Source organism: Echeneis naucrates, chromosome 9, assembly GCF_900963305.1.
Source record: "Echeneis naucrates chromosome 9, fEcheNa1.1, whole genome shotgun sequence".
NCBI classification, from domain to species: domain Eukaryota; kingdom Metazoa; phylum Chordata; class Actinopteri; order Carangiformes; family Echeneidae; genus Echeneis; species Echeneis naucrates.
The window spans coordinates 11,352,430-11,424,518 of NC_042519.1; the positions used below are offsets into that span (position 1 = coordinate 11,352,430).

General features: G+C 41.5%; 3 protein-coding genes across 3 annotated transcripts in view; 1 reads left to right on the top strand and 2 right to left on the bottom strand.

Moving 5' to 3' along the window:
• Window positions 1-3,491: 3,491 nt before the first annotated feature.
• vcana (versican a) lies at window positions 3,492-42,772 on the bottom strand. Its single transcript, XM_029509877.1, has 12 exons — window positions 42,739-42,772; window positions 41,982-42,353; window positions 40,710-40,884; window positions 40,442-40,569; window positions 38,271-38,564; window positions 8,717-8,830; window positions 8,499-8,612; window positions 6,972-7,130; window positions 6,611-6,693; window positions 4,423-4,567; window positions 4,110-4,292; window positions 3,492-4,029 (listed from the first exon to the last, which is right to left on the bottom strand). The coding sequence occupies exons 1-12, from the start codon at window positions 42,770-42,772 to the stop codon at window positions 3,872-3,874; spliced, it is 1,959 nt and encodes a 652-aa protein (XP_029365737.1). The 3' UTR covers window positions 3,492-3,871.
• A 9,065-nt stretch (window positions 42,773-51,837) lies between these two features.
• On the bottom strand, window positions 51,838-71,108 carry LOC115049110 (DNA repair protein XRCC4-like). Its single transcript, XM_029511089.1, has 8 exons — window positions 71,000-71,108; window positions 67,670-67,829; window positions 66,768-66,970; window positions 60,269-60,435; window positions 59,433-59,597; window positions 58,286-58,386; window positions 55,419-55,551; window positions 51,838-52,925 (listed from the first exon to the last, which is right to left on the bottom strand). The coding sequence occupies exons 2-7, from the start codon at window positions 67,806-67,808 to the stop codon at window positions 55,427-55,429; spliced, it is 900 nt and encodes a 299-aa protein (XP_029366949.1). The 5' UTR covers window positions 67,809-67,829; window positions 71,000-71,108; the 3' UTR covers window positions 51,838-52,925; window positions 55,419-55,426.
• A 79-nt stretch (window positions 71,109-71,187) lies between these two features.
• The window catches only part of tmem167a (transmembrane protein 167A), a 3,257-nt gene continuing 2,355 nt past the window's right edge, over window positions 71,188-72,089 (top strand). The window contains exons 1-2 of the mRNA XM_029510666.1: window positions 71,188-71,246; window positions 72,062-72,089. The exon at window positions 72,062-72,089 is cut by the window's right edge and continues 82 nt beyond it. Coding sequence (XP_029366526.1) covers window positions 71,244-71,246; window positions 72,062-72,089 — 31 coding nt within the window. The 5' untranslated portion in view covers window positions 71,188-71,243. The remainder of the gene's footprint in view (window positions 71,247-72,061) is intronic.

Genomic DNA, 72,089 nt, shown 5'->3' on the forward strand with positions numbered 1-72,089 from the left:
ATTAAAAATGTCTGTCACACTTGGAAGTGGGGTTATTTTTAAATATATATCATATCGCCATGTACCTTTTTCAACAAAGCAGTTTGAAATAAAGAACATAACTTTTAAGAATATTTTTTGAGACTGCCCCCCCCCCCCCCCCCCCCGAATGCTTTATTTATTTATTTTTTAGCTGAACTGGAAACAGTTCAGTGTGTATTATGTGGTTATTCTGAGGTTTAGGCAGAGATTTAAGCAACATTGTTTAAGATGCCAAGTTAGGGGCCATATATTTGGCATTAATTCATGTCTTCCAGAGGATTTAAGATTAGACTCTCCTCACTCATCTATTTGTTTGTTGGTATTTTTCCATTCAGTGCCAGGCTGGCAGACCACCACCCAGTTAGACAAAGGGAATAGTAAGACGGTCTGGAAGAGGCTCATGGGAATGCGTGGGAATGAGGTCAGATTAAGGTTTATACGCCAGAGAAACACCAGAGAAATGTAAATGTGCGATTTGGTGAAACACTTTTTCTTTGCTTTTTGCAAATTTTTAAGCATTGAAAATGTCAACAATGATGTAGGACTACACTATCACTCCCGGTGAGCATATTAAATATTCACATTTTTGCACACTAGACCAAAAGAGAGCTTTCCCTTTGCTTTGGGGCTTGTTAAGTCTGGATGCAGACAGTTAAATCAATAAGCAGTTCAATATTGTAGACCTCCTTGGGAGTAATGATGAACATTTCATTTGGTTTCAACCTGTCAAATGTTGTGCTGACGTTCAGAAAATTTGAGGACTCTACGAACCAAAGGCTTGTCTCTCCCAAATATCCAGATTAAGATACTTGTGGTGGGAATATACCAAAGTAAGGAGGGAATGATAGAGGGAGTCTGTCGGGCGCCTGTCCAGCAAGAACCAGGATGCATGTCCTTTCCGAAGCAAACCAACATTTGTTAAATACCAGTGAGAACTGGTCTGAGAGGTTTAACATTGTCTGCTGATCCCCCATGAGGCATCTGCATTTCATGAGGTGAGATTGTAGGTTTTGCTCTCACTGGGGAATCGTGGACCTGCCTTTGATCACGAGTTAAGTCTTCCCTAATGACCTAGCAGGCAGTCACAGTGAAAACCACGGCAACGTAAACTTGCATAAAGAAGACTGAGTCGGAGAACTTGAAGTTATTATCTTGGTTCTGATGTCCGCGTGAACTTCAAGGCGCTGCTGTATAAGTAGGGGTTCCGGGAGCAGGGGTAAAGGGTAATGTGCTTCTGGTTTGACACAGAGGGAACTAATCTTCTTATTCTATGTACCACCATGGACATAAGTATGCTGGATGTTCAAGAAGAGCCATGTTCAGCCAGGCTTTCGACTAAAAAAGATTAAATAAAGGATTGTTGTACAATTTCATGCAGCAGCAGTTATTTCATCATGAGTGTCATCCCATGTTCTTACTTCATATATTTACTACCATTCACACCGCTGCTTCCTCTCTGCTGCCCCATAAACGTATCATCTGTCTTCTACCAGCAGGTCTGCAGAGCATGTCCGATAGGTTTTTCAGTTTGATGTATATGCAAGACACTGCAATACTTTGAAATGAGACGTGTGATTCGGAGAATTCACTTCAAACAGATTTCCATTATGTGGTGTGGGTGCCATGAGGACAGAAATTAAAAAAACATGTTCGCTCTTCAGTGGTACCCAACAGACAGGAGCTCAAGTTTATGGATAAGTCTGACAGCACTACCTGCTGGTGAAAACACAACATCAGTCACCCTGTAAACACTTCACCCGGGCACGAAGAGGGCAACGATTTCCATCCAAATAAGGAACACTTTCCAGGCATGAAACAGGCAAATTCAGCTAACACTTCTATTCTGCATGCAGAGGAGAAAGACAAACTACTGACAATAGAGGCCCTCCCTTCCCCAAGCAACTTTTTTTAAGAACGTCCAAATAAATGCTCTTAGTATATAATATCATTATATTTATTTTTTGGTGATTTAAAGCAGGAAAAACAGTTTTTCTAAAAAAAAAAAAAAAAAATCACAAATATCCCAGACATTCACATTGTAAAATAATAATAATAATAAAAAAAAACACTGTTATAAATATAAAATGATATTATGTGCACATTAGGGCTGATAAAACACACAGACATTCACAGGCAGGCAAAAAAAAAAAAAAAAAACACACACTGGAGACACACAAAACCATCCACATGTACAAGTATTTTGTTAATGTTACAGAACATTATTGCAGCCGAAGGGGCCCTCCGTATTCTTTGGTCCACTGTTGGCATTAAAGATGTAAAAAAAAGACGTATATATCCATCATATTGTTAGGAAATTTTTCATCCTCAGTGCATCCCATTTAGTCAGTGATAGTTGCCGGTTTCCTGTTGACCAAACAATAAAAATATGAAGAGTACTGCTCTCTTTTACCTGTCAGTACAACAGTAAGGAGATCAAGAGCAGCTTGAAATGTATTTGGTGTATTTCTGCCTAAAAAAAGCCATTACGTTCAAGTTTTACATTTTTTTTTTTTTTTTTTTACATTCTTTCAATGGCTGTTTTCAATTGACCACAATAACAGAAAAGTTAAATGTGAAGAATTACAAGTTACGGCGCTGCAACAACAGGTGAGAACCAGGCTCTTTGTATGTGATTACTGAACAGCATTAAAATTATTGTAAACATGCTGTAGCAACTAATTGTAAGTTATGCACTGAATACACATGAGCATAAAATACAAGTTACTCGAGTTACACTTGCCTTCTTTCATTTTAAAGCAGTTGTTGGCCATTGATTTCCATCTGTGGATAAAGGCTTTGTCAACAGGTACTTAGAGACCAATCTCTCAAAATAAATCTCAAAACAATTAAAAAGAAGTATTGCTAAGTTGTTTTTTGTTGTTGGGTTTTTTTTTTTATTTTCTCTACAAAACTATGAATAAACCGTTATCTCGACAAGGCATGGTTGGCATCCAAACAAGGCTGAAGCTGGTGAACGGTGGAAATTTGGTAGTTTGCAAGCTGCCACCACTGAGAAGGTCTCTCACAGTTAACTGAGCAATTTGGTGCAATTTGCCCAGACTTGTGTAATGGATGTATCATTAAGGTGGAATCTGAATAACTACCACTCGCAAAGTGATGAAACCGTGTCAGAGTATGATTTGTACCTCTGCTGGTTAGATTTGAGGACTGATAACAGATCATTTATAAAGGTTTACAGTTCTATGTGTTTGTTCAATACTCTGTCCGTGTATGGCTCCTTTGCATTATCAATCAGTGTTACTGATTATTCCATTTTGTCCTCTTGACAAAGTAACACAGTTGAAGGTTGAGGACTTAAATATTTATACTGTATGCATGCTCATTAAAATGAAGTCCAGCTTAAAACAGCACAACAACATAATCAATTCCTTTATATAACATAAGCGCTATAATTTCACGCCAGCTTTTTTTTTTTTTTTTTTTTTTTACGAATAAGGAACACTTTGGTGATTTTAAATAGCACAATAGGTGTACAAAATCACGGCTGTATTATTTGATATGCTGAGGACAAAGAAAAGACATCTGCAGGTTAAAAAAAAAAAAAGAATGATAAGAATATTTTTTGCTTTTCCAGTAGCCAGCTGAAAGTGTTTTATCCACATCGGCACCTTGCCCCCTTGATAAGAAAAGTCACGTATCAACATCTCTTTAAAGGGCTCTGAATAACATTCCACTGTCAACCAAAATGCAAGAAAGCTGCAAATTGTCCTCTTGGTTTCTTTGATGAGTTGTCCCTTGTGCTTTTCCTTTAAGAATCCTTTTCCTTTTTCCACACAAGCGTCAGCCTTGTGTTCTTGCCTGGGGTAAGCTGTGCCACGTCACATGGCGATCACTGTCTCTTCTGCTTCCGTTCAGCGCTGTCTCTCCTTCCTCTGTGGTGCTGGTGGTGAAAGGGGACGGCCTCGTCTGGCCATCGCTGGAAGTTGTTGATGCTGTAAAGACTCCTGTGCTGATGTTTTCTGAAGTAGGTCCTCTGATAGTTTGATGCTGTCAGTGGAAAAATCATTAATTACCATGGGAATGATGCAGTGTCCACAGAGGTGAGATACGATTGGTTCTGTACTTACCATGAATGCAGGCGATTTTAGGCGCATCCCATCGTCCATCCCCGCGGCAACGGATGGTTGGGACGTGCCTCTGGATGAACCCTGTCCAGCACTGGTACCTCACCAGTGAGTTGATCTCATACCTGTCTCGTTTCTTACCAAAGGTTCTGGCATTCTCCACCAGAGGAGGCTGGCTGCAGGCCACTGAGGAACAGAGGTGACGTTAAATGTTGAAATGAGCAATTTCACACAAACAGACAACTTCATCACATTTTCCTATTTCTCTTCTCTACACACTCTGAAGTAATAAAAGTTTGATGCTTGCATCTTTTACCTGTGCCCTTCTTGCAGGTGAAGGTGAGATGGTAATTGCAAGGAACATCATTCCACTGGCCGTTCTCATGCCAGATCATCACCACACAATCCTCACCAGAAGAGAAGAAGCTGTCGGGCTGGTTGGGTCTCCAGTTGTCAAATTGCTGGAATAGAGGCAGAGGACAATATAAGGAAAAAGACATGGCGATGCATTCTTTGTCCTTCTGATCTCATTGTCATAAAAGCATTTTAAAATGCTAGAATTCTAACCTGAAACTTGTCCCTTCCCTAGATCCTTACATTTTTTTTTTAATCATTAGGAGTAGAGGCTTCTTGTGACATGATTGTGCTGTCTGACAACCTGAGCGATTCATTTCAAAATTAGCACATGTATTGTTCCTTCCATATTCCACGTACATGAGTCCAAAACAAATATGTGCTAATTCGTTTTCCTTCAGTGTAATTTTAATTAATGGCCACAAGAGGGAACAAGTGTCTCTCTCTATGAGCCACCTTCAACTCAACAACAATTACATCATCCCAGCTCAGCTGGACCTTTGCAAGCTTTATATGATTTACACAAGAGACAAGAGAAATGGGCTGATAAACTATTTTAATGTCAAAGATGGCTATGTTATTCTATTGCAAATCTTACAGCCAGCCACAAAACCTTGAAATATATTAGGGTTAGGACTTTTTAAACATATTTCTGAATGAGAAGATATCGCTGACACTTATTACACACTACAGTGACTTCATATAGTTGGCATGACAGGTATTCTTGTTCTAGGTCCTCTGTGCTTAGGCGTAAAGGGCTTTGTGATGATAGACAAACATAAGTGTTATGTCATTTCATCACACACTCTGCATACCTAACATTACATGTATAATTATGAAGGCACAAAATTCCATACACCCAGCTGTGCATTTACACATTCGTAGAGTATACACACAGCTGTAGAGCAGGAATTGATGCTACCTGCAGTCTTTCAGCGTATTCAAGTTTCAAACGGTTTCTTCAAAGCTGTCGACCCCCGACTCCTCCAATAATGCTCTGAGGCTCTGCTACTCTGTCATTATGGTTAGCAAACACACACACGCCGACTTCCTGCTCTGCTCACTTCAAGTTAACAAATACGTGACCCATCAATTGCGCAGCAGGCCTACATCTTCCTCAAAATACTCAAACAAACTTTGATCACCCACAGACACACACACAAAAACGCACTCATCCAAAAACATGCCGACTTGGGAGTTTCGGTGTCCTATTGCTGGAGTAAATAAATATTCAGTATTTTTTTTTTCCAAATGTAAACATTTCACAGTTTTTTTTTTTAAGCAGCCTTATTTATTATACTTAAATTCACTGGAGGTGACCACCCACCCAGACCCCCTGAGCTCCTTTTCTGCAGCTGAGCACAGGTGCTGTCCATCTGTGTGTATACACAGAGCCATCAGACTCTGATGGCTCTTCCCCCAGGTTGTTTCCTGCTGGCCAGCCCCCCTGATGTGAGTAGGGGTTAAAGGGGGTCCATACCTGTCTACGCCTGCCATCCTCCCTTCTACAGTGCGTCGCTCACACCCTCATCAGCCCTCAATCGCTCAACTGTGAAAGGGTCCCCACAGGCAGCCTGTGCTTATCTTCTAACCCCCGAGGCTGCTTCTATACTTCTCCTATCCCTGCTCCTGGAGAATTATCTTTGAAGTAAGAACATCAGTCTGTGCAACACGGAGGAACATAGCAATTAGCCACTTTCCTGTCTTTAGAGGCGGGGGGTGTGAGTGTGTGTGTGTGTGTGTGTGTGTGTGTGTGCTGGGGGGGCCTTCAGCAGCAGCAAGCACTGCAGCAAAAATAGTTGTGTGCTGTTTTATAAACACCACATCATAGCATGAGTTTTGCTCCCGGGCAAACTCTTCTTTGCTTTATTGCAGCCACTTCTTTTCATATGCTGGACTTGCGCTGGTTAAAATTCAATGGTGGGTTTGCAGTGTGTCCCACATCAGATTTATTCTCACAGCATTCCCCCGTCAGGGTGCAGTGATATAAGGCAGAGGGGAGTACGTCATGAGAAAGTCACCACAGCCCCTGAAAAGAACGGCTCTGCCTAGATGACTTTATCTGTCATCGGCATCACTTCCAAATATTTACCCTGTCTCTGTGCCATGTTTGTTGAGACAAAAATATGTGAGAAAGCAGCCTCTCTTACCGTAGGGCTGCCATCGGTCCAGCGGAAGTCGCTGTCATACACCTTATCATTCAAGCCGATCCACTGGTAGTCCTGTCCTAGACCTGCCAAACAGGGCCGAGTGAGACACAGCAGATTACATCTCCCTGCTGCCTTCTGTCCTTTTTAGGACAGCTCAGTTACAGAAACCACGAGAAGAAAGAAGAAATGGAAATGGCTTTTTTATTGGACACTTTCCTGCATTCACTGCATCAAATGTTTGTATCTGATGCAGCTTTGACAAGGAACTTTTATTATTTCAGGCTTCTCATTTAGGTTTGATAAAGCAGGACTGATTATCTGCCGTTGCTTCTGAACACCTGTCTTGGGATCTTTAACTTACGGTTGACAAACTGTTGCTCCTCGTGGGACAAGATGCTTGTGAGATGAGCCCCATGCATACGACACTCTCTCTCTGCTGTATCCCAGTTTCTCCTGTGGGGGAAGTACTTGTAGCAATGGCTCTGAAATTTATGCCAGCCATAGGCACATATCTCTGTATCTGATGGAAGACATAATGAGGGACAGAATTAGGCAACCAGGAAAAAACAGATTTGCTCAACAGATATAAAATGCATAAACATTTTCAAACAAGGTTCAACTGGAGCTTTTAATTCATTGCAGCTACTTTGAATCCATTCACCTAGCCATCATGACATCCTTTAATCTACTGCATCTACAGTGCTCTTAACAACTGAGCAAACTAACCCTCAGGCCTGTTGTCTATTGTTTATTGTCTCTAATAAAGAAGAAAGAGAAGCAATTTGAGGGATTACTCCCTAAAGCCTCTAACGCCCACTCAAACTATAAAGGCAGATATAAAGCAAGTAGGGAATTTGCCAAAGTGCTAAATACTTAAAGGTGTGAATGTTACGCTGAATGAGATAATTCTCCTCACATGACTTCACAGGAACAGCTAATACATGCAAAAAACAAAGCTGGAAATTAAGATTCCAAACTACTGTGAGATTCCTGGCTAAATTAATGAAGCACGAAACATGTATTTATGAAGAGGTCATATAAAAGTCAAACCCTGAATTGTTTCAGTTCATCGTGGTTACCCCAATCATATCTGCTCTTCGGTGGCAACTGTGTATGTGTGTCAAAAAAACTGCCAAAATTCAGCTTATAGTCTGTTAGCGTCCTCCACCCCCTCCTAAAGTCTTTCTCTTGGTATGTTCCTCCTCAAGTTACAATTTCTCCACTTTCTTTTGGCAAAACCTCCTAAGACAGCAGCTGTGTCTGAGTACACAAACTGGGTGTGATTCAGTCAGAGTGAAGCTGACATAATTGAGGGTGTACACACTGGTCAGCAGACACCAGCCAATGCAGAGGATGCAATCTTGGGATGTAAATACAATGCATCTGGATTAATGACCCAGTTAATTCCACCGCGCTACTGAAATGTATAGAAAGCTAATAACCCAGTGATGCCCAGAGACTTTTATTTCCCGTTTCACAGATTTGTCTGACAAAATGTGACTTACGTTTGTCTTGGAAATAAAACATGACTGTCTGCAACGGTGGACAGTGAAAATGTGTCAACAGTATGAAACTGCAAAGAAAAAAATCGGGGGTGTTTATGTGTGGTGAGCAGATTGTGTCAGTTTATTCTGTTCATTTTTGCTTGGACAGTGCCTGCAAGGAACCTCAGACAGTGGGAGTGAATGGTGGTGAATGTGGATGACGCATCATCAATATTTTTCTGTTTAACCTTCAAAGTGACCACTTCATCTATGATGTCATATGAAAACCATCTAAGATGACTCTAGACTATATGTGGAGGCTGATATGACTCCCAACAATAGTAAAATGACAGGCTTATATAAATCTGGAACAGAAAGGTGGTGGGGGGGTCCAGCAAACTTACCCTCCTCGCAGTACAAGCCAGTGTAGCTTGGGAGGCACACACATGTGAAGGACGCCAGCCTGTCCACACATGTACCTCCATTGCGGCAAGGGTTTGACTGGCAATCATCAATATCTGCATCAGAAACAAAAACATCTTATTTTCCCTACTATTTTTGGGGTAAACTTAACACTTCCTACGTGAATGTTAAGGAAGAAAGCTGTTGATCAATTTCTTACCTGTCTCACAGCGATCGCCAGTGTAACCAGGGGCACAGCTACAAGTGTGGACGCTGCCAGTTTTGTAGCAAGATCCTCCATTCAGACAAATGTTTTCTGTACATGTGTAAACTCCTGTGAGAATTTAGGAAGGAAGTGAGGTTACAGTTGTATGAAGTAGCTTACATGCCTTTCCGTATTTCATTAAAAGTACAATGAAAAAACATACCTGGAATTTCAACTGTCTCACCAACAATGGTGTGTCCAAGATCCAGGCCTGGCTGGGCAGTTGAATCAATGTCCAGTTTCTCATCACCACCAGAAAAAGATGATGGAGTGGTAGTTACAGGATCAACTAACTGGCTTTGTGTCTGAAATGGTGACAGTGTCGTGATCTCTGCTTCAAAATGAGGAAAGACATCTTCTCTAACTTGGCCCATATTGTCCTCTCTCCCAGAGGTGCCATCAACACCGGGAGACTGCACCTTAGGTGCTGTGGTAGCAGCCCCCTTGAAGACAGTCTGGATTTCATCGGAGGACATAGACTGTTGCCCACTATTGTCGATCGCTGTTTTTTCTGTAGTCCTCACCTCTCCTGATGCACTGTCGTTGCTGACAGGGGTTATAGTCACAACCTCATCACCATCCGCCTCAGCAGTGCTTGCTGTACTCATGATTTCTTTTGAGCTGCTGATGCTCTCTGGACCACTTTCAGAACTAAAACCTGATGCTGTACCGACAGGAGCTCGTGTAGAAGGCATGATGGTGACAGCTACTGCTGCTACAGGTGTCTGATTGGCCTTTTCCTTTGGGTCACTGTCAGCATTTCTCTCTGAGTCAGCAGGACTACTCTCAGATGTTTGCGAAACAGCTGGTGGGGCAGTCATGGGCTCTTGTTTTGCTGTTGTGGTCTCATTGTATTTTGGAACTGAATAAACCAAAGAATTGTCAGGGGTTTCATAATCTGGGATTATATCATCAAACTTTTCAAGACTGTCTTCTGCAGAAGGTGCTATTTGGACAGTTGGTGGCTCAGTCTGTGCATCGCTAGACACCTGATCTAGAGTGGCTTCAACTGTAAAATCTTCAGATGAAACAGAAACAGGTTTTGCCACTGGCACAGAACTAGTTGTTGATTCTGTAATCTGATCCGCTGCCTGACTTGCAAAAATAGGGTGAGTTGTGGTGAGTGATACATCCTGAGAGGAGAGATCTGCGTGAGGGCGGTGTGTTACCGTCATCTCTGACTTGACTTGTTGAAATGATTCTTGGGGAGTTGTCAGGTTCTGTAGGGGGGAAATGTTTGTGGCAAACTGGACCAAAACATCAGACTGTAAGGATGCTGGTGTTGGCTTCGCAGTGCCCACTACTGTGGTGTCTGAATCGTTTTCAGAAGCGGTTGATTCAAACTCAAGAGAAGCTGTTGGCTCAACAGTGCCAGCAGAAGCGGGGGGTTGTGTTGCACTTGCGTCAGTGATATTAGTCTCAAGTGACATCTGAGCTGAAGTTTGATCATGTGTTGATGATTCAGGTTTATCTGTTTGTGTGTTTTCCCGCTGAAGGATTAAAGAACTGCTGATACTATCCATTGTAGTACTTGATATGGATGAAACAGTTGCAGGGACAGAGCCAGCTGGATCTTTGCCTGAACCTCTTTCTGGTGAAATGATATTACTCGTTTCTGTTGATACAGAGATGTCCTCCTCCTCTGATGGTCTCTTTTCATAACCTGAGCCATCTTTATCTGTTGAAGTGTCTGTCTCTAGCAACACTGAAGCTGATAACTCAGTGGCAGAAGGAGGAGTTGGAGTCTGTTCATTCTCTCCTGTCAGCATTTTGGGTGATGCTGTTGATGTTTCCTCAGAAGCCTCTTGATCAGTAACATCTGATAAATTCATGGATGGAGTTTCAGTGCTGAACAGTGAAGACACAGTTGGGGACAGAGTTATTTTTGTTTCCTCTGAAGCATGTTCACTCGAGCTTGATTCAGTTAAAACATCAGTAGAAGTGGATTTTTGGACAGCTGTAGTTATTTCTTCGGGTTTTGCAGACTTGTTTATTCCTGGTTGTTGAGTTGTAGTTTCAATTCTGGCAGGCTCTGTCGCTTTAGAGGCATGTATTTCATCTGTGGGGCGCGAGGTCATTACAGAGAAGTCACTCTCTTCAGTTAAAGGTGTTTCACTTGACGTTTCAGCTGTCGTAACTCCAGCCTGGGGAGTCACATCCATAGGGTGGCTTAACTCCTCACCGTGCAACATTGGACTGGTTGTGGCCAGTACAGTTTTTTCAGAGACGTCAGTGTGGGGATGATGAGTGAATGCAATTTCGGATCTTGCCTGTTGGAATGACACCTCGGACGGTGTTGCTTTTGGTTCCGGGACAAAAGTGGTGACAAATCGAACAATCACATCTGGCTGTGGAGTGCTTTGTAAAGGGGAGACGGAGGCCATGTCCATCGAAGGCTCTGTCCCCTGAGTGTGATCAACTGATCCAACATCAGGAGATGACGTGACTGTTGGCTTCTCTGTGCTATGAAGGCTGGAAGCAGGCATAGAGCTTGATACAGCTGTGCTGGGTTCAGCGGAAGTAACTGAAAATGTAACTGGTTGAGCCTTCACTGTTGAAGCTGTCACTAAACCAGACGTCTGGTCACTTGAGGCTTCAGTATCAGTAACATTTGATGCAGAAGTAATGGACGGCTTCACAGTGCTATAGATGGATGAAAAAGCACTTGTTGATGACTTTACAGTCTCTACTGTGGTAACTCCAGAGGAGGCTGGTGGCATTCGCTCTGCCTTTACTGTTGTACTTACAACCTCAGTGAACATGCTTGTGTTTTTGTCCCCTGAAAATTCCTCATCCTCGTCTGGGGTGTCAGGGGCAGCAGTTGGTTTTTCAGTGCTGAACAGTGAGGAGGCTGTAGATCTCAAAGGTTTTTCAGATGATGTCAAACCATCAGCAGAAGATTCTGAAGGTGTCTCTGAGGTATCTGTGGCAGGTTCAGTTGACACCAGTGTGTGTGGTGTGTCAGTGGCTGAGGTTACAGTGGATTGTGTGACGATTGTGGTCTGATCAGCTGTGCCAGGACTTGTGGTTGTTATCATGGATGTTTCTTTTTCATCTGTGTTGACCACATATTCCTCACTGGACACTGTAGAGACAGAGCTGGAGTCTGTTGCATCAGTCAAGGTAGAAGAAAGCAAAGGTGATGATGTGGCAATCACAGTAACAGCTGCAGTGACTTTATCAGCAGGGTCTTCACTTGAGAAATCATTGTCCACCAGCTCTGGAATTGGTTTGGTTTGAGTCTCAAGAGGAACAACTGTATGTGGGGTAGTTAAATCATATGTTTCAGAGCTTGACTCTGTGGACACATCAGTAGCTGGGGTGACATGTGGTAATGATGTGACTGTCTCTTCACTTGGTTTTCTCGTATTAGAGACATCTTGCGAAATTGATGGTTTTGAGGTGGACTGTGAATATTCAGTAGAAGTTGATGCTAATGACAGATTGGTGGCTGATGTAACATGTGACATGCCTGGCATAGCAGTAGAAAAGCTGTCAGTCCCTGACCCTTCTGTTTCATCTGTTACCTCCAGCTTTTGTGTCATTGTAACTGCTGCGATGCCCTCAGCTTCCTCCGTCTGGATGGTTGGGTGCATTGAATAAGAGGGAAGTATGGTGATCTCATCTGCATCAATGATTTTATCCTCTTTGGTGGTAAACCTAGCAGTCTGGCTAACATCCTTCACACTCTCTTTAATTCCAGAGAAGAGTCCATCTTCATCTGTTACATCCTCTGTAAAAATGGTGGTTGTGCTAGATGATGGTTTGGACACATGCAAGACCATGGTAGGTGTTTGTTCACTCAGGTCAGTCTTGGGTTGGCTGCTGCTGGGAGTTATGATCACGACCTGTTGGTCTGTAACGCCATGGTAGATGATGGAGGGAATTGGGGTTGACACTGACGTGAATTTATCATGCTCTTGTTCACTACTGGAGCTTAAATCAATTGTGGTGTTGCCAACTGAGCCTCCAGTTGTAGTTGGGGACGTGGTTGTATAAGAGGACTCCAGTGAGCTTTCAGATACAGCAGCTTCATCTCTTCCAGTACTTGAAACAGAAGGCTCTGTTTCTTTAGAAATGATGGGGGTATCTTGAGTTGCTTCACCCTCTTGTGAGGAAACCTGTTCTTCTAAGTTTGGCGTGACTGACACAAATGTTTCAGTTTCACCTGTTACTTCTCCAAATGTTACTCTCTCGATTTCTGGTGGCTTTGACGTGGATGTCTCTTTTGCTCCATCACCAAAACTGTCTCCCTCTGTCAATGTAAAATCTGGACTTGATTTATCAGTTTTGGAAACAGACATAATAGCTGACTGAGCAAGTGTATATTGTGTTGTCACATCTGGCTTTTCAGTGCTGAAAAGAGAAGAGGCTGGCGTGCCAGTAGGTTTTTGCGTGATGACATCACTGGACTTTCCTGTTGCTTTCTCCTTTGAGCTCTCCTCCGTGACAGAAACAGTCCCAGAAGACAGTGCGATTTGTTTTGTCGCTGCTATGGTAATGGACGTTACAGGAGGACTTGTCACTGGTACACTTGCAGTGGACTCATCACCTGAACTCTCAGCTTCAAGACCTGAGTCATCTGTGAAGACCCCACTTCCCTGTTCAGTGATGTCAACATCAGTGTTTGAAGATTGGGTTGAGGACATAAAGTCTGTGGTGGGTTGTGTGCTAGAGTATATTGAGGATGCAGTACTTGTGTCAGATGTCTCATCTATTTCAGTCTCATCTGTGTTCACAGTAAATTCATTCAGGGGTTTTCTGGTAGGCTCAGTGGGTACCCCTGTGCCAGAACCATCTTGGCCTGATTCCAAGTCATCATCTTCGAGTGAGGCACCAGAGTTCTCCATGTCAGCGTAAGTACTTGTTTCCTCTGAGGTAAACATAGTGACACTGGACATTGACGTGGGTTGAGTGGTTTCAACTGTATAAAGACTTGTTGTGATATCTGTACGTTCTCTTTCACGTTTTTCCTCAACATGTGTGGATGTGATTGATGGGCTAAATGATGTTATTGTTGCTGAGACTGTTTGTTTGTCAGATAATCTATCCCCTGCTGTTGGTGTTTCCAGGGGGGTTTCATCTGTAAATATCTTTTTCACTGAGCTCTCTTCATCATTAATGTTACCACTAACTGACTCAGGCACTGATGATGTTGCTTCAGTTGAGGGAGATGAGCTGGAGGAGACAGAAATTTCAATGGAATTTGTAGGTTCCTCTGAAATTAAGTGCGCTGAGGATTTAGTTGATGATTCAATACCAGGCTGTGATGTGCTTCCAATTGTCCGACTTTCATCTGTTGCTGGAGAGGATGGCAATATTTCATCTATTGTGCTTTTTGTAGTTTCTGTAAATACGTCTTCTGTTGTCAATTTGCCTAAGTCGGAAGAAGCAGGAGTTGTGACAAAATTACCAGAATCTTCATCAGCGAACAATGACCTTGAATCTTTGGTAAAAACAGTGTTTGTTGGTTTAATAGTTGTTCCTTCAAACGTAGGTAAGAATTCAACTGATGTGAAGTCTGTGCTGATGCTAGGATCCACCTCGTCTTTGGGCTGTACAGATGGTATAGCACTCTGTGTCTCTGTGCTGTAAGTAGGGGAGGTTGTAACAGAATACTCTGAGTGATCACTTGTTCCACCTGATGCTGTCGTTAATGCTGGTTTTTCTGTACTGAAAATTGAAGAGATAGTGGGTGGTGACCTGCTATCTTTGCTGGTAAAATCAGGACTTGGACGTATAAACTCAGCATCATCAATTATAAGAAGGGAAGGCTTGGTGGAAGTCGTAGATGTAGCAGCTCTTTCCTGTGAGCTGCCAATCACGACGGCAGAGGAGCTGCTTTGTTGCACTATTTGGTCTGTAGTTGGCAACACCAAGACAGAAGATGTTACCTCTGTAAATATTTCTGTTGTCTTCCCGGTTGACATCTCATCTTCTGTCAAAGTCACCGAAGAACTAGTTTCAAACTCATCAATTATTGGAATGGTAGGTGTTTTGTCTGTGCTGATTTCCGGTTGATGTTGTGTGACTGTGATGGCTGATGTTGAAAGTTTAGATGGAACTGGATATATTTTGGTCTGACTTGTGGTAACAGTCTCTTCAGTGCCAGAAGAGACAGATGTTGGTTTCTCTGAGCTGTAGAGGGATGAAGTTGTGGGAACAGATGTTGAGGTGTCACTTTCTGTTTTTCCAGAAGTTATCGTCGGTGTTTCGGTGCTGAATAATGAAGAATCTGTACCTACAACAGTAGAGGATGTGGTGAACATGTCAGGGGTTTCAGTCCCTGAGCCTTCTTCAGTTGTTGCTGTGAAAGAAGAACTTTCCTCTTGTGTTACTAAATCTTCTGTAGTCTGACTTGTGGTAACAGTCTCCTGAGTTTCAGATGACACAGATGTTGGTTTCTCTGAGCTGAAGAGGGATGAAGCTGTGGGAACAGATGTTGAGGTGCCACTTTCTGTTTTTCCAGAAGATATCGTCTGTGTTTCAGTGCTGATTGATGATGAATCTGTACCTTCAACAGCAGAGGATGTGGTGAACATGTCAGGGGTTTGAGCAGATGAGCCTCCTTCTTTGGCTAGAGAGATGACAGTCTGGTTTTCCATCTCATCAGCGACAGAAGACATTGATGGCTTTTCTGTCTCCTCTGTGACAGGACTGTCCTCCTCATCAACTGGTGGAATTGTTGACTTCTCAGTGCTGAACAATGAAGATGCAGTATGAGCTGCCACTGGTGCTTCTGTGCTGAACAACGATGAGGTTTTACCTACAACAGTAGAGGATGTGGTGAACATGTCAGGGGTTTCAGTCCCTGAGCCTTCTTCAGCTGTTGTTATTGAAGAACTTTCCTCTGGTGTTACTAAATCTTCTGTAGTCTGACTTGTAATAACAGTCTCCTGAGTTTCAGATGACACAGATGTTGGTTTCTCTGAGCTGAAGAGGGATGAAGCTGTGGGAACAGATGTTGAGGTGCCACTTGTTTCAGATTCATATGATTCTGTAACTGATGATGACTCTGTACTCAACATTGGAGGCCAAGTGCTCGTAGTGAAGACTGAATCCTTAGTGACTCCAGAAAAGTCTCCAGAACTCTCCATATCTGTGGTAATGAGCAATGAAGCAGTTTTAGCTTCAGGAGTTGATCCTCTGATTGAAGGACTGGACTCCACCATTGTAGTCTCAGTGCTGATATCTTCATCACTGTCTGGAAGAGTATCTGTTTCATGACTTTTTGTTGTTCCAGTAGATGTTGCTGTTGGTGCTTCTGTACTGAACAGTGATGAAGTTTTACCTACAACAGCAGAGGATGTGGTGAACATGTCAGGGGTTTGAGCAGATGAGCCTCCTTCTTTAGCTAGAGAGATGATAGTCTGGTTTTCCATCTCATCAGCGACAGAAGACATTGATGGCTTTTCTGTCTCCTCTGTGACAGGACTGTCCTCTTCATCAACTGGTGGAATTGTTGACTTCTCAGTGCTGAACAATGAAGATGCAGTATGAGCTGCCACTGGTGCTTCAGTGCTGAACAACAATGAGGTTTTACCTACAACAGCAGAGGATGTGGTGAACATGTCAGGGGTTTCAGTCCCTGAGCCTTCTTCAGTTGTTGCTGTGAAAGAAGAACTTTCCTCTGGTGTTACTAAATCTTCTGTAGTCTGACTTGTGGTAACAGTCTCCTGAGTTTCAGATGAGACAGATGTTGGTTTCTCTGAGCTGAAGAGGGATGAAGCTGTGGGAACAGATGTTGAGGTGCCACTTGTTTCAGATTCATATGATTCTGTAACTGATGATGACTCTGTACTCAACATTGGAGGCCAAGTGCTCGTAGTGAAGACTGAATCCTTAGTGACACCAGAAAAGTCTCCAGAACTCTCCATATCTGTGGTAATGAGCAATGAAGCAGTTTTAGCTTCAGGAGTTGATCCTCTGATTGAAGGACTGGACTCCACCATTGTAGTCTCAGTGCTGATATCTTCATCAGTGTCTGGAAAAGTAGATGATGCAACAGAAAACGAACTTGGAATCAAAGTTATTGAGCTTGTTAGAGTCTCATCAAAGGTTGGAGAAACTGATGGTTCTTTAAAAACTGGTGGTATTTTAGTTTTATCTGTTTCATGACTTTTTGTTGTTCCAGTAGATGTTGCTGTTGGTGCTTCGGTGCTGAATGATGATGAATCTGTACCTACAACAGCAGAGGATGTGGTGAACATGTCAGGGGTTTCAGTCCCTGAGCCTTCTTCAGTTGTTGTTATTGAAGAACTTTCCTCTGGTGTTACTAAATCTTCTGTAGTCTGACTTGTGGTAACAGTCTCCTGAGTTTCAGATGACACAGATGTTGGTTTCTCTGAGCTGAAGAGGGATGAAGCTGTGGGAACAGATGTTGAGGTGCCACTTGTTTCAGATTCATATGATTCTGTAACTGATGATGACTCTGTACTCAACATTGGAGGCCAAGTGCTCGTAGTGAAGACTGAATCCTTAGTGACTCCAGAAGAGTCTCCAGAACTCTCCATATCTGTGGTAATGAGCAATGAAGCAGTTTTAGCTTCAGCAGTTGATCCTCTGATTGAAGGACTGGACTCCACCATTGTAGTCTCAGTGCTGATATCTTCATCACTGTCTGGAAGAGTATCTGTTTCATGACTTTTTGTTGTTCCAGTAGATGTTGCTGTTGGTGCTTCTGTACTGAACAGTGATGAAGTTTTACCTACAACAGCAGAGGATGTGGTGAACATGTCAGGGGTTTGAGCAGATGAGCCTCCTTCTTTAGCTAGAGAGATGACAGTCTGGTTTTCCATCTCATCAGCGACAGAAGACATTGATGGCTTTTCTGTCTCCTCTGTGACAGGACTGTCCTCTTCATCAACTGGTGGAATTGTTGACTTCTCAGTGCTGAACAATGAAGATGCAGTATGAGCTGCCACTGGTGCTTCAGTGCTGAACAACAATGAGGTTTTACCTACAACAGTAGAGGATGTGGTGAACATGACAGGGGTTTCAGTCCCTGAGCCTTCTTCAGCTGTTGTTATTGAAGAACTTTCCTCTGGTGTTACTAAATCTTCTGTAGTCTGACTTGTAATAACAGTCTCCTGAGTTTCAGATGACACAGATGTTGGTTTCTCTGAGCTGTAGAAGGATGAAGCTGTGGGAACAGATGTTGAGGTTCCACTTTCTGTTTTTCCAGACGTTATCGTCGGTGTTTCAGTGCTGATTGATGATGAATCTGTACTCAACATTGGAGGCCAAGTGCTCGTAGTGAAGACTGAATCCTTAGTGACACCAGAAAAGTCTCCAGAACTCTCCATATCTGTGGTAATGAGCAATGAAGCAGTTTTAGCTTCAGCAGTTGATCCTCTGATTGAAGGACTGGACTCCGCCATTGTAGTCTCAGTGCTGATATCTTCATCAGTGTCTGGAAAAGTAGATGATGCAACAGAAAACAAACTTGGAATCAAAGTTATTGAGCTTGTTAGAGTCTCATCAAAGGTTGGAGAAACTGATGGTTCTTTAAAAACTGGTGGTATTTTAGTTTTATCTGTTTCATGACTTTTTGTTGTTCCAGTAGATGTTGCTGTTGGTGCTTCGGTGCTGAATAATGATGAATCTGTACCTACAACAGTAGAGGATGTGGTGAACATGTCAGGGGTTTCAGTCCCTGAGCCTTCTTCAGCTGTTGTTATTGAAGAACTTTCCTCTGGTGTTACTAAATCTTCTGTAGTCTGACTTGTGGTAACAGTCTCCTGAGTTTCAGATGACACAGATGTTGGTTTCTCTGAGCTGTAGAAGGATGAAGCTGTGGGAACAGATGTTGGGGTGCCACTTTCTGTTTTTCCAGAAGTTATCGTCGGTGTTTCAGTGCTGATTGATGATGAATCTGTACTCAACATTGGAGGCCAAGTGCTCGTAGTGAAGACTGAATCCTTAGTGACACCAGAAAAGTCTCCAGAACTCTCCATATCTGTGGTAATGAGCAATGAAGCAGTTTTAGCTTCAGCAGTTGATCCTCTGACTGAAGGACTGGACTCCACCATTGTAGTCTCAGTGCTGATATCTTCATCAGTGTCTGGAAGAGTATCTGTTTCATGACTTTTTGTTGTTCCAGTAGATGTTGCTGTTGGTGCTTCGGTGCTGAATAATGATGAATCTGTACCTACAACAGTAGAGGATGTGGTGAACATGTCAGGGGTTTGAGCAGATGAGCCTCCTTCTTTAGCTAGAGAGATGACAGTCTGGTTTTCCATCTCATCAGCGACAGAAGACATTGATGGCTTTTCTGTCTCCTCTGTGACAGGACTGTCCTCTTCATCAACTGGTGGAATTGTTGACTTCTCAGTGCTGAACAATGAAGATGCAGTATGAGCTGCCACTGGTGCTTCAGTGCTGAACAACGATGAGGTTTTACCTACAACAGTAGAGGATGTGGTGAACATGTCAGGGGTTTCAGTCCCTGAGCCTTCTTCAGTTGTTGCTGTGAAAGAAGAACTTTCCTCTGGTGTTACTAAATCTTCTGTAGTCTGACTTGTGGTAAGAGTCTCCTGAGTTTCAGATGAGACAGATGTTGGTTTCTCTGAGCTGAAGAGGGATGAAGCTGTGGGAACAGATGTTGAGGTGCCACTTGTTTCAGATTCATATGATTCTGTAACTGATGATGACTCTGTACTCAACATTGGAGGCCAAGTGCTCGTAGTGAAGACTGAATCCTTAGTGACACCAGAAAAGTCTCCAGAACTCTCCATATCTGTGGTAATGAGCAATGAAGCAGTTTTAGCTTCAGCAGTTGATCCTCTGATTGAAGGACTGGACTCCACCATTGTAGTCTCAGTGCTGATATCTTCATCAGTGTCTGGAAAAGTAGATGATGCAACAGAAAACAAACTTGGAATCAAAGTTATTGAGCTTGTTAGAGTCTCATCAAAGGTTGGAGAAACTGATGGTTCTTTAAAAACTGGTGGTATTTTAGTTTTATCTGTTTCATGACTTTTTGTTGTTCCAGTAGATGTTGCTGTTGGTGCTTCGGTGCTGAATAATGATGAATCTGTACCTACAACAGCAGAGGATGTGGTGAACATGTCAGGGGTTTCAGTCCCTGAGCCTTCTTCAGCTGTTGTTATTGAAGAACTTTCCTCTGGTGTTACTAAATCTTCTGTAGTCTGACTTGTGGTAACAGTCTCCTGAGTTTCAGATGACACAGATGTTGGTTTCTCTGAGCTGTAGAAGGATGAAGCTGTGGGAACAGATGTTGGGGTGCCACTTTCTGTTTTTCCAGAAGTTATCGTCGGTGTTTCAGTGCTGATTGATGATGAATCTGTACTCAACATTGGAGGCCAAGTGCTCGTAGTGAAGACTGAATCCTTAGTGACACCAGAAAAGTCTCCAGAACTCTCCATATCTGTGGTAATGAGCAATGAAGCAGTTTTAGCTTCAGCAGTTGATCCTCTGACTGAAGGACTGGACTCCACCATTGTAGTCTCAGTGCTGATATCTTCATCAGTGTCTGGAAGAGTATCTGTTTCATGACTTTTTGTTGTTCCAGCAGATGTTGCTGTTGGTGCTTCGGTGCTGAATAATGATGAATCTGTACCTACAACAGTAGAGGATGTGGTGAACATGTCAGGGGTTTGAGCAGATGAGCCTCCTTCTTTAGCTAGAGAGATGACAGTCTGGTTTTCCATCTCATCAGCGACAGAAGACATTGATGGCTTTTCTGTCTCCTCTGTGACAGGACTGTCCTCTTCATCAACTGGTGGAATTGTTGACTTCTCAGTGCTGAACAATGAAGATGCAGTATGAGCTGCCACTGGTGCTTCAGTGCTGAACAACGATGAGGTTTTACCTACAACAGTAGAGGATGTGGTGAACATGTCAGGGGTTTCAGTCCCTGAGCCTTCTTCAGTTGTTGCTGTGAAAGAAGAACTTTCCTCTGGTGTTACTAAATCTTCTGTAGTCTGACTTGTGGTAAGAGTCTCCTGAGTTTCAGATGAGACAGATGTTGGTTTCTCTGAGCTGAAGAGGGATGAAGCTGTGGGAACAGATGTTGAGGTGCCACTTGTTTCAGATTCATATGATTCTGTAACTGATGATGACTCTGTACTCAACATTGGAGGCCAAGTGCTCGTAGTGAAGACTGAATCCTTAGTGACTCCAGAAAAGTCTCCAGAACTCTCCATATCTGTGGTAATGAGCAATGAAGCAGTTTTAGCTTCAGCAGTTGATCCTCTGATTGAAGGACTGGACTCCACCATTGTAGTCTCAGTGCTGATATCTTCATCAGTGTCTGGAAAAGTAGATGATGCAACAGAAAACAAACTTGGAATCAAAGTTATTGAGCTTGTTAGAGTCTCATCAAAGGTTGGAGAAACTGATGGTTCTTTAAAAACTGGTGGTATTTTAGTTTTATCTGTTTCATGACTTTTTGTTGTTCCAGTAGATGTTGCTGTTGGTGCTTCGGTGCTGAATAATGATGAATCTGTACCTACAACAGCAGAGGATGTGGTGAACATGTCAGGGGTTTCAGTCCCTGAGCCTTCTTCAGCTGTTGTTATTGAAGAACTTTCCTCTGGTGTTACTAAATCTTCTGTAGTCTGACTTGTGGTAACAGTCTCCTGAGTTTCAGATGACACAGATGTTGGTTTCTCTGAGCTGTAGAAGGATGAAGCTGTGGGAACAGATGTTGGGGTGCCACTTTCTGTTTTTCCAGAAGTTATCGTCGGTGTTTCAGTGCTGATTGATGATGAATCTGTAACTACAACAGCAGAGGATGTGGTGAACATGTCAGGGGTTTCAGTCCCTGAGCCTTCTTCAGTTGTTGCTGTGAAAGAAGAACTTTCCTCTGGTGTTACTAAATCTTCTGTAGTCTGACTTGTAATAACAGTCTCCTGAGTTTCAGATGACACAGATGTTGGTTTCTCTGAGCTGTAGAAGGATGAAGCTGTGGGAACAGATGTTGAGGTTCCACTTTCTGTTTTTCCAGAAGTTATCGTCGGTGTTTCAGTGCTGATTGATGATGAATCTGTACTCAACATTGGAGGCCAAGTGCTCGTAGTGAAGACTGAATCCTTAGTGACACCAGAAAAGTCTCCAGAACTCTCCATATCTGTGGTAATGAGCAATGAAGCAGTTTTAGCTTCAGCAGTTGATCCTCTGATTGAAGGACTGGACTCCACCATTGTAGTCTCAGTGCTGATATCTTCATCAGTGTCTGGAAAAGTAGATGATGCAACAGAAAACGAACTTGGAATCAAAGTTATTGAGCTTGTTAGAGTCTCATCAAAGGTTGGAGAAACTGATGGTTCTTTAAAAACTGGTGGTATTTTAGTTTTATCTGTTTCATGACTTTTTGTTGTTCCAGTAGATGTTGCTGTTGGTGCTTCGGTGCTGAATGATGATGAATCTGGACCTACAACAGCAGAGGATGTGGTGAACATGTCAGGGGTTTGAGCAGATGAGCCTCCTTCTTTAGCTAGAGAGATGACAGTCTGATTTTCCATCTCATCAGTGACAGAAGACATTGATGGCTTTTCTGTCTCCTCTGTGACAGGACTGTCCTCTTCATCAACTGGTGGAATTGTTGACTTCTCAGTGCTGAACAATGAAGATGCAGTATGAGCTGCCACTGGTGCTTCAGTGCTGAACAACAATGAGGTTTTACCTACAACAGCAGAGGATGTGGTGAACATGTCAGGGGTTTCAGTCCCTGAGCCTTCTTCAGTTGTTGCTGTGAAAGAAGAACTTTCCTCTGGTGTTACTAAATCTTCTGTAGTCTGACTTGTGGTAACAGTCTCCTGAGTTTCAGATGACACAGATGTTGGTTTCTCTGAGCTGAAGAGGGATGAAGCTGTGGGGACAGATGTTGAGGTGCCACTTGTTTCAGATTCATATGATTCTGTAACTGATGATGACTCTGTACTCAACATTGGAGGCCAAGTGCTCGTAGTGAAGACTGAATCCTTAGTGACACCAGAAAAGTCTCCAGAACTCTCCATATCTGTGGTAATGAGCAATGAAGCAGTTTTAGCTTCAGCAGTTGATCCTCTGACTGAAGGACTGGACTCCACCATTGTAGTCTCAGTGCTGATATCTTCATCAGTGTCTGGAAGAGTATCTGTTTCATGACTTTTTGTTGTTCCAGTAGATGTTGCTGTTGGTGCTTCGGTGCTGAATAATGATGAATCTGTACCTACAACAGTAGAGGATGTGGTGAACATGTCAGGGGTTTGAGCAGATGAGCCTCCTTCTTTAGCTAGAGAGATGACAGTCTGGTTTTCCATCTCATCAGCGACAGAAGACATTGATGGCTTTTCTGTCTCCTCTTTGACAGGACTGTCCTCCTCATCAACTGGTGGAATTGTTGACTTCTCAGTGCTGAACAATGAAGATGCAGTATGAGCTGCCACTGGTGCTTCTGTGCTGAACAACGATGAGGTTTTACCTACAACAGCAGAGGATGTGGTGAACATGTCAGGGGTTTCAGTCCCTGAGCCTTCTTCAGCTGTTGTTATTGAAGAACTTTCCTCTGGTGTTACTAAATCTTCTGTAGTCTGACTTGTGATAACAGTCTCCTGAGTTTCAGATGACACAGATGTTGGTTTCTCTGAGCTGTAGAGGGATGAAGTTGTGGGAACAGATGTTGAGGTGCCACTTTCTGTTTTTCCAGAAGTTATCGTCGGTGTTTCAGTGCTGATTGATGATGAATCTGTACTCAACATTGGAGGCCAAGTGCTCGTAGTGAAGACTGAATCCTTAGTGACACCAGAAAAGTCTCCAGAACTCTCCATATCTGTGGTAATGAGCAATGAAGCAGTTTTAGCTTCAGCAGTTGATCCTCTGACTGAAGGACTGGACTCCACCATTGTAGTCTCAGTGCTGATATCTTCATCAGTGTCTGGAAGAGTATCTGTTTCATGACTTTTTGTTGTTCCAGTAGATGTTGCTGTTGGTGCTTCGGTGCTGAATAATGATGAATCTGTACCTACAACAGTAGAGGATGTGGTGAACATGTCAGGGGTTTGAGCAGATGAGCCTCCTTCTTTAGCTAGAGAGATGACAGTCTGGTTTTCCATCTCATCAGTGACAGAAGACATTGATGGCTTTTCTGTCTCCTCTGTGACAGGACTGTCCTCTTCATCAACTGGTGGAATTGTTGACTTCTCAGTGCTGAACAATGAAGATGCAGTATGAGCTGCCACTGGTGCTTCAGTGCTGAACAACAATGAGGTTTTACTTACAACAGTAGAGGATGTGGTGAACATGTCAGGGGTTTCAGTCCCTGAGCCTTCTTCAGTTGTTGCTGTGAAAGAAGCACTTTCCTCTGGTGTTACTAAATCTTCTGTAGTCTGACTTGTAATAACAGTCTCCTGAGTTTCAGATGAGACAGATGTTGCTTTCTCTGAGCTGAAGAGGGATGAAGCTGTGGGAACAGATGTTGAGGTGCCACTTTCTGTTTTTCCAGAAGTTATCGTCGGTGTTTCGGTGCTGATTGATGATGAATCTGTACCTACAACAGTAGAGGATGTGGTGAACATGTCAGGGGTTTCAGTCCCTGAGCCTTCTTCAGTTGTTGTTATTGAAGAACTTTCCTCTGGTGTTACTAAATCTTCTGTAGTCTGACTTGTGGTAACAGTCTCCTGAGTTTCAGATGACACAGATGTTGGTTTCTCTGAGCTGAAGAGGGATGAAGCTGTGGGAACAGATGTTGAGGTGCCACTTGTTTCAGATTCATATGATTCTGTAACTGATGATGACTCTGTACTCAACATTGGAGGCCAAGTGCTCGTAGTGAAGACTGAATCCTTAGTGACTCCAGAAAAGTCTCCAGAACTCTCCATATCTGTGGTAATGAGCAATGAAGCAGTTTTAGCTTCAGCAGTTGATCCTCTGATTGAAGGACTGGACTCCACCATTGTAGTCTCAGTGCTGATATCTTCATCAGTGTCTGGAAGAGTATCTGTTTCATGACCTTTTGTTGTTCCAGTAGATGTTGCTGTTGGTGCTTCTGTACTGAACAGTGATGAAGTTTTACTTACAACAGCAGAGGATGTGGTGAACATGTCAGGGGTTTGAGCAGATGAGCCTCCTTCTTTAGCTAGAGAGATGACAGTCTGGTTTTCCATCTCATCAGCGACAGAAGACATTGATGGCTTTTCTGTCTCCTCTGTGACAGGACTGTCCTCTTCATCAACTGGTGGAATTGTTGACTTCTCAGTGCTGAACAATGAAGATGCAGTATGAGCTGCCACTGGTGCTTCTGTGCTGAACAACGATGAGGTTTTACCTACAACAGTAGAGGATGTGGTGAACATGTCAGGGGTTTCAGTCCCTGAGCCTTCTTCAGCTGTTGTTATTGAAGAACTTTCCTCTGGTGTTACTAAATCTTCTGTAGTCTGACTTGTGATAACAGTCTCCTGAGTTTCAGATGACACAGATGTTGGTTTCTCTGAGCTGTAGAAGGATGAAGCTGTGGGAACAGATGTTGAGGTGCCACTTTCTGTTTTTCCAGAAGTTATCGTCAGTGTTTCAGTGCTGATTGATGATGAATCTGTACCTACAACAGCAGAGGATGTGGTGAACATGTCAGGGGTTTCAGTCCCTGAGCCTTCTTCAGTTGTTGCTGTGAAAGAAGCACTTTCCTCTGGTGTTACTAAATCTTCTGTAGTCTGACTTGTAATAACAGTCTCCTGAGTTTCAGATGAGACAGATGTTGCTTTCTCTGAGCTGAAGAGGGATGAAGCTGTGGGAACAGATGTTGAGGTGCCACTTTCTGTTTTTCCAGAAGTTATCGTCGGTGTTTCGGTGCTGATTGATGATGAATCTGTACCTACAACAGTAGAGGATGTGGTGAACATGTCAGGGGTTTCAGTCCCTGAGCCTTCTTCAGTTGTTGTTATTGAAGAACTTTCCTCTGGTGTTACTAAATCTTCTGTAGTCTGACTTGTGGTAACAGTCTCCTGAGTTTCAGATGACACAGATGTTGGTTTCTCTGAGCTGAAGAGGGATGAAGCTGTGGGAACAGATGTTGAGGTGCCACTTGTTTCAGATTCATATGATTCTGTAACTGATGATGACTCTGTACTCAACATTGGAGGCCAAGTGCTCGTAGTGAAGACTGAATCCTTAGTGACTCCAGAAAAGTCTCCAGAACTCTCCATATCTGTGGTAATGAGCAATGAAGCAATTTTAGCTTCAGGAGTTGATCCTCTGATTGAAGGACTGGACTCCACCATTGTAGTCTCAGTGCTGATATCTTCATCAGTGTCTGGAAGAGTATCTGTTTCATGACCTTTTGTTGTTCCAGTAGATGTTGCTGTTGGTGCTTCTGTACTGAACAGTGATGAAGTTTTACTTACAACAGTAGAGGATGTGGTGAACATGTCAGGGGTTTGAGCAGATGAGCCTCCTTCTTTAGCTAGAGAGATGACAGTCTGGTTTTCCATCTCATCAGCGACAGAAGACATTGATGGCTTTTCTGTCTCCTCTGTGACAGGACTGTCCTCTTCATCAACTGGTGGAATTGTTGACTTCTCAGTGCTGAACAATGAAGATGCAGTATGAGCTGCCACTGGTGCTTCTGTGCTGAACAACGATGAGGTTTTACCTACAACAGTAGAGGATGTGGTGAACATGTCAGGGGTTTCAGTCCCTGAGCCTTCTTCAGCTGTTGTTATTGAAGAACTTTCCTCTGGTGTTACTAAATCTTCTGTAGTCTGACTTGTGGTAACAGTCTCCTGAGTTTCAGATGACACAGATGTTGGTTTCTCTGAGCTGAAGAGGGATGAAGCTGTGGGAACAGATGTTGAGGTGCCACTTGTTTCAGATTCATATGATTCTGTAACTGATGATGACTCTGTACTCAACATTGGAGGCCAAGTGCTCGTAGTGAAGACTGAATCCTTAGTGACACCAGAAAAGTCTCCAGAACTCTCCATATCTGTGGTAATGAGCAATGAAGCAGTTTTAGCTTCAGCAGTTGATCCTCTGATTGAAGGACTGGACTCCACCATTGTAGTCTCAGTGCTGATATCTTCATCAGTGTCTGGAAGAGTATCTGTTTCATGACTTTTTGTTGTTCCAGTAGATGTTGCTGTTGGTGCTTCTGTACTGAACAGTGATGAAGTTTTACTTACAACAGCAGAGGATGTGGTGAACATGTCAGGGGTTTGAGCAGATGAGCCTCCTTCTTTAGCTAGAGAGATGACAGTCTGGTTTTCCATCTCATCAGTGACAGAAGACATTGATGGCTTTTCTGTCTGCTCTGTGACAGGACTGTCCTCTTCATCAACTGACAGTGTTGTTGATTTCTCAGTACTAAATAATGAAAATGATGTAGGAAATGCAGTGTCTTTACTGGATATGTCAGTCACCTCTACCCCTGAGTGTTCTACATCTTCTATTGAGAAAGGAGAACTTCTGACAGATGTTACAGATGTTTCTGATGTCCCTTTAGTCTGTCTGTCTGTTGTTCCGGGAAACGTTTTTGTTGCTGAATCTGCACTGAATAAAGATAAAGTCGTACCTGTGTCAGAAGATGTTGGCCCTAATAGATCTGGGTGTGGGTCACCTGAGCCTCTTTCTTTGAGCGGGATTGTGGCAGAAGGTTTTTCTGTCTCAACAGTAACAGAAGAACCTGAGAAATTTTCTTCTTGCCCTGTTTCAGCAGTTTCTTGTGTTTGGCCCTGAACTGTTGTTGGCTCCTCAGTGCTGTATACAGAAGATTTGGTTGTTTGGCCTACATCAGTGGCTTTTGCTGATGAAATCGGTAGTGTACTTTCAGTTATGCCACCAACTGCAGGCTCATTTGAAACAGATTTTGTCTCAACACTGCCTGTGCTAAGTGTGAAGGATGGTGGCATGGTGGTTGCTGCAGTTGAATCCGCTGATGTCATGCCAGATCTTTGGCCTTCTGACATTTCTGCTTCAGTGACAGAATGCATCAAACTTTTCTCTGGAAAGCTACTTACTTTGGTCACTGCTGGAGATTGTGTTTGAGCTGTTTCGTCAGTTGCAAATGAAATTTCCACTTTTTCAGTTGAAGTTGACATATCCGGTTTGACAGGAGAAGTAGGGGTGGTGACACTGGAGAAAGTTTGATCTACTGGAGACTCCTCATCTGTGACCCCAGAGGCTGTCTCTCCATATCTTTGTTCAGGTAAATCAGTCACTACAGATGCACTTTGTGTTGAGAACTGACTGAAAAACTCTGTGAATGACACCATTGTTGTCTTGATTATTTCAATAGCACTGTATACAGGAGAGGCAGTGGTTGCAATAGACTCAATAGAAGGGGCAGATGCTTCATCTTGCTCTCTTTCTCTGTGTGCAGTGGTGGTTGATGAAGTTGTTTCTGACTCATCGCTGGCAGGAACAGAGGTTTCATCTGTTCCAGCAGTTTGTACTGTTTGCAATGTTACTTCACTCTCCTTTGGTTCTTGGGCTGGTATATGTGTCTGGCTGACACTTGATGTTGCAGTCCCTGCAGAAATATGTGGTGGAGGGCTGGTTGCAAACCTATACGTCATTTCAAAGCCTGAACCAACCTCTGACGTAGACACTGCATCAGTTGCAACTTCCCCAGTAGGTGAGTTAGAAGGTATTTGCCTGGCTGTACTCCCTTGTTGACTTCTGTCTGTCACCTCTGAAGTTTCAGCCAGGGTAGGTGTAACAGTCAATGATGATTCAGTCCTGTCTATTATCTCAGTCTTGGCTCCCTGTTCAGTAGGGGCTGGACTACCAGACAGTAAAGGAGCCATTGTGCTCAAGGCAAATTCTTTTGGGGTTTGGGTCTTCATCCCTCCCTCCACATCTTCAGTTGAGCTCAGTGTGCCATTAATTGTTGATTCTGGTATTTTCCCATCAGTGTCAGTAAAGGAGGGAGTGGACACAGTCTGTGTGCTGTTTTCCACAGCTGGAGTGGCAGATGTGCTCTTCACTTCCTCTGTGACTACTTCTTCATCGCTGGCCTTTTCTGTCTGACTCACTTCTGAGTCACTTTTCACATAAGTGGGACTTCTCCCTAACTCGTCTACCCCTTCTCGCCCAGATGTGGTGATGACAGTGGTGGTTTCTCTGTCACCCTCTGTTGTTTGGGTTTCTCCAGTTGCTTTGATAACCTGCGGCTCAGCCGGTGCCACTGTAGGAGCGAAGGCAGCAGAGGTAGCTGTGACATCACTCATCCCCTTTGTTGCATCTGTTGCAGCTGGACCAGCTCCAGTTTTCAACACAGTTTTTACCTCCACTGTTGAGGCTGGTTCAGAGGTTGAAAGTATTTGAGGAGGTGTTGATTCAACTATTGTGAATATATAAGGATCATAGTCATCAATATCTATGATCTCTGTAGACACAGGTGCTGTTGGTTCCTCCATTGATTCCGTGGCATTATCAAAAATGGTATCGTTCCAATTATAATCAAACACTGTGGTTATTTCAGCGCTTGCATCCAGACTTTCTGCATTAGTTATAATCTGGGTACCTTTGGCTTCTGTTTCTTCCGGTCTCTGTGGCTCGAGCGTAATCTCCTGTTTACCATTTATAAAGCTAACAGCCGGTGTGATGGTTACAGCAGCTTCCGAGAAAAGGTCTGGATCTCCACTGTGTTGGATGGGCTCACTGTCGATGATAGAAGGGGTGGGATGGTCTGGTACAACTGGTGGGGCAGGAGACTGAGAGGCCTGGGGGTGTAGAATGTGGTCAACTGTAGAGAAAATAAAGGAATATTAGGATAAGATGGAACAATCTGATTGCAAAGCAATTGAAAGTTTATATTATTGATGTAAAAAAGAAAACATTTCCTGTCTTGTTTTGACCAAAACAGGATGATATTTGAATCCCTACATACATTGACAACACTTATATATGCATATATGCAACAAAAGTGAACAATATGGACAATATGTCATGTAATGCAATAAATGTCTCTCAAAATGTCAGCGTGCCTAATCACAAAAAGCAGTTATTCTGAATAAAAATGAAACACATCATAAATATAACACATTTAATATTATTAATTTCAACAGTAATGTAGTTTGGAAGCGTGCATGCTCCTCCTGTGCCTCCTTCCTGTATATTGTCTACTTAGAAGTCCACAGACAAAAGTAATTTCAGATGTCAGCAGCTGTCTGCTTGTAATTTTAAGTTTAACACAGTAGCAGCATTCAATTCCCTTTACAGCAAGCAATGTTATCATCATCTACCTACACTACGCTGCCTCGGATGAGTTTATGTATTCCTATAAATAAACAAAATGTTGTCTGGCTGGAAAGAATCCACCTCCTCTAAAAGGAAAAAACTAAAGATATTGGTGCAGCGTAACATCTGAATAAATGCCAATTATAACATTTGAAGATGCAAAACGGGCATGAATCCATGTTTGTTTTCCTCTCAAGAAAGAAAATGATGTGAGATGAAATCCTGACAACAATCACCGAATGTCGATGTAATATATTAAGACTTTTTGGCAATGTTTATTTTATTTTACATTTTGTGTGTATGTGTGAAGCATAAATTCTCATTTTATGAAAAGTGCTATACAAATAAAGTCTGAAGCATTGCAAAGGTACCATGGTGCAAAAGCCTATGACAAATCTGGAATTATGTGAGTGTAAATCGCAAAATAGAACATAGGTGGAACTGTGCTAATCCTGAACAGTTTGATCCTGCTCAGCATGGGTTGTTTACTAATGTTTGGTTTGTGCAGTACAAGCAAACACGGGTAAGACTGTTCATACAAAAACTTGAAATCCCTTATTACACAAAACTGCTTCCTCTCTGTCTTTCTCTTCCTGTTCTCACTGCTACTTGAGCTCCCGCTGTTTCCCACAAATGGTGATTCAGAAAGATTATTGGTTGCAACCAAGAACACCTGTTAAGAACCAAGGTCAAGCCTGGGAACTCAGGAAAAGGACCTACCTGGCCGACCCACACACACGTGCACACATGTACAGGCGTAGGCCTTTAATTTCCTCCACCCCGTAGCATCACAGTAACTACATTAACCATGAGTCCAAATCTATCTGAATAGCATACAGAATGAATATACAGGCGAATATATATATATTTGTGATATTCTTTGATTATGTGTTTTGGCCTGAAGCAGTGACGGCTTTTCCAGTTGTCAAAGTTGTCATTTTGACATTTAAACCATATTAATTAATTCACAAAGTCAACTAATGCAGGTTACTGCTAGTTGCCGTTGTGGATGTGATTAGTTTCTCGAGCCAGCAATCACTGAAAGAGTAAAGATGGAATGGCAGAAACATGCTTTCAGTCATTATTCACTCTGTGGATCACTTCTTGGCTGCATTTTCATTTTCTACCTTATGGAGGCTCATTAGACCTCCACCTGCACTACAACTTTTCCTCTGATGTTTCAAATTTGGCCTCATTTGCTCGACAAACATCAGTAAATAAATCCTTTCAAAACAGGGTCATTGTCACACTGATTACAGCCTACTTCATCCTTGATATCCGCATCCATATTACTGTTGAGCATTCTCAATACAATGCAACAATAACAAACAGGATGAAACATTTAACATTTGACCCTGTGGTCAGTTATAGTTCCCTAGTATAGCACTTGTCATACAATCAGTGGTTCAATGACCTTCAAAATCACCCACAAACATGCGTGTGCATTTGTGCACACATGCACGCACTTGCGAAAAACTGTTTAGGTTCAGAGACCTCTACTCATCATACTATTTGTGGTGAGGCAAAGCTAGAAGTGCTAAGAATGCAGAACCAATTCACAAACTCATGTGTATGCTAATTGTTGCCACCACATTGACAATGTGGCATATATTTTATGACGGCAGCACATGTAGCTGTTCCACTTTAAATCCCTGGTTAATGCTTATGTGTTGTCTAATCAAGACACAGAGAGGACTTGGAGGCAAACTTCAGCCTCCGTTGTCATACCCAATCGCTTCTGTACGCCTGTCATCAGTCCTAAACGCTTCTTGGAGAAACATGCTGACTTTAACCTACTGTGACTATTTCAAACCACATGCTTGTGGGACATGATGGCGATGAGTTTATAGAGTTCAGCATTGACCCATGCACCCTCCCACGAAACGGCGAACTTGGCTCTGTCTAGCAGTTACGAAATCAGTACCTCTGAAGCTCGCTAATTATCTAATTCACTGTTCTTGTGTAATCAGCACAAAAAACTGAAGGGTAAAAACAATGTAATCCCCTCCTCCCCATTAAACATATGTTCTCATCACAATTTTTCTATGACGCATACAAAAGAGTTAGGTGTTAATGGAAACATATTTTCTAGTCTTTGAGTTAAAAGGCTCATTAGTTGACATCATAGAGTTATTGTAAAAATAGTGCCGCATCAATGTTGCAAAGGGCCAGAGAAATTAATGTTACATAGATGTTTTACTGCAGGAAGAATGTACTATTGGTGGTTCTGTACATTGTTTTGGGTAATTTGTGGTCGACACGCCTAAGAAAATCAATATTTCAACAAACAATAACATGTCATATGTGCACTTGGCAAACACTGGGTTTCATTTTCTTCAATTAATCACAAACACATGAGGTCTATTCACGTGGCCATAAAACGTCACAACCATAAAAAATGCTTTGGACCTCAAGAAGTAATATACTGGGGGGTTTTTTCAAATCCTGATTCTACTGTATACTTTGTTACCATGTAGCCAGACAACACGGTTCTCTTTCTGACACAGTTTTTTCCACAAGCTTTTCCCACACAAACTGGGAGGGGAGAAAGAAATGTCAAGTGCCTAAGCTGAGCCACATCATATGATGTAGCAATAAAAGTAGCTATAATCACCCACTTTGGTCATCAGGCAGCCTCCAGCTGTCCTCACAGAGAGAGGAGACTGTGTGTTACTGGTGACATCACGTCTTAAGGTGGTGTCCAGTCTCTGCTGAAGACAGGCATCTGTGCTCATGCTTATTCAGGCAGTCTGCCAACACACCTCTGTTACTGCCAGACTGGGTGTTTGAGCTGGTTTATACACACACAAGGACAGAAATACTACAAACGCATGGCTGCTCACACTTTAAATACATGCAAGGCATACACACAGAGATTCTGTCTCTTTTCTTTTTTTTTTTTTTTGAGGTAAAGTCATGTACATTGAATGACATGGGAACTTTTAGCAGCTAAATTAACCACACTAATGAACACACCAGCAGTTTCAATAGTGTATCACCTGGAGCTCAGACTGCTTCTCTCTCAGGCTTAATACATACCTACCGCAAAGCCAGACCAAATTCCAAAAACTGCCAAATGACCAATTCATTCACTTGTATACTGTCCAGCCAACTGGATCCCTTCCCTCCAAGCACAAACTGCTCTTCAGGGCCGAGGAGTGAGTCACCATGGCAATGTTTGCAGCTCAGACAGAGACCAAATTAGAGAGAAGAAAATGATGCAGCTGTTTGTATGAGCGATGATATCCTGTTGACCTCTCTGTTTTTTAACCAAGTGATGGCTGCAATAATATAATTGCAATAAGCCAGAAAACAACATTTTAGTTAATAAGTGAAAATTGGGCCTGTTTATCACATTTTTAAAAAATCACAGAGGAAAAATATATCAGAAATACACGATGAGGATTGTAAAACTGGATTGTAAAACTATAAGCCATACAAGCTTTGAGTGTGTAAGTTGATTTATGATCACATACTTATTTTCACAGAAAGAACTCTCTTTGTCTGTTTGTCTTACTCGTCTTTCCTTGCTTGTCTTTATCAAAATAATTATCCCTACATCTGCTCATCTGGACTGAGAACAGAGATCCTGAGCCTAAACAGTTCTCTAGCAGCAATAATGAGAACACGCATTGCCATGAGACCCAAGGGAACCAGAAACAAAACTCTTCAAATGGGTCGACTGTGTAAGTAACAAACACGAGTGGCAGTGTGCTTCTTGTATATATGGAGATTACAATTAAATAAAAAAATTAATATTGTATTTGCAGAGACTTTGAAAGAGTCTAAATGCTTTAGAAATATTACTCAAATTAAAAAAAGGAGGACAATCTATTTCTAGTTTGAGCAAGCTGTGAATTAAAAAGAAAAAAAAAAAAGCCCCAGAAATTGCCTTACATTGTTGTGCTTGCTTCATTTCAGTTTAATTGCCTACAATACATTCTCACCAGTTTTCAAATTCAGACCTTGTCTCCACTTCAGCACCCTGGACAGCACAGCCTCCCCCAACTCCCAGCTATTGAACAGGAATAATTTTATCACCCATCCAGCCATTTTATATACCACTTATCTGTCAGGGTTGTGGGGGAGAGGTGTGAGAAAATCCCACATTGGAGGAGATGGCCATACTATCACGGGGCCGACATAGAGAGGGAAAAAAGAGACAAGCAACCAGGCTCGCACACATGTCTGCAGGCAATTCAGACTCACCGATCAACCAAAACGTGCATGTCTTTGGACTGTGGCAGGAAGCCAGGGTACAAAAGGGAACCTTGGAGAAGATGCAAACTTCACAGAGAAAGCCTGTGAGGCAACAGTGCTAACCACTGGGTCATTGTGGTACCCAAATTGTATCATATATCAGCCAAAACAGTCTTTCGAGACACTGTACCACAGCGTTATTCTTTCTTTGAATCACTGTTACCAAATAATGACAAAATTATGTCATTTTCTGTTAGTGCAACCAATGTACTAGAAGACTCAAAAGTTTAAGGTATTGTTGGCATGTCTTACCTGACACATTCTGCACCTGCATGACTGTGGTGACTTGGATGGACTTTTCAGCAGGGTCCGCTGTTGATGGAGGGGTGGTTGTGTCATCAGCTGAGGTAAAGGACTCTGTGTTAGTCCCTGCTGCTGTATCTTCCTCTGTTCGGGCATCACCAGTGTGCACTGGCAGCAGAGTGGTGGATTGAAGAACATTTGTTGACAAAGTCAGATCTTCCTTTGATGTTTCACTGTTGATGGGGATGGTGGCGGACGTTGTTGCTGTGGATGTGGTCTCATCCTCTGAGACAACATCTGTTGTGACCGCTGAGCCAGGCTGAGTGTTGCACATGATAGTGGTATCAGTGGGAACAGTTGTGGGAGCTGTTGTTCCATCAACAATGCTGGTGCTATCTGAGGGGCTGGATGAAAGATCTTCTTGGGATGGCTTAAAAGGTGGAAGTGCCTCTAGAGGAATAAAACTATCAAGGTTATCCTCATAATCTAGGAATGGTGTTACTGAATACAGCTCATCTGGTGGGGCTGTCACATCTGAGGGGCTCAGCACTTCTTCGCTGGTCAGTTCGCTTGATTCTGTTGGAGTGTCCGTGAGGTCAGAGGTTATAGCCGCGGTGATGTGAGCACCCAGAATAGTCTCTTCAGTCTTCCCCTCAACGAACATAGCTTCTGTGTTGAGAGAGGCATCTGGTATGGGGACATCAGGTTGGATTGTGCTGATCTCAATCACTGAGTGATCATCTGGCTCCTCGGCAGGCTCAGACACAGATTCAGTCATGTCAGTGCTTTCTGTAGTGTACTGGGATTCTGGGTCTTGTGTGTCTTTTTCATCATCCTCATCTTCTTCTTTGATGGTGGGTGCCATTGTGGTGATTAACTCTTCTTCTTGCCCTGCTGGAGTGGAGCGAGTTGGAGCCATACTGGTAGAGAACATGGATGGGGCAACAGGAAAATCTGGAGATTCAGCTGGCTGTGACATAGTTTCGGATGCTGCACTAAGCATTGTAGTGCTGCTCTCCAGTAAAGGGATTGAGGTAGTGAAGCTGCTGGCGGTGGTTCTGACCACAGACACATCCACAAAGGCAGTCTGGTTGATCATCTTTCTCCTTTCTGAAAAAAAAAAAAAAAAAAAAAAAAAAAAAAAAAAAAACATGTAAGCACATTAATCAAAGCCAGATGCTGTACAAAACTATTACACTTCTTATGAAGTATTATGTTTATAGAGCCAAATAGCAGTCGTGGACTAATAAGCACCAGCTAGACTAACAGTCTAACACTTAATATTAAAGTGCTCAGATTTCCCTTAAACTCTTATTGTGAAGTACTTCTCCCCTTAGTTCTTCGTGTTGTTTGTAACTCGCGGTAATATTAATTCATGCCCTTTTTTCAAGGACGCACTGAAACCAATGTTGATTAAAGTTACACATTCATTTTAATGTTTGCTGCAGTCATCGGCAAATGGCTCTAATCATCTTAAGCTATCAGTATTAATACTTTTAATTCTCTCTTGTCTGATTAAATTGAATATAGTGTCATTGGTTTGACGCAGAGAGGGCAATTTTCAAAGAGTTCTGTTTTATGTTAAAAGGCCTGATGCACTTTGAATGTTTCTCTCAACATTTCCTGGCTTGCCTGAAAGAGACTATAACAGAGGGATTAAAGAGCGTATAAACTGGATTGAATCTATTCTTGTTCTTTTATTAAAGATGCCCTGGCTATTTTTGTAGTCTTTGTACCTTGTACATTAGCTCCTCCAATGGTTCATCTGCGTGTTTACTGTCTGAAGTAACATCATCTTTCAGTCAATGCTCTCAAATACTTGCTAATAAACCTGAATTTATTCATTTGTTTTGAGTAAATCTGTCTAAGTGTCTCTTTAAATGAGCATCTTTGTCTTTGCATTTCTGATCTCTCATTTAATCACAGGAAGTAATGAAACTGTTTTAGAAATGGTTCCTCGGGGGCACAGACAGACTGTGTAAAAGCAGCTGTTGGCCATTGTAAGGTGTGACAAATGTTTTTCCCTAACAAGAAAAATAGAGCCCTCTCTAAGAGGGAGTCCATTATCTCACCAATGCATTTGAGCTGTTGCTGTCACTGTGGCCTTTGTGTTTTTTCTGGGCCAATCTGAAGACTAATCACGGGCCAATTATCCCCCTCTAAACCCCTGAATGTCCTCTCTGTCTGTTTTACTGTGTAGTCTTCCATGAGTTTACATAATAAATTCTCTTTTGATATATTATTCGCGGTGGAAAGGCAGGAAATGATGGAGTGAGACCCACCATACAAGGGTACTTGAAAAGCACTTAGCGGGGGGCGTAAATACAACATGACTGAGAGAGCTGACATGAAATACACAGAGCAGGAGGTGAAGGTGGCCTGTTTGTGTGCCCTTTGAACTCCTTGGGGTCTTATCACTGCGAGAGTTAGCATGGCCCAGGGGAAGTAAATGGCCAGGCTTATCTGTCCAACCTCTCATTTGTAAAGATGGAAAGGCCAGGTCAGGGGTCACCAAGGATGACTGAATTTAGAAGTCCAGCAGTAGCTTTGTCCATTATCCAAATGTCTGCTCTGATAAGTACAAGTGAGAATGACAGAGGGCAAACTCTGACAGCGGAAATGCGAGGAGAAAGGTAAAAAGGGAGTTAGATAGTGAGACTAAAAAGTCTGACAAGTGTGGTATTAGTTACTTTTTTTCCTTCTCTAAATGGCAACTATCACCTGTCATTCGCCTTCGCCCTGGGGATGCAGATTAGTTAAGAACACTTTACATTTTGGGGGATTAGCCTAATTCTGTCAACTTCCAGTGAACCCTGGAGTGTCACTATTTATTGAGATCAATAGCTAAATTCTGCTCTCTTCCCATGGTCGGTGAGATTGCAGACAGATTGCAGAAAGAAGTTTTTTCCATGCAAACCTGCGTCTGTCCTACAGGCAAGAACACCAAAAAGCATAATCGTATTATATGACATTATTAGAATAATTTATTTTGTTACTCAGGTTTTTTTTATTAATATAATTACTTTGGCCTTTTCTAAATGAGATATAGGTTTTAAAATGAAAAATGTAAGTATCTAAATATTATGATTACTATTCAATTACTGTTGTGCTTTGTTTCACATCAGCAGTGGGGTCGCAAAGGATAACACTTGAGAGGCCTCGATTAGCCCAAGTGGAAGTAATAAAGATGGAAAAAAAAAAAAATCCAGACAGATGCTGAGAGTTCAGAAACAAACTATTGGTCATTATCCTCCACATTAAAATAAGAACTGGCCAGACCATTGCTTTGAAAGTCAACAAAGCATACCAGTATGATTTTAGCTTCCGCTTGGCTAATTTTGTTGCCACAGAAATGGGCGGGAAACTAAAATGTGAGACAGTGAGTTCAACTGGACACTCTAATCTGTGAGACTAATCTGGCACACAAAAGAAAGTCATTCCTCTGCTTTGCTCTGGTTGTTATTGTTGTCATTGAAATTATACGTACAGAAAGAAACAGAGAGTCAAAGTGAACAGAATAATGGACAAAAGATGAGACGGGTTGTAAACATTTTTAAATGTTGGTCTGGTTTAGATGTGGGAAACTGCACAGTGGTGCAAAGGAGCAGAAAATCAAAGGGTGGAGGAGCAGTAGTGAATACATACAAGAGATGAGATCATAGCTCCTTACAGTCCAGGCCTGGTTTGACAGGGAATGGTGTGTGCGTTCAATCACTGTCTGTCTTTTATAAACCAAATTGTAAACATAAACACTATATGGCACACCATATGCAGACAAGAATTTCTTCCATGACATACAGTAAATCTACTAAATACAGAAAGGGTTTACCTTTAAAACAGTATGCGCCAAGCTTTTTAGTTGGCTCTGGGAAGCCAGTCTGGTTTTTGTAGCGATACATGGTCCTGACGCCAAGCAGACCTCCCCCACACTGCAATCTAGGTACTGCAACCGGGTGGCGTGCACTGCCATCGGATAGCCAGCCATAGTCACATCTGTCCAGGCCATGTCGCCAGGCTGCATGGAGCTGACCAGGGGTAGCCAAAACTCCATTTGTCGTCTTGCATGCTTCACTGGCTTCCTCGAAAGTCATCTTAGTGTTCACTGGGGCATAGTACACTTCACCTGAAACAAAGAGAACAAAACGCAATACAGACTAAAGTCACAACCAGAACGTCTGACTTTGACAAATGACTTTGTGATTAAAGTGATCGCAACAAACGAAATCTGCTAATTCAAAGGGGCGGCCACTTAGGGCAGAGTGTTCAATCAATTCCACAAACTTTGGAATGAATCAGTGCTGTAACAGATGGCAGTTCTCGCAAATTTCTCTTTTGATATGTTACTCTGAAACTCATCTACAAGCTTATTTGAAATGAATACCTGACTAAAAGCCAATCATCTCAAGTAATTGCATTTTGACCTTTCAAAAGAGACATCACCGAAAAACAGCTGACCAAAGTCACAGCTGTGCAGGGCAAGGACCCAGAATATCTCCCACCAATCATATTTAGAACAACAGTAGTGCATTCATTATATTAATCTGAGGTGGGATAGCAATGCAGACAATGTGCCTGGCCTGTCAATGAACGTGTCTGTGCTTCAGGACATTAGTTTTTCCCTTTGGGGACGACTGAACTAAATTACACCCTCAATGTTTCCTTCATTCTTGTTGCTTGTTTAAGAATCCCACCTTCAAAATGGTCACTGGACAACAGCAGTTATGTTTATACGCTTTTGCCCTCAAGAATAAATGAAAAATGACAGAAAGGAAAGTTCTCAAATAAAACCAAGCAGAATGACTGACGGACCGACTATTTAGCCTTGGGCATAACTTTTCAAATGACCCATGTTGGTGTCATTTCATTGATTTCCAATGTTATAGAGATCATGAGCTGTTTAGCGCTCAGAAATATTGTCTCTCTTGAAAACAATCATAGCTGAAAGATTTTACTGGACATTTTCTGCCCATTAAACATTAAATTGATTGCAATTTTAGTAAAATAAAACTATTTCTCACTTATAACTCAAAAGGAAAGAGAAACATGATAATATACCAATATGCAGTATAACACTGATGAACATTTATAGTATTGTAGTTTACCAGCATCCATAGATGTGCTGAGGCAACCACAATGTGCCACAGAAACATATACACAATCCAAAAAAGACACCCAGTAAATAAAGGAATTACCTCTGCAGTTGAGTAATGTGACAGTGTGTTTGACACACAGTTCAATAACAACACATCTATCTGTGACGTGCAACAGGCTCAGAATGCAACAATGTCAAAGATGGATGTTATTTCTTGCAGAGGATTAAGGGCTAGGTGGAAGATGTATGTATATGTCCTGGTGTTGACTCCACTGTCTACATTTGTTCATAAGTCAAATAATGCAAATGTTAAAATATTGGCCGCTTACTCCAAAGTCACATATAATTGGTTTGTAGCAGGTCTGCACTCTCCATACCCCAGATAAGAAGAGGAACTATAGAGAGGACTGGTAATAGCTCAAATGTGGCATGAGGCGGTAAGTCCATTCATAACAGAATGAATAATGACCAGACACAAAACAACATTTGGAAGAGAAGTCACAAATTCCCACTGGCAATGCTAAACAAACTTTGAACCACCATCATCACATTTTTATTGGTGACTGTTAAAAATATACTATAAAGGTGAGAGTATATTTCTCTTTTAGTAGATTTCTAAAGTTTTATTTCTCTCTAAACCTCAATATCTTTCGACAATACATGGCATGACAAAATAAGGAGAACGTAACAAATTGCCACCAATAACCCTTTCAAACAAACCAACTAAGTGTATTTCCACAGTAGTGTGATAATTTGTAAAAGTAATTTGCTTTGGCAGTGTGATAATTTCAACGTTTCGACATTTTAACCAAAGGGTGTGACAGTGGCTTGAAACAACATCTCATTGCTGAGAACCAGAAATTCTCAGGGATGAGGTGTTTTTAACTTAAAACTTGAAGCTGCCTTACCCTCAAGTTTATCCACGTAACAGTATACATCATAGGTCTCTGTAGGTTTCCTGGCTCCATATGACCTAATGCCAGGTTTAGTCTTCATGTTTCCATAGCAGCCACTCCTTGGCCTTGTAATTGGGTACCTATGCAGTAAGACAAAAGAAGAGTCTTAATAATATATTAGTCAGAGCAACTTTGCACCAAAATATTTAGCATTACATCAGAGCACTGGAAAATATGTGGCACTGAAAAGCAGTGAACAGAATTTTAAAATACAGCTAACCTGACAGTCTGGTCAGCAATCCAGCCAGCATCACACTGATCAAAGCCATCCTCATAGGCCGCTTTAAGTTGGTCATATGTCGCAATCGTTGCTCCGACATTTTGGCAGGTTCTGACAGCGCTCTCATAGTCCAGTGTATATCTGCTACTGTTGGCTCGGTAGTGAAATACAACACCTGTCAACAAATAATAAGAAAAAAAGAGACATGAAAGACAATGAGGGTTTGAATGCAAACATTAACATGGTGATCTGGAATGAATCAACATAATATCAGTGCTATAAATTATGGCGAATTTCACGTACAGCACACACCATAAGTGAAATGACTGTTTTACAGTTTTAGAACTTAGCAATAAACGAAGACGGTGAGAAAAACACTCAGTGCACAGTTCACCACAAATGATCAAGATAACTGCTGATGATGTCATGGGCCTGAAACTCCCATATTTGTGGACGGTAAATTGACACAGAAGATGTGATTGATAGTACTAATTAACATTGCAAATAGTTGGAAGAGAAGTGAAGAGTATGAATCAGTGGAAACCCAGACTATCCCAGTACCCCCCCCCCCCCACCCCCCCACCCCCACCCCCTCATCCCCCACCCATGTTTTCTACATCCATGAAACCTCCCAGAGTACTTCTCAAGTAAGCAAATGTAGCACACAAACATTGAAACCAGGTAAAGACCGGTAGGAGTCGCAATAATGTTACACTATCATATACATATTTTAACCTTGTGTACATTTCATGAGGGATACTGATGAATTCAGTGAAGACAAAGTAAAAAAAACAAAAAAAAAAAACAAACAAACTTGGTAACACCCACTGAGAGCTCCACCAAAGACAAAAATCTCTACTGACTAGGTGGCACACAAAATAATGAGGTCACATGAGGTTATGTAGCTTTTGCTTTGCTAGTACCAACATCTGGAAAGCCATCCACATTTGGGCTCTAACGTCTGGGATAAATGGATGAACACTGGAATTAAAACATTGTTAAGCATGGTATGGACAGGAACCCAAAGTCTCATCTGACTTGCCTCTAAAATAAGAGCAACTGAAAACTGTGGTTACTCTGTGTAACTACTGGGTAGCTGCTGCTATCAAAGTAAGCACAAGGGCGCCCATAGTTGTCTCATGCGTTTACATTTCTATCACCACTTGTATTTCATTTCACTATTATTAAGTCCTTGCACTAAATCCTTTCTGCTTTCAGAGAGTGTCCTGTAATGTTAGATGAGACTCTTGTATGGGAGCATTAATGTCTTACCATTGACGTTGAGGTTGACTGTATCCTGGGTGTCATCGATGCCGTACATAACCTCACAACGATAAATGCCTGCATCACTGGCACGTAGCTTGACCATGGTTAGTGAGGCATCACCGACATCCTCAGGGTGGCTGGGCACCGACACACGGCTCCTGTAACTGGGACCTATCTTGATAACTCCATTTTGCGCCACCAACACCGTGGACTCTACTTCTCCCTCTATTTTGCTCCATTTGATCCGCAAGTAATCTGTGCTATAGATGGCTGTTCCGTTGAGTGGTGGCGACGGTCGGATGGAAAAGAAGCAGGGCAGATTTACCTTCTGTGACAGGCAACCGGTGACCGGTCTGATTATTGATAATGTGTTGGGGACTGAAAGGCAAAAAACAGCAGGGTTAAATGTAGCTTGAGCTCATATTTAATCATCCATAACTGTATCTTACTGCTGCTCTTCATATTTTGTTACTTACTTCCCTTTATACATTTATTCCTCGTTTACCTTGCAGATGCAAGTTGACACTATAAACAGCCAGATGTGTTTGCTTTATTGGGGTGAAACAACTAAACCCTGCCTAATAAAGAAAAAAATTGCACCACTGCCTGAAAATGGGTTCTTGGAAAGTCAAACCTCATCCTTAAAGTGATGGGTGTGGGAACACATTTAAAACAGACTGTAGCGTTTACGCTGCATGTTTGTGAAAAATTAAATGAAAAATTCTAAGATAAATGATTGAACAGGGAGTCCCCATTGCATCACATCCTTTATTGACACTGCTGAGTTCTGTTCGCATGTTCGTTTTCCCTGTCAGTAATCTCTCCTTCCCCTAAAGCTGGACAAACTGATGATAGTACAAAGACCAACACAAGAAAATGTCAGCATGTCTCACAGTCTTACAACTGATGCTACACACCTATGTTGCAGCACAGGGTTGATGCATTTCACTGTTAACTGTTACTCAGCTCCATGCACAGACGGGACGTTAGACACAAATGAATTACTGAATCTCACTTAAAACTGTTACAGAGGAAAGAGATTTAGCTCTTTTTTTTTTTTTGTTTGTTTGTCTTCTCTGGGGGAGGGGGGTCACAGGGAGCAATGTGGGCAATGCTCTGGAAACAGTGGTGGGACAGCCCCAGAGGCATGAGTGTGTGCTGTAACAGGGGGGCTTATTAGGATGTGGGGTGAAACCAGCTGTTATTTCCAGACTCGGAGCAGAATCTAATTGAAAGGTGTCCATCTGTAGCCAGAGACAGAGCCAGGGTCGAGGGGCCAGGAAGGCCAGGGGGACCAGGGGGCCCCGAGGTGTACACCTTTTTGCCTTTATCACGTCCACCTTTGATGAAAGTCTTGCATGTTTCATAGGAGTGGACACTGGGCATCAGTCAGTTTGATGCTGAGTAGCTCTGGATTGCTATAGTTTTAACAGTTTTAAATGACTTTATGCTTGGTGAAACACAGAGAGGTGGAAAGGCAGAGAGAGGGAGGAAGATAAAGGAAAAGAGAGGGAGAGACGGAGTGGAAGGGGGCAGCGAATGAGAACGAGAGAGAGGCAGACGGAGAAGAATCTTCTCAATCCAGACTTACCTGTTGCAGTTGCAGCTTGACAAAGACAACATAACCACAGGATGTGCTTTACATTCAGTATCATCTGTTGGAGAAATTAAAAAGTTGAATTAAGTAACTACTCTGACAAGAGTTTAAAGTTCATGGTATTTCTGTTTTTTGTCATTTTTTTGCATTCCCCTTGGTGTATTATTTTGAGTTACATCAGATGTTCCTGTTTTAGATCTTTTCTGTCTGATATTGCTTCTTAGGTGTAAACATCTACGCCAGTCTTAATTTACTCATCTGAATGAGGCAGAGTAATGGTTTCTGGTAATTGTGTGAGTATTGGGGCTGAAAGTTAAAACATCTTGTGGGGTCTAACTGCTGAGTTTACAACCCCCCCCCCCCAACTGTATAAACACCAAGTGGTGGGTCACAGTGGGAGCTCAAAACTTCTATTCAAAAAAGGAGACCCTCATAATGTACTGGCAGTTTGCTCAGTATCTGGATATTTCAGGGTGGGTATCTGTCTGTGACTAAGACTCAATGCCAGGACTCTGACACAAGTCTGCATCGAGTCAACGGACCCACCCTTATGGAAACTCAATGAAATAAGACCACGGGGAAACAATGAGAGCATGAACTCCTGGTCTGCTTGTCTTTAGCTCTCTGGCTTCCTTCATATTTCATTTAGATTCTCCATTTGTTGCTGATGAATCTGAAGTCGTTTTGAGGCGTTTCTACAGCGACGTGAGTAAACTACAGGCAGTTGCAGGTTTTCTAGGAATAACGGGGGGGGGGGGGGGGGGGGGGGGGCAATTTATAGACAGAGCTCCTCCAAAGCATCAGGCGTGTAATTGGCCACACATTATTGGAGCCTGCGGGTGTTTATGTGCATCTTGGAGACTTCTATGAAACACAGACATTTTGCTACCGGGAGGTGAAATGCATCCACTCTCATCCAACGAGGGATTTACTGAAACTTTGACTTTCGTCAAAACTCAAACTCTTTTCCAGTTTTCATTTTCCTTTCTTCACCTGTCTCGGAAAAACTCATTACAAGATTAAAAACCTTTTGATTGTTTCACTATTCGCTTGGTAGTTGTGATAAATCCGCAGTAATCTGCAGCGCACAGGGATGATTTCGATAGTGGATTTGCGCTCATTCAGTCGGATCTCAGCGGGACGCGCAAGTGTAGGTTGTCTGAGGACAACACGGCATCCCCGGGTGCCTTTCTGTTTAGTCCTTTGTAGAATGAGACTTAAATTAAGTACACGGATGACATTTATTTTTTCTAAACATTTAGGCAGTCCTATCTTTAAAAATGCGTAAAGAAAACCAAAACTGGCATTACGCATCAATTCTCAGTTGAAGTGCAGTTTAATCAAGTTTTATTCTAGTTAAAAAATATATGTAATTAGGAAAGCATTACTTACGTTTAAAGGTGTTTTATTCCATAAAATGTACATATATCGATATATGCCTTTACATCCAGTTAGTCCCGGTGAGCAACATGCGTGCGTAAAAAAGTGCCCAAATAGGTCCAATTCAAACCGGCGCAGCGGCACTTAAGTCCCTGGCACGCCCGTCTGCTGTTGATCCTCCACAGTCTCAGGGTCCCAGTCCGGGATGATCCTGGTTCTGTTCAGAGCGACAGAGACAGTGAAGTGCTGGCAAGCAACAAGTTCAAATCTGCCCAACGCACACTGTTATTTCGACAGCGTTGGAGAGGAGGGGCAGAGTGCCCATCTGAAAAGTGAATGAGATACCTTGAAGAGGAGGAGACAACTTAATTTGGCCCTTTGCCTGAGAGATACATCCTTATCCAATCGGATTGTTCCGCTATCACTCAGCCTTTTTTTTCTGCTGATAACAGAATTTCTTACTTTATTTCCACTTCAACGTTTTTGAAGCTTTCTCATTTAGAAATAAAAGTAAATCAAATGTAAAATCGCTTATACCAAATGCAGACTGAGTGGCAAACATCAACCATGACAAAGTCACGCACTGATGCCATGTGCAGAGCGCACAATATTCAAGAATACGCAACAGAAATCCAGGGTGGTGCAGACATATCTCTGCTTGAGTCTGAGTCACAATCAACCAATTTGTTTGAGCAACACTTTCCTGTCAATCCAGCGCCACAGCTCTTCCAGTTTATTTAACCGCATCACTTGAGATACGCCTTTAATCATGTTTTCCCAAGTGAGAATAAATTCAGTGTTTTAGACGGACCTCTACTGTGCGCTTACATGTAGCATATTTAATGGAGAGCAAAACCCTCTGTCCATTTGCACAAATAGATCATCTCAAGTGGAAATGGGTTATATCTGATTAACATGACGAGGGAGGGAATAGTTAACTGAAAACTCTGTGCTTGGCTTTCCACAGGGGGGAGAGGCTGGACCACAGTTTATCAACTCTTGCTAGATGGATAGGTAATCTGCTGTCTGACAGTGATTATAGCTCCCAGCACTGTGGGATAAAACACAAATGATTTCCACTGGGTATTGACAAAACACCAGATCATGGGGATGTGTGTCATTATGAATTTTCAACTAAATTATATAGAATAATCTATATATGTTTAATAATTTAAATAAGAAAAAAAAAAAAATTCAGTGTTGCCTATCACCAGAATAACTGGTGATAGGCAAGTGTGAATATTCTTTTTACATATATCATGTTCGTTGCTCAGAAAATCTGGGAACAAAGTCTTGTTCTTTAGTGAACATTGTGAATAAATAAGTTTTCTCTAACAATAAATTTATTGAAGGCCTGCATGAGAAATCTTCTCTGAACTGATGAAATGGCATTAGATTGCAATGCATCAAGGGTGGCACTCTTTTCACATTCATAGTGTTCCTTAATAGTGGTCTGTGAAAGAAAAATGAGCACCTGAATAGAGACGAGGCCAATGGTCGGGTCTGGCTGCTAACTCTGTTGGGGCAGTTGTAATAAAGTAATTGTTGAAATCATGCTGTTGTCTCTGGGAGCAGAGTGCTGGAGCAGAGGTGATAAGCCTCTGTCAGTGAAGACTGCCCCTTAGAAGGCCTGAGGGCCCTTGTAAAAAGTCACAGGTGCCATTTCCATACCTATGTGCATTGTAATCATCTCAGCTCAGCAACAGTTACCCACGTCACATCTTTCCTCTGCAAGGCTGGACTGGTCTGGACAACCGGACTCTAAGAACAAGAGGAGGCAAGGACGAAAAAGAAGGATTTTGAATTTCCCATGTCAGCCGTTTAAACTCACCACTTATTGCAACACTAAGTCTGTCATAGAAACTCTAAATAGACTAAATCTAAATATATTTCAGTTTAAGTGGTTTGACACGAAAAGAAACGAAAACAGATTGCTTTCTGGTAATATCCCTCCAGGAAAGAGGATTCATAAGTCGGCACAAAGCTAAAACTGATCTGATCCTGGGTGGAATTTGCTACCTGACTCCTGCATAACTAACCAATGCTAAGTTTTAGAGTTACAGGAATCATTTATTCATTTTCCCGCTCCACCTTCTTAACTGAGTCATCAAAGTCAAGGCAAGAGTTGCAAGTCATTTACTGCCATGTAAAACCACTGTATGGGTAACCATGGAAGTCCTGTTACCTTTCACTACCCATAAATCAATGAGTCAAAAAGCCAATCAAAGAGCGTTTGATCCTGGTTATCCGCTGTGCAGGCCCCAAGATGACCCACATATCACATGGCCTATAAAGGTGGTCTACCTCCGGCACCATGCCACCTCAGACAGCATAAAAGTCTGTGACCCCAAGGGATCTGTTTCAATGAAACTCACAATTTTGAGGTCAAAAGCTGCTGTGAATGAATTGAATGTGTTATCAACTACAGCAGTATTTTTATGAGGGACTGTAAACGGAAAATATTTCATATCTACAAGCATGTGGATCTAGTAGAGCAAAGACAGTCTGGAATCACTGTGAAGTCCCCTTATGTGTTTGACAGTGTGCTTCTTCCTGTATAAATAAACACCACAGAAACATCCAACAGGCACACATCATGAGTCCAAAATCCCCCTCCTGAGCATTGCCACAGGTAAACTAGATTAATAAATAAAGGCATGAAGAAAGCGTTAATTTTAACTATCCAACAAAACACAAAGCTGTGACACAGACATAAAAAAACAACTTAAGATGATTTCCCAAGGTTGAGGGAACAATGCCTGTGGCTTCTGTGTATGTGTGTTTATGAGCAAACTCCTTGTGGGAAAATGAACCTCCCAGCCTCTAGCTAGATGTGAACCTGGATCCATTGAGCCCCTCAGCTTCAGTGAGAGGATGAGTGACAGAAATGGGGGACTTATTTCATTCATGTTTCCTCACAAATGATCTGCCACTTCATGTTCAGATTGACTTTTTTTTAACCAAGCTATTTAAAGTGAAATCGTCTGAGGAGAAATTAAACAAGCTTTATGAACGCAGTAGTGCACAAAGGCCAGAGCCTGGATGTCACTGTGAAACCAACATGCCCAGATGAGATCCACACACATAACAATTCTGACAGTAAGTCCTCAAATGTGGTTGCTATTGTAGCAAACATACACACGAATACTGCAAAAGGGTTCTGAATATTAAATGTGAATTCGGATTTTAATAAAAAGGGGCAAAATATATTTGAAAAAAGTCCCCAAGAGGAATTTTATTTCATCAATCAGTTCCTATTAAAAGTTGCTTTGTGGTCTGCGAAAGGGTGTACAAAAGTTGGTGTGTATATTCCAAAGGAAGATATTGGATACATTTGTACAAAAGGGGTGGTAATTAGTTTTGCTGGTAAAGTCCAACTCATTTTTGATAAAAGTTTATAAATTTGGTCACATTACAAAACCTCTGACCAGTTAGTGATGACAGAATACACCTCTCTCTCACAGCCAAGCATAACCACCCACTGGGATTACTTCCAAAAGTAGCAATAAATTTAAGGAAAATGAAAAAGAGAGACAAGCATTTGGGAAAAAAAAAAAGCTGTCCACTGCCATTTTGAGGATGATTGAACAAGTGGCAGAACTGTCTGGGGTCTGCGATACCAGGTGTCAATCAACAGGCAGCTGTCAGTCAGTGGTGACAGCTGGTGGACGGCCAGCAGGTCTGTAGAGTATGTATGGAGGTGGAGGTTTATGAGACAGTAAGGAAGTAGGTCAGAGCCCATGGAGCAATTTCATGGAACAACAAGAGTCTCCCTCTTTCTCTCAAAGTGATAAAAAAAATGTCATCAGTTAGGGATTCAACCACCCATCAAGGACCTGAGAGGATCAAGGTCTGGTGGTGACGGTCAACAGACCAGAGCTTTGTGATTTAATGAGTCTGCCACCTTCTAGAAAACTATTTAAATCCAAAAGGATGGCAAAGGAACAAAAACAGAGAATGTGAGTAAAAGAGAAGAGGCGGGTGAGGGCAGGGGTGTGGTTGGTGGTTTGATAACCAGAAACAGAGCTTTCCCATGTTGTAGATGTTTGGCCAATTTAACTTAACAAAATGCAGCATTGTGGGAACAATTTAATTCTCAAAACATATCCTTTCTGCTGTAGTTAGCTTATACACAACCCCCGTAGAGCTAAAATTACAATAGTTTAAAATAAATTTGGGAAAAAAAATGGCAACGTAGGTATTTAAAATTTCTGATCTATGATATTTGCGTAGACTATGTGAAAAATGATTCCCTGTGATTCAATTCCCAGAGGATCCATGCATCTCAGCTGTACTTCAACCGCAGAAGAAATGGGTGTGTGAGACAGTCAGTTATTAAGCCAGGCAGCAATTAGGCCTACACGAGAGAAGGCAATGTTGACGGCTTGTCGATCCTTTGGTCTCTGACCTAGAGGAAGTCAGGATAATAACATAATGCATTCCCAGCCTGAGACCAACTCGAGCCAACTGTAGAAAACCATTTCGGTTTCTTTGGTTTGGATTACAATTTGAAGGATATTTTGGTAAAACTGCAATAAAAATCTGTTTTGGTCATCAATTAACATGCTTGGGTTCCACACACGACATTTAAAATTGCTTAGTAATCACTGTGCATTACTGTACATTTATGAGGAGTACAGAAATATAAAAAAGCTATATGACAGTCACAGAAGACAGACCCCTGCAAAAAAAGTGGAAATATGGGTCTGATCTTCATTCATGCATTCATCTTATACCATTTATCCGTTTCCGGGTCATAGGGGATGCTGGAGCCAATCCCAGCTCACATTGGATGAGGGCGGAGTCACCCTGGACAGGTGGCCAGTCCGTCACAGGGCCAACACACAGAGACAGACAGAGACCAACAACCACACTCACACTCAGACCTACGGACAGTTTAGAGTTACCAATCAACCTAAACATGATGTCTTTGGACGGGGGGAGGAAACCTGAGTACCCGGAGGAAACCCACGCAGGTACAGGGAGAACACGCAAACTCCACACAGAAAGGCCCAAGGCCTGGAAACCAAACCCACGACCTTCTTGTTGTGGGGAAACAGCACTTATGACTATGCCACCATGCCACCATGGGTCAGATCTAAACCTCCTAATACTAAAATAAAGAAAGGGTGTAAAAAAAAATAAAAAATTAAAAATTCTATAAAAACTTAGTGGAATATGTCAACATGTCCTTATGTAATGTGAAAGAATATTTATATTCCACCTTTCTTAACAAAGTTATAAACAGTTTGACACTATAAAAGGAAAGGTTTCTCCCTTGAGCTCACACTGCAACAGTTTGCCAATATCACATACTTACCATCCTTTTAAAACCTTGAGAATCTTTGGTTTAATTCAAATAACGAGAGAAATCAGTTCACAATGGCAGCTCAAAAAGAAACCACTCGTTATTTGGGATGATCAAAAGGCTCTTTCACTTTTCAGCCCCGACGGCTGAAACAAACCAGATACTCTTTGCCACTGGCAAAACCCAAAGACCAGCACAGAAGAGTCAGCATCAAATCTGGAGGGGAGACTTCAATTAAATTTCAAGTATAGCAGTAAGGAAAGCTATGTCTGCAACATGCAGTGGCGTTCATGGGATTGCTATATTTCAACAATGAGTCAACACCAGAAACACAGAGGGAAGAGGCTTATAAATTCAGTTCAAAGAGATCAGGCAGGAAGGTTTACTGCTGATTTTGTATTGCCCTGAAATATATTCCCTCAATTTCAAACAGCCTGCCCACTGCTTTATTTCTTTATGTGTGACACCCCTAGCAGAAACAACAGCATTGCCCGCTGTGAACAAAAGCAACAATGGATAATGGAGTCTGACACAAGTGGGCTAGTAAAGCCAACTGCATTTCCGAGCTGAAAAACACATGCGCATAAAAGTTTATTGTGCCACTGTTCACAAGTCAGTACGACTTTAACAGAATAACAAAATGTGTTTGATTGACAGTGCCATAGTCAAAAATGGAAGCGGAGAGCAATTGAACCAGTTCGTTCGAAGGGTGAGTTAAGCGTTAGCATTACTCCGTGTGAAGTACTTGATGATAGGATTTAGCAAAATAAAGATGTCATCTTCAGTTTTTCCAAACATGGCTCGTGTCGGGCCAAGTTGCTTCAGACATTACTGTGTAAGGCGGTGAGCAGTGAGCACACAGCGCAGACCGTCAACAAAGACCCGTCTGTCTCCCTGCAGCTCTGTGCAGCAGGAAGGCTCCTGTCATTTCCCTGGATGATGGGAATCTTACAGGTGCACGCTGTAAGTGAATGACGATGATAAGCAAGTGACTAAATGTTTAATTTCGGGCCTTCACACCCATCATCGCTCCCTCACAAACTGTGTTAACCCCTTCTGCTCTACTTGCTGGTGTATGCTCCACTTAGCTAAGACAGCCATGTGGTTGTTGGTCCATAGTTTCCAAATAAAAAAAATCTGTTGATTAAGGATTCCACTCTGGTCTTATTTTCAACAAACCTGTGACTTGTACTCTTGTTTTAAGAATATGCATTTCATTTTTTAGTTATGATGTTCACCACTAATTTGTAGTATTTTAAATCCTTCAGATGTTGTATCATACTTCAGGCTTCCTCTGAATATTTTGGGTTTAGCCAGTTTTTATACAATTCCCAAAACAGGTTAGTATTGATTTCACACTTAATGCTCCATTTACAAGATAAAATCCCTGAAGTGCAAAGTATAACAAAGTTTGCTTTGTTTTTTTCTTAATTTTCTTGTTGTCTCACACAGACTCCACAAGACATATGATGATACCACAGCTTTGATTTAGAGAATACACAAAGGTCAAATGTATTGAAATGTAAAATGTTTATTTATCTCATGAAACATTTTACAACAGATATTGAGCATAGAGATTTAAAAGCATTTACAATTCTTCAAATTAAAATATTACCACCATAAAATATTATCATTGTGCATTTTTTAATACATTTCCAGGAATCACTTATATTTATATATTTAAAATCTAATTAAAAATGGAAACTCTTCCATCAACTGGTTGAAAAGAATACCTATCCGTGTTGTTTCCTTATTTGAAAAGCAGATTGAAATATCATTAACAATTGTTTTCCAAAAGAAACCCCCAACTGAAATGGTAACTATAGTCTCCTTCCCCACCTTGTCTCATCCTCCACATGCCATTGTCATTCACTCATCTGTAAATTATCCTCTGGACCCGATCTAAACTTGCATGTATAACAAGCTTCATTGTATGGTAGTGCAGAGGAGAGAGTGTGACATTCCGGAGAGGATTATTCAAACAGCAAGCGCGTGTTGTGGGATTATCTCAGCAGCCACCCGTGGCCCTCAGCTGACAATATAGGTATCATCCAAATTATAAAAGACGGCAGGAGGGTCAAGAAGTCAAGGGTAGATCGGTCAGATAAAGAGATGTCCCTGACTTCTATTACTGTCAGTGTGAAGACACACTGTTATGACCTCAGGACCTAAAGCTGGTGGCAGCGGTGAAGGAAGAGGTGAGGAGGTGAAGACAACATAACCCTATTAACCCTCTGCATAACACCCCTCAGGTAATTTGGGCCATAGAACATCTCCAGAATAAAAGAACAGATGTAAACAAGAAAAGGGGGGAGGTGAAATTATCTTTTGCAAAATGCTAGTTTAGAAAGTGGAAATGAAAGAGGTGGTGTATAGTTGATTTTCATGATGAAAAGAAGGAAGAAAACATCACCAAGGCATGATGAATAAGTAGCTACAAAGCAGCTTCAGTTCCTTCGTGGTGACACCCTGTTTTCTGGGTGTAGCCTGCTGTCCCTCAGTAATCGTTACTCTTTCTCCAGTCTCGCGCGGAGCCAAGGCTGGTGGAATCGGCAGCCAAATTCAAATTCAGGGCGACGTCAAACTCTTGAGAAATTGCTTCCATGCTCGTGGTCCACATGCAATGCCATACGGTCAGTGTCATTGGCAACAACAGCATCTGTTCCTGAGGAGGAGCACTGGAGGAAGTTAAGTGCCTAATATCACACGGCAACCAGCACATCTTCAGAATCGATATAATTTCTTAATCCACTTAAGAATCCACTTAATCCACTATTCTGGAGCACCACAGGCGCTCCAGAATAGAAAGAGAAATATTCCTAGAAATATGGACATACTTTAGAATTATGATACAGATAAAGTGTAAAAATTAAGTGCGTAGATAACATTAAGTGTAAATATGAAAAAAAAAAAAAAAAAATGCAGCATAGATGGTTAAGTATCAAGCTTATAAGGTGCAACAGGGATGGTGAGGATTGCACAGTTATAAATTCACGGTATTGATCAGAGGGAGGTGTGATAGAGTCCCCTGGCTAAAGCAGGAATGATTGACACTCAGTGGTGCATCTTTGTGGGAGCAGCAGTGCAGAACAGATCACACAATCTGGAGCATTTAAGAAAAAGGTGGCATTGATTTGAAATCTTTGGGTTACTGAAAATGAGGGAGAAGCAGCGAGCCTCTGGTGCGAGCTGTGACAGGGAACGGTCACAGTTAAAACAAACCAGATGGCAACAACATGACCCTGCTTTGTGAAAATTGCGATAACAATCTGAAACAAAATCTGGCACCAAATCTGGGGACACCTCCAGGACAGTGTTGCCTGGCTGTCACTGTTTTTGTTGTGTGTGTTTCTGTTTTGTAGCGATCAAGAAAATCTGTTCATAACAAAAGATTTAGGACTGTAATTATGTTCATGATCCTAACCCTTGATAAGCTATGCTCATTGAAGAGTACGATGGAGACAAGACAGGGAGAAAATGAGAGAACGAATAGGGAGTAGGAGGAAGGAAAAACTCACAGGAATATATCATTTGATCTAATAAAACTAACTTTTGCTTAATTGTCTCATAACATTAATTGACATCAATTAATATTGTATGACATATATTCTGTGACAGAAGCTTTTAACAATAGTAATAATAGTAATTTGTTTAATGAGAGTAAAAAAAAACAAAAAAAAAACAAAAAGAGAGTTTTCAAAGGAACTGAAAAGCTGTTGCTGTCATTATTGTACTGGACCGAGCGGCCTGAGTTTCACTGTTGTTTATTTGCCAGCCAACACCCAAAAGTAAGCTGTGGGAGGATGTTATGAAGTTGTTAGATTTAGAAAAAATGTCACCGTAATTAAATGTACAAGAAGTTATCAACTTACATGTGTCATGTAGTAAGTGACAAATGAAACCTTTCCTACGCAGTATACCATGGAGATGTATGTTTGTGCTGTGTTAAAAATGGTTGTTTTTTGATTTTTTTTCGCAAAAGCAGCATTAAAATAAGACACAAAGTTTGCCTGAGCCCATTTGTGGCCCTAAAAGGCAGCAGACTAAGAACCGCTGGTCATTATATTGCAGTGTGTCAGCATGAGAAAAAATGCAGCTGTTGAATGAGCGGAGGACCTCACAACATTGTATGTTTGAGCCGGATATTCAGGAGACACCTCAGCAAATCCAAACACTAACTGAAGCTGATTAATCTGTGGGACATTGTCAGACCTACCAGTGAGTGCCTCTTTAGAAAGTCATGCTGTTCACACACACACACACACACACACACACACACACACACACACACACACACACACACACACACACACACACACACACACACACACACGGAGGTTAATTTTATTAATGCTCGAAAAGGAAAATCTGTAATTTAAGAAGTCACTGCAAAATAAATAAATAAATAAATAAATAAATGGTCAAATCAGTTTACCCTTGAATTAAACAAAATGCTTTTGTCGTAGTGGTTGTTAACAAATAATGAAAATAAAGCAATAACTAAATTGCTAAATAACTAAATAACGAAATCTAACTAAATCTTATTCTTTTAAGGTCATCATCACTGACATTTTTGTCAACGAAAAAGAAAAAACTACAGTTGCAAAGAAAGACAATTTGACGTTGTTAGTTGTTTTGTTTTTTTGTTTTTCATCAGCCAATCAGAGCAAATCTCTTTTTGAGGTGGTGGTTGTGGGGAGAGACCCTCTGGGAAAGGAAGTCAAAGGAAGCTATTCTCTGCAAAAACGCCTCTTAAGAGACAAGCAGACATCTGATTGACTTCAGGCTGTCCTATCTAATAAAGAAAAAAAAAAACATTCATCCATAGATTTGGTCAAACTAAAATCATTATGGTATTTCATCAGAAAAAAACAAGACAAAGATTAAAGAATACGACTAAAATACAACTGAAGTTGAAAATAAATGACAATTGTCTATCAAAATAAACACTTACTATTAGAAGACTTGAGAGTGTATGAGTCTTAGTCATACTATTTTAATATCAGCTGTTTCTATAGCTACTGTGTGTGACAAGAAACACCACAAAATGACCTCATGAATAAACAAAATGGAAAAAGCATAAAAAGCATCCAGGGGAAGCAGTAATACTGTGATACCAAATATGGCGATACACTGGATGACCCGCACCATGACTAACCTGTGGTTTTATTCCTGCTCTGAAGCTTCTGTGCTCAGGGTTTGAAGCAACCTGCGTTTCCTTCTTGGCTGTTCATCTTCATCATCAGGAAAAGGCTGATCCACAGAAATTCCTTGGCACACAAGGTTCCGCCCTGCATACAACACATACAGTTCAGAGATGTATTCACGAACAAACAAAATGACTGTGCCGTTGAAACTTTAAGCAAGCCGACGGTGATCAATGTGTCATTTAAGGGCAATGGTGCTAGATCCTATAAGCATTTCTTTTTTACAAGACCTCTGAATGTCCTACTGCTACTTCCCCAAATACATCTACATTTTTTGCTCTGAATTCTGGGAATTTTTTGTTTCATCACTGAGGCCCAAATTCATCACTTAAGTGGACTCTTCATCAGTGTCATTTATGGCGTGTTGCCTCACTTAACGTTCCTTAGACCTACACGCCTCCACACCTGTAGTTCTGTGAACTTTATCGGGGATACTGATCTGGCATTCCACACAAGCCTGGTCACATTAGGATAAAATCATATATATACAGAGTTGCAAACACACCTGTTTGCCCTTTAACACCGCTGCTAGCCTATTCGCATCCAAAGATCAACAGATTGAGAACTTGGATGAGATAAAGACGAACACTTTGAAGACTTGAGCCGATAAAAATATAAAACTTTTATTACTGTTGTGAATACTATCCACATTTATACTTTTATGAAAAAACTTGAAAAGCAGCATTTCCTATCTTTTTTCCCCATTAATTCTTTCCATCTCTTACATCCCTTAAGCCACACTGCCTCTTTTATCTTTTTTATCTTTAGTCACCCCATGGTGAGTGATATCCTTCCTATGTTGTCACTATCAGATGCTAAACCTGGAGGGAGTAGGTCAGAGTTTTCTTTCTTTTTCTTTTGTCCACTCTGTCATTACTCTTCTCTCTTATCAGGCCTCAGCAATATGAAAACACAGCCCAGGGCACAAGGGTTAACTGAGGCCACACATGTCATGAGCTGACAGGTAGCCCCCGATGCTGGATGGATCTCCAAATACAAAAAAACCATCAATCTGCTTTTGTGCACACAGTTTCTGATCTTGGTCAAACTCTGTGAAAGCCGAATGGGTGGGGACTCAAAATGCAACAGGGGTCACCTAAGGTTACCTCATTTACTTATGCAGTTACTTGCTTTTTAAGCACAAAAGGTTGTTGCAGCTCATAAATTATGTTTCATGCCCTCCGAACATTGTGAATGTAGCCATGAATTTATAGGTTGCTGGGATTACCAGACTGAGGATGCACAATATAAACAAGAATGAATAACATTGCTATTAGGCTTCCATTAGCATATTTTAACAGCCATTGACATCATTATGTATGGTCTATTTCCACCACAGTGCTTAGGGCCAAGGAGAAACACCTAGAGAGTAATTTGTTGAATTAGTATAAATATTACCATAGACACACAAACACAAACTGGGACACACCCATAACATTTATAAATCTATAAATATCAAAATACAGGCACAAATTCATCTGGACACAGAGATAAGTGATAAGTGCCTGGTGATTTCATTGACAAGCAGCAAACACAAGGAGTCATTGTAAAGCAGCACTTCTGGACCATTAGCAACACTGTGCGTAAGCCAAGACCCATACTGGGCAATCTACAGCCTCTATCCATCTTCACCGAGGCCAGGATCGGAGGGAAGGGCATGGAGGGGGCAGTGTGTGCACATGTTAGTTTGTGTGTTTGTGTGAGGGAGACAAAGTGCAGTGAATGAGCGCCAAACCACACAAATGTGCTGAAATCCCTACAACATCAATATGTTTTGCAAGTGTATTATCGTCCCGGGGTGGTTTGAGTTTGGCTCTGAAAACAAACAGGGCCATTGAGAGAGCGATCAGTGGGTCATCCCACAGACTGCAGCACTATGGCAGAGGGGGGTATGATTCAGTGTATGTGACATCATGGCTTTTCTGTATGATGCAGGACAGGGAAGACCACCTCACAGCTGGCCGTGTTCAAACAATCACAGGAGTCTTTTCATGCTGACTCACTGACAAGAGTTTCCCAGAACCTCGTTACTCGAGGGTATATTCTGTACTTGTATGTAACTGATCATGTAAGCAGGGGGGCTCAAATGTTAACTTAAACGCACACAACTGTCAGGTTTATTGGATCGTAAAAATACGTTTGTGGAAAGCTTAAAACTCCAGAGCTTTAATCTGCATCATAACTGAGTCACATTGTGACCTATGACATCAGAAGTAGGACTGGGAATGGACAAAAGTTTGCCATATTAAATGCTCACACACCCTGTTTAAACAAGACATGTTGCATACATTAATAATGCAAAAGGACCATACTGAAGCATAATTTAATTCTGGTGGTTCTTGAGTCCAAAGAATGATATCAACACACAAAGCCTCTATCTTAATGGAGCAACTTGTGTTGCTATTGTTACACAGCCAACAATAGCACTGACATCTTTACTTAGCGTCAAGAGTCTCAGCTATCGTTGCATTTATAACAACGAAAGTACAACAGTTTCTACTTGCTGCACACAAGGCAATTGCAGTTCAAACTGTGTCTGCATTTGTCCTCATTAACACCAGAAGGTGTGCCAGCCTGTAAGGCTTTGCCTTGCTGACTTGAAAATCTTCGGCCCTGAGTAATCAGAGGGCAATAGTAGGGAGGGAATTGTAGCTCGAAAAATCAGAATCGACTCAAATCGTTTAGTAACAGACTTTTCATCCTGAATCGGCAGACAATAGTTTAAGCTCCCCAGGGCAGTTTTCCTTGAGAGAGAGGACATTCACTATCTCGCACACACAAAATGCACACAAACACGCACACACTCGCCTTCACACACCTGTGATGAGGATAGTTGGCTCCAGAGATGGTTGCATGCTTTGAGCTGTCTCCTCTCGTCTGTCTTGACCGTCATCTTCACCTTGAATTGCATCTTTGTCACTGGAAAAAAATTGCACACATTTGAGAGGAGAACAGACAGTGCTTGGTCAAAAATATATCAGCGTGAGCAGCCACAGAAGAAAAAAAAATATAAAAATTAAGAGGTACATGGGTGAATATGCTTTAGAAAATGCAGCATCTCATTTCACTGTGCTGGCAAGAGTTTTTCATAAGCATCTTTCAATATTTAATATTACTGACCCCAAGGGATAGTGAAGGAGCCAAACATATGAGTACCATTTATGAGCAAAATCTTCCATCCAAACTCTGTGGCAATGAGGGAAACAAATTAGCCATTGTCAGTGTTCAGCTGAGGCCAGAGGTGTAGTAAAACCAGATATGACAACACTGTGCCGGCCTGATGGAAATCAAAATGTGCAACTGAAGCCTTACCCTGAATATGTTAATTTATTCAACATTAAATGCTTAATTAATTCTCCCACACAGGACGTGAATCTCATGAAACATTCATCCCTCAGTCAGACCCATTGACGCTGTGATGCATGAAGCCTGTGAGTGCAGCTTAATAATCAAACCAGCATTTTGAATTTTGTTACTGTGCAATCGGCAGTCAAGAAAACAAGCTTGGAGATTCAGCAATTAATTGAGCAACGGTAAGTTAATTAGCAGCTATTCTGATTATTCATTCATCTTTAATCAGTTTTTGAACAGAAATATCAACCATTTGATGGTTCAACCTGCATACTATTTTTGTCTGAATATTTGGGGGTTTTACACTGCAGGTCAGACAAAAAAAAGAGCTTGGGGCATGTGTAATCAGCATAATTTTCTTATCCTTTGCAAACCAAATAAAGACCCCATTAATTGGGACAATACCCGGCAAGGGAATTGATAATAAAAGTGCTTTAGAGGATTGGCTAAAAAATAAAAATCAAGCACATTGAAATGTCGTCACTTTTGGCCTATGCATTATCGCATCAGCTGCAATAAGTGAGTAAACCTTCTAAATAAGAAAAAAATGTATTTCCCTAAGCTATTCATTTTAATGCAGGAAAAAGGGAGAGACACAGCAACAGCCATCTGACCTATTTCTCTCCCCCACATCTCTCTCTGGGTCAGCAGACTCTTGGAGCTGGTGAACAGCATCCTGCAGACCTCTGATCTTTGCCTTTTTCTCATTTAGCACCATGGCAAAGCTTGAGTACAGCTTCTTCTCCAACAGCTCCTTATCATGAACCTGCTGCTCCAGTCTGGTGAGAAAACATAGAGACAACTTATACATTGTGTGTGCAATAAATTAGCACACTTGCATAGATTCATGTTTGTACGAGTTTGCACGACTAACAAGGCAACAGACAAATGCATGTTTTAAAAGCAGACAATTGCCATCTTTCTGCCCCCTGAGAGTAATTTGCTCAGAGGATGAATTAGCTAGAACGAAGCTGCTGTCTCCACCCGCCCTCCCATCACCCTGAATCTCCATCTTTGGAAAAGCTTCATTCACTGGCCAGTGAATGATCGACCTGTAATAGTCCCTAAATAAATGCAATTTGAAAAGGAATCAGTGCCAGGGATGCATGAAACAAAGGGCATAGATTTCAAGATTGGACTCGTCTGAAACTAGTTCCCAGAAGTCATAAGCCCAATTCAGTGGGTGTAACCCTCGATTCTCCTACAGAGTTGAGCAGTGATGATGCAATGGGTGATTCTTGTGGATATAAACAGCTGGCAGCGTTACTTAAAAAGCAAAGGAAGTTTGCATGCAAACAAGACGATCAACAAACAAATACCAGCGGCTAACATCTGAAGAAAATAATTTGATTTTGTTGGGGTGTTTTCCATTTCAACCTGCCATTTGCTGTTCATCATATAAACACACATTTGAATCCACCAGCAAAGCTGCTTCTGTCTTTATTCTTACTTTGTGAGGATTTGTTGGTGCTGCTGTTTCAGTCTACGGTTCTCCTTCAACAGCTGGCAGTTTTCTGACTCTAGGACTGTGCTGCGCTTTAGGGACTGGCCAATCATCTCCCGGTTCAGGCCTACATGATCTGGAGCTGGATGGAGCTCCAGAGAGCCTAGATGTGTCTAGAATAGATGGAAGGAAAAAAAGACAACAGAAAAGACTTCAAATAAAACTGATTTGAGACAATAACGTTCAGTCCTCATGTTTCATCACATAGTTTAAAAGCTCAGCAATTTGCAAGGACCTCAATGGGCTGACGTGACAGTTAAGGTAGTCCATGGCAAATGGTGAGCATAATCTCTGGGCGCTTCCCTTTGACCACAGCAGACTGGGAGGAAACAGCATGGCACATATAGGGCTAAATCTCTCAGGTGCTTGAGGAAGTCAAGTTGGAAAGCACATCTAGCACCATAATCCTGAAATGAATAGCAGACCAGTTTTAAGGCAAGAACTGAATAACCTCATCTAGAGCAGCTTCTACTGACAGTAAAAAAATGAGCACCTCACTGTCATCCCAAGAAGCTGTTCAGTATGGAAGTGCAACAAACCATTTCATCACATTTCCTTTGAAGTGGAAGCCTTTTTAAAATGATGAGGTGTTTTCTACTGTCTGTGAGAAAAACAGGATGAATTCAGTGGCCAACAGTAAACTATCAAAGTGGGCACAACATTTCCTCTCTGTTGATTTTTGTCAGCGGCTCTTGCAAATCACAGGGAAGCTTCAGACGTACTAAAACATTCCTCATTTGGTTTGTATTTTGGCACTGAGTCACAGAGCAGGGCTGCGTCATCGCAGCTTGGTGCGTTGCATTGCAGACATTTAGTTGATGTGTAAAATTTTCTGAATTCCAATGCAGCCCTGCAAAGTCAAATTGACAAAATAGAAATTGATTTACAGCAAACACCAAAAACCATTTTTATTGTTCAATTTTATTAAATAATCCCGTCTGATTGTTGCCTAGAAGATTATCCAATTGTGAAGCACAAACGTACACTAACAGTGTAGACAAAGACACAAAGCTACTGCTTGTGGTATACTGGGAAACCAGAAGGTGATGAGGTGCTAAATCTTCGCCGTGCTGCTTGGCGGCTGCAGACCCACTATAATAAAGCCTCCATCTTCAAAAGCTCTCATAAAATACTTGTCATTTTTGCCCCACATTGATGCTGTCCTGGCAGGCCACACAGCTGTTTTCCCCTCTGCTGGTGAACTTCAACAAGTTTCAATGAGTGAACATTTGTCTCTTGTCTCTCCCACAGTCCATCTCTGTTAGTCCTCTGCTGAGTGACTGTCTGTTTCTCTCCTCCCCATTTCTTGCTCTAAAAATCAATATAGATATTTCAGGAAAAAAAGCATATATATATATATATATATATATATATATATATATGCGTGTGTGCAGTTTCTCCGTTCTTCTGCGACTGCACAGTGTGTTTGGTGTAAATGCTGCCAATACTCACTCTGGTTAAAAACAACCAAATCTGCGATTTAACAAAACTCATCTTAATAGAAATGGAATACAGCCGAGACCACCAAGGATCTAAAGGAGGATGATTTTCCCAGGAAGCCATAAAAATCTAGAGAAACATTCAGATGTCACAGTGATCCGGTACAGGCACCTCTCTGGCAGCAGAGAGAGTTTGTGCGACACTGAGCTTCTTAAGTCATCTACGTGTCGACCCAGCTGTGATTCAGTGTTTGTGCCAGACGGTCGACAGTAAATATGAATGGCTGAGACAAGTGTAGATAGAAGTTTGAATAGTGTGCAATATGAGACACATGTACACAAAGCTTTACGCAATTTACACTACAAATCTAACTCCACAGTAATGACTGGGACTTTGTCAAACTTCACATTTTTACACGCAAGCACTGTTTAAGACTGTAAATCTTCTTGACTAGCATTTGAACATGGCATAACCAGTTCAAGACACCAGATGCAGAAAAATAAACTCCTGGAAGCTGGACCAGTATTTACCTGATTAACATTGAATATAGCACTCAGCTGCTGTTTATTTCATCTTCTCCTTCCTTTGAATGCCTAACATTGTGTGTTTAACTGTCTTTACTTTCAGGGTTTCTGAGATCTACTGCAGTAAACATGCAAATTCTACATCACTTAAGTTTAGCTTGAGCTTATTGCCTTGTATGGAAAGAGGAAGAATTCAATTAACAAAAAACAAAAAAACATAAATCTCAAAGTGCAGGCAAGGAACAGGCAAATTTTTACATATCAGAGTAATGAACGTGTGTTTTTCTTGGCTAAAGTTCCTTGTTGAAAGACAGAAAAGGTTAAAAAGTTCTATTTATTTTCTCAAGCTCCTCTCCTGAGACAGAGATAAAGTTAAAGGTCAGCCTCCACACTGTTGCCAACCTCTGCCAAGGTGTGGGAGGTCAGACTGTTCGTCTGTGATGCACAACCCACTGCCACATTTTTTTCTGTGTTCAACTACAACAGCATGAAATTACATGAATGGTTCTTCATAGTTGTTTCAGCCTCCAGGAGCATTAGATTGTTTTTTGACCACTGAAGAACCTTAGGCTACGTTACTGACCTTGCACAGCCAGAAAGTACAAACTGTATATAATGTTGTCGACGCCCATGTGTGGTAAAATCTGTGAGTATAATATCCTGTTCTGAGAACAAATTTGTCCTACGTTATAAAGTGGTAATTTGCGTGTGTGGTCCACTATTTGTTTGCATGTGTGTCTCCAGACAGCTAGCAAGACCATAAGGTCAACTCCATGGAGAAGAGGGGGGTGTGTAGGTGTGGAGGACAAAGCCAAGAGAACACAGTCCCAGTGAAAATGGTACCATAACACTTTGTAGGCACAGTGGACACAAAGCTTTCCTTATCACACCATCCAACACACCACTGGAGACCTAACCCACCATTTACTCCCAAGGATCAGGGGATAATGACCCTCTTTATCAATGGGGATTAATCAATAAAACTAAATCAGTCAAATTTTGGAAAAAGTCCAGCTCTGATACAGACCAGGACAGTGGCTGGATGCCCTATAACTAAAAACATTTCTTTCTTTTTCTCTATCGGAAAACAGCTATTAGAGAACAGGGAAGTGAATGGGCGAGCACTGTTTGCATGATGACAAAGAGACAGTGTTCATCGTTGCGGACCTGGGCGCTCAATGTTGGCATCGAGCGGAGATCAGCTTGTCCCATCAACTCCCTCATCCGCCATGCAGAGGCGTGAGGCCAGATAAAGAGCAGGAAGTAGGGGGCGACAGCAGTCCATCACTGATAACACAAATGTTCTCATAAACAACAGGCATGGAGGTAGACAGAGTTAATACTCCTCGAATATTTCACTTCACTTTGATGACTGCTGAGAATATCAGAGATGTTTGCATGATGCGATAATAAATCAAGGTTCTTTCACATTAATCATGCAGACAAGAGAGGAAGGTCAGTGAGCTTGTTGGTGGAAACAGCAGGAGAGATGTGTCAAAGGATCAGACTCTCATTTTATTTTGTTGTATTTATCCGCCAAACCGTAAAAGCCAGTCGGTAAAAATAGTGCCTGACATTAAACCAACCTGTGGTGCAAAAAAGGCTGGGGACCGCTACTTTAAGAGACACCCCCGAATGATCTAACAACTGTATATATATCAAATATGAGCAGATATAATGGTTGATATAAAATAAAAAAGTAAAGTAAGCCAAGTTTAAAAGTAAAAAAAAAAAAATTGTCTCATATCTGGGAGAACAGACACAGGATATGTTAATACCATTTATTAATGTGTAATCTGCAGGAATACCAATGTCTGTTCTGCCAAGTGTCAGCGCTGGATTTTTTTTTTCCCCCTTCTACCAGTGACAGATTGGTACTTAAACGGACATTAAGGAGGAGATAATGTCTAACTTGGCCATCTCAAACACCTGTTTAGTAGTAATTTAACAACAAACATCCAAATTACATTCATCATTACAACTTCTGGGGTCATATTCATAAAATATTAATGTCAGGTTAAGTTCACCACCTGGTTTGCCTCAATCCGTCTTTCTTCTATTCCCAAAGGAAACTTCCCTCATTTTTGGTCATTTTTGTACCCTCAAATTATCTGGCAGGTAAACTATGTTCCACTGTTTAACGCTGATGCTGTAAAAAAAGAAAGACAGAAAAAAGCAAAAAAGGGAAAACAAGAGAAAAGAAATAAGAAAGGAAGCAGGTGTTTGACAAATGGGGTAGTTTGCACTTAATGCAAATAGTCGCCCAGATTTGCTTCCACCACACACAGAGCTAATTCTGTGTTTTATTTATTTATTTTTATTTATTTATTTATTTTTTTAAAACAGCATGCTTGGGGATGGACCATGGATCATTTTGTGTGGTCTAGTTGAGCTCTCCTTTCGGCAATAACTTTTCCCTTAGCAGAAAAAAAAAAGCAATAAAACCACCTACGCTAAAAAGAGGACCTATTTTAACAATGAAATTGTTCAATTGGGAAACACTAGAAATAAATTATTTGTGTTTGTCTCATAAGGCATTGTGGATTATTGTCCACATCAATTATGTGTTATTCCATTTAAAGAAGCCTTAATTTACTACTACTACTACTACTAATAATAATAATAATAATGATAATAATAATAATAATAATAATAATAATAATAATAATATCAGCATTAGGGTTGTTGCCAACAAAAGCCAAACTTTCTTGATACCTGAATGGCCTTGATGAAATATGAGCTGTACTAGTTACATGAGACCAAGTCACGAATAAAACTGATTTTTCAAGTATGACATCCAAAGGCAGCCTTGTCCAAAGCAGAATGTCTGCACATGTCTGGGCATGGACACGGACAGATGTACACATAGGCACACTTGCATATGTAGCCCACACTCAAAGACAAAGAAAGGGATGGGAAGTTAAGAGAGAGAGAGACAAGAAAAAGTTCCTATTCAAATGTTATTTAACATTGTTAGATGGGGTCGGCCCTGTCCATAAATCAGGGTTTAAGGTCTCTACAATGTTCCTACACCCTCTGGCCTTCCCCCACTAATCTGCCTGGACAGCAGTCCCAGGACCACAAATGAAACAGTCCCTGCAGGCAACAGGATCCTTTCAGGGTTGGGAAGAACATCCAAATCCACTGAAGACACCATGACCCGTACTTCATCAGACCTGTCACTTTCTGTGGAGGAGCCACCTCATCACAGTATACAATATATCTCTGCACACTTTTGGCATTTGTCCTTAAGTTAACAAGATATTTGCTTTCATCGGCAAAAAGTGATTGTTTATACTGCTGTAAACTAATTCCTCCAGAGCATTAAAACCATTTCCAGTGAATAAACCTGTTTTTACTGGACATTTACAAACGCTAGCCATCAGACAACTACATTTGTTACAATCAGATAACTGGAAGAAAACTGATTGATTCTTATCTGCAGCTTTTCCAACAGTGGCCTAAAGGCAACCAAGTGTTTCCAATACTGCTGTAATGTTGGAAGACTATAAACCTTATCTTTTTATAGCCCCCTGTAAACAATAGGACTTTTTTTCTATTTTGTTGTATGTCGTTAGATGGACTTATCCCCAGGGAATAGAGACAAGACATAAGTGAACGGTGTTGTGAAATTCAAGCTGGAACAAACAGATACCTCAACACTTAGCTTTCAAGCGCTCCACTTTTGCAAATGAGTCCGCTATACCTCTATTAATGATGGATTAGTTAATGTGTGATGTGTCTCTGAATAAGAACTCTTAGCTCCAGTGAAGAAAATCACCCAAAACCAGTTCCAGCAAATATCATCCAATTCAGAGCCAGCTGTTTCATTTCTAGTCCAGTTTAATGTCAGCAAGAGAGGTAGGCTGTCTTGATAAAAATATATCAATGTGTTTAAAGCTGTAATTTTGTAAGTTTGTGGAATCTGCAGGCAATGTTGGCATTGGTGGGTGGAAGTCCGCCCCATCAGGGACTGGTAAGACAGTGTAATACAATCCAGAAAGACCATTCTGAGAAATAAATTCATGAGTTAGATGGATTGTCACTGAATAGGTATCGCACTAATATTTACCACATTTGCTATGAGGTAATCGATAATATTGCGTTCATATCATCTGCCAGACATATGCATCTATTTGATTGTGCAACATATCAGATGATTGCTTTAGTTGCTTTTGGAAGCAGCCAGGGTCAGTTTTTTTTTTTTTTTTTTTTTTTTTTACTCAAGGCAAAACCTGAATTTTTAATGCCCTCTGTTTCAGCAATGTAGATGAGCCATTGCAGCAGCACCAGTGAAATAAATGAGGGAGCAAGAGTTTGTGTGTCTGAATAAAGCCTTACAGCTTCTGCTTGTGCCACTTTGTTTAAAGTTTTTAGAATTACAGAAATTTTAAAACCTTAAAATGGAAAAATGGAAAATAGAAAATGCCCTATTTGTTCAACCTTATTCACACACACGCTACCCAAAGCTTTTTTCTTACCAAGATGTCATTAGAAATCTTCTGGTAGGAGAAATGACAGTGATCTGGTGTAAGGTGGAAGGAGTACATCTCCTTGTGGCCTTCTCTCCTTTCTCCTTCCCTTCCTTCTTCACTTCTAGTCAGTGCTTGATGAAGTTCCTGAACATAGTTTTCTCTCGTGACGCCCAGTTCATTGGCTTCCTTTGTCACTTCATCTTCTGAAACTGAACACAGCAGGCAAAAAGGTGACAGCTAACCGCAGAGCAAAACAACATACACAAATTACAAAGTAATGCATGGATGCACGTGAAAGCTGATTTGTGGAGAGGAATGCAGAGAAACCAAGGGGAATGTTATCAGCTGTTGCACAGCTGCTTACACGGGGCTAAGGGTCCCAATTAAACACATCAAACACAGAAAGGATGATGACCCAGAAAACGGCACGTAGCTGTCACAACCCCATCTCAGCCTGTCAACTCCACAGATGGACAGCAACAGAAAAGTAGAGAACGGCTATGTTCCAGGTGTCCATCCACAGCATAGGTACTCATGTGCATAGGTAACCAGAGACACACACAGACATAGTGAACACTGACTTGAGCATACAAAGACGAGCCTTGTAGAGTTTAATCTTCCATATACACCTGTAAGCTGCAGAACAGAAGTGAAAAGGGATGATGAAACAAGGTCACTGGTTAAAGGGCCTTCAGTACAAATATTATGAGATGGGGTTCAACCAGGTGCCTTCACAGCTTGAACAGCTAGATGAATAGTTGTGACAACCCAGTGTTTAGAAGCTTGAATTCTCTGTAGCATATGCAAGCTCAAATTTGTGGGTAATATCATGATGAGCATGTCGTGAGGATTCTTTGTTTTTATTAGTTTGACTGGTGCTCAATTTTTGATGTGGTTCTGAAATTTACCTTCTCCGATCCATGCTGAGCTGCCGTCTGTGAGAGCTAGTGTGAACCCAGCACCAAGGTCTTCTGCCCAGTCCACTCGTAAGAAGTATGGATTATCTGGATGAGTAACTATGGTGATCTGGCGAACTATGCCACTCATGTCTCTTGCTGGTCTTCAGACCTGTATAAATCCAATATTGGCATTTAGAAACACTTAGCAAATTATCATTATAATCAGTTTTTCCAACAATGGCCCCAATGCATCAATGGCAATGGCAGCCCTTGGCAGAGATGGCGGAGATTAACAGGTTACAGTGATGTAATGCAGGATCCATGACCCCCAGCAAAGTGATTATATGCTGCTGAAGAAAAATAAAAGAAATATCACCCAGAATGGCACAGTTGTTATTTGATTTAACTCAATGTGGACATTTGTCCAAAGCTAAGAAGTCTTAAAGCAAAGTAATCCTAATAACTTCAGTTTTCACAGCTAAATTTCAAAAAGGAAACTCGACAACTGATCAAGCCTGAGATTTACTGACATCCCATTACACATTAAATGAAAACCGAATTTCTTTATTTATCCCTTCCTGTTTATTGAGATTTTGGATGCATAGTTTGGAATTAATTTCCAGAAGCTCTTGATAGCCGTGCATAGACAGCCATGCATGTATGAGCCAAATTACATGCAAGGGACTTCACAGATAAGTCAAGGACAGAACCATCCATCAACCTAACACATCTCAAGTTAATTCATCAATGGCCATGACAAGACAGCAATAAGCATAACAAAATCTGTGGCATGAGGAAATTTAATAAACATTTGCATTTATTACCTTATTTAAATTGTATATATTGAATTAACTTGCTTGGTATTGCCTCCTGGCCCTCAGGCTGAAGTCTTGGCTGAGTGACGACAACATTCAGATTTCCCCATGTCCAACAGAGGATCTGAGGATTACAATATGATCCCTGTGACCTGCCCTTTTGATTTACTAACTAAATAGAATTTTTCTTCTTCTCTGAAGGCTTGAGAAACTTTTACTTGATTGCTGGTGGATGTCCAGGCCAGAACATGTGTTTACTGCTTCCACATGAAGTGAGAGGTGAGTTGGACATCTTCCCTGCATAAATACAGGGCAAAGTGTGTGGAGATGGGGGGAAAAGGACAGCTAAATAGGAGGTTTGCCAAGTTGGGCATGTTTGAAAAAATGAAAATGACCACCTTCGGTCACTGTGCTACAGGTTATTATGTGAAAGCACTTTTTTTTTTTTTTGGCTGTATAGTTTGTCAAGGTTGTTCTAAATGATATACATACTATCTCCACACACACCAGTGCATCCATATATGCACATGAACTGTGCAACAGATTAAAGATGACCCGTTGTGCCTTAAAAAGGGGTGTGGCTGGGTGAAGGGGCTGAACAAGACGAGGGGGCTGAAGGGTTCAACTTTAACCCCATGAAGCAAGCTCAGCTACTCATTAGTTACTGTAACATCTGTTCTGCAGGGACGATGACCCTGTGGTAATGACAGAAGGACACTCCAATTAAATAAACAGTGCTGTCTGTCAGGAATTGAGCGCCTCGCAAAGCCTTCAAAGTCCATCCTGAAGTCTTGCGGTTAGCATCTGTTCAGCTACTCAGTCAGCAGCAACAATCATAGAAATGCTTAAATCATCAGCAAAAGGTCCACTGCAGTTTTGACACACAGCCTTCATCCTGTTTTCTTATGTCCTCTGTAATTTTTTGGTTCCTCAACCTTTTCATTGTCTTTGCTTTTGCACTGCCGCGAATGAAAACCGCAAGACATAACTCTGTGCAGGAAGCAGTGGGAAAATGAATCACAGAGTCCCTCTAATTATGCTTTTTGGGTCTTAAGTGCGGAATTCATGCAGAGCAGAAAAGGCTAAGGTAATTAACTGTTTAATGGTTCCTGACAATCTGGGCAGTCCTCTCACTTTCCTCGCACTGGACTTTCACCCATGCTTTCTCCAATTCAGGACAACGAGAGTAGCCTCTTGGTTAGTCCGCTTTTATCATCATCAGTGTGGAGTTAAAGCAATGCCGCTCTAAACAGCATTAAGCTGTACCATAGCCATTCGAACTTGAATTTTCTCCAACTATTGTAAGCCATAGAAAGCGTTATCATATTTAGCAAATATAAAAGGCTTCTATTAATCAAAACCGGGAGGCTACAACCATTATCTGGAAATAAATAGCTAATACCATGAAATTCCAAAGGCAGAATCAGTTAAGTGTCACTATGGTGTGACTGATTCACGCTTTAACATAAAAACTACTATTACTTAGCAATGTACTTTTTTTATAACGTATATTCTTACTGGTTGCAAAAGAGACAGTGATGTAGTAGTAAAGGGTTAGGGTCACATTCTGTCTTGAGATGACCTGACCTTTCTTGTGCAAGCAAAAATAATTTATCAACTCATAGCATTCATTTGTGGATGGTGACAAGTCTCTATTTATCTCATCAGCTCAGAGACAAGTTAGAATGAACATTATCTGGAATAATAATAATAATGACTGCTGCTTGTTCTGTATTCTTTCCAACTCTGGCATACAAAAATGGAGGGAAATGGAAGCAGGACAACAAGGTAGCACTTTGTAAATTTTGTTGCATTTTAGAAGTTATACAGTCCTGCAGGCCATCTAGCTCTGACTGATTTCTTGATCATAAAAAATGCAAGCTAGTTAGTGTAGTGTGATACGTTTCGCATTGTCATTATCTAAACTAAACAGAAATCAAGCAAGCGATAGACTTTACTCCAGTCAATAACCTTGAGTGAATCATTTTACAGTAGAAATGGTCACAGTGGTTGGACACAAATAAAATGTATCTGCAGTCCATTGGACACAGGTGAGCAACAGCTGTCAACTCCATCTTCACAGAGTCATTTAGACAAACAGCTGCACAATAAGAGATCACTGCCATATTCTCATGTTGGCCAAAACTGCATCTGAACTATGTGGCTATCATCAGTGCAGTCACCTTCAGTGTCCATCTAGTTTCTCAAGAATCAATAGTCAAAACTACAATCTCCACCTGAAGGTTTAGGACTTTTTTTTGCCAAGTTTCAATTGAGTAATAGGTAAAGTACATTTATGTGCTTGACCTTTGGTATGTTTGAGCACTACATATCCTTGACGTATAGATGGCTGTGTTTAAAACATTATGACACCTTATTGTTATATCAGTACTGGAGCTGTCAGGATCTCCATACCTGCCTCCATCAGTCTGCAGGTGTCAACGCGAGGACGTGTAACGTGCCGCTTAAAAAGCACATTGGTTTAGAAACAGTGGGCATTTTTGACTTGTGTGAAATGACTCACGATGTTGTGTTGCTATGTACGTTGCAGTCCAGACGAAGCTATGTGTTGAAGGTTGAAGTCACTGCTCGGCGGCTGTCTCGGCGGTCCATGACGGACATTTCAACTTTCAACTCCCGCTTTCCCAGCCAATCAGCAAGCGAGGCTTTTGTGACGCGTGCGTCATTACGTCACGCTGAGTACGCTGGTTACGTTACGTATTTTCCAGAGTGCAGGAAGTGTGATGTGGCTTTGATTCCAAGCGAAAATGGTAAGTTTGATTTCCTGAAACCGCAGGTGCCGGTCTTTCACCGGTTCTTATTCAGTATCGGCTGTAACATCCAATCTTTGTGGCAAATGCTCTGTGATAATAGCCAACGCTTGCAGTCGGTGGAAAGCACGACCACATATAGTTAATGCTAAGTTAGCTAGCATTGGCTAGCTAAAATTAGCTAACAATTTAGCCAATATAGCTACTCGTTATGATTCTGTTACGGAATATAATTATGTCAGAGATGGTTTTCCTCACACACACACAAGCTGCTGTCCCGTGTCAACGGCAGTTTATTTAAAATCAATGAGTGCAATGCAGCCGAGCATCGCAATGTTTTGAGGTGATTGCCACGTAGCTTCACATAGTTCAAGGTGTGTGTCTGTTTGTCTGTCTACGTCTTGTGTCTGTAGTTGTGCAGTACATTGGCAGTTAAAATTGACTAATAGCTTTTTGTAGTAATAAGTATATAATAAAGTCTGTGTAATTGCATTAAACAAAGATGACTGGTAGTTTTGGAGCATTGTCATTTTTCAGTTAGTAAGAGGAAGAGAATTGTTTGGTATTGGTATGTGACATGCAAAAGGGCCTTTGCACTCCACATAATATGATGTTACTGAACCCTCAACAGATGACAAATAATAGGTTGTCTGTAAATCCCAAGCAATTTGCTATAATATAAAATACAGTGTTGAATGAGTAGGCTCCAGCTGTTACAGAATTAATTTCAGTGTTTCCCATTCTGATGACTTGTTTAGGGTAAACTGCATTGGATCATGTTTGTACTAAATCTAGAATTTTCTTTAAACTTGCAGTCAGCCATTTTCAACTTCCAGTCACTGC

Coding starts and splice junctions, on each gene's coding strand:
- vcana (XM_029509877.1), bottom strand. CDS start 42,772: ATGCGAACAGAACTCAGCAGTGTCAATAAAGGAT. Junction 8,613..8,716: donor TGGCGATCGCTGTGAGACAG/GTAAGAAATTGA, acceptor TTTCTGATGCAG/ATATTGATGATTGCCAGTCA. Junction 7,131..8,498: donor TGGCTTGTACTGCGAGGAGG/GTAAGTTTGCTG, acceptor GTCTTCCATCAG/ATACAGAGATATGTGCCTAT.
- LOC115049110 (XM_029511089.1), bottom strand. CDS start 67,808: ATGAGTGGCATAGTTCGCCAGATCACCATAGTTACTCATCCAGATAAT. Junction 59,598..60,268: donor CACCAACAAATCCTCACAAA/GTAAGAATAAAG, acceptor TTTTCTCACCAG/ACTGGAGCAGCAGGTTCATG. Junction 58,387..59,432: donor GATGTGGGGGAGAGAAATAG/GTCAGATGGCTG, acceptor ATTTTTTTCCAG/TGACAAAGATGCAATTCAAG.